General features: G+C 40.0%; 1 long non-coding RNA gene across 1 annotated transcript; it reads right to left on the reverse strand.

Annotated features, from left to right (window-relative positions):
- Positions 1-8,032: 8,032 nt before the first annotated feature.
- On the reverse strand, positions 8,033-46,827 carry LOC140209469 (uncharacterized). Its single transcript, XR_011888991.1, has 3 exons — positions 46,692-46,827; positions 40,949-41,013; positions 8,033-8,171 (listed from the first exon to the last, which is right to left on the reverse strand). It is a non-coding gene; the product is annotated as an uncharacterized lncRNA (long non-coding RNA).
- Between the last annotated feature and the right edge of the window lie 25,262 nt (positions 46,828-72,089).

Genomic DNA, 72,089 nt, shown 5'->3' on the forward strand with positions numbered 1-72,089 from the left:
ATTGATTATTTTTGTGCTTTCTTACATTTGTATCTGTAACATTATTAACCCTAAAAACACCTCCATACACACAGTATATTGTGCAAAGAATCCTAATTTCCATATGCATTCTCCTCAACTCTCAATGTTAGAAGATAAAGTAACCATTATCCCATCTTCTTTCAGTTGTTTTCCTATTGAAACGGAAATTCCATGATGTTGAGATACATAGGGTGCAGTGAGACAGATCATCAGTGATGCAATCTGGGGTCTCTGGGTGTTTTGGGTCTTTCAACCTTAGACACGCTTGCTCAGGTGCCCCCACCAGGGTTGAACAGGCCCTGGCTTGTGTCTCGGCAGCATTGATCCACGGGTCACACCTCATACCCTCCACCCTGTCCCTGGCACTACTCTACCAGCTCCTGGTATTTGGCTTTCATATACTAAAACACCTCTTTAATCTGGTCTTCCCAAGGAACTGTCAGTTCTACCATGATGACCTGCTTTGAGATTTCGAACAGAATGACCATGTCAGACCTCAGAGATGATAATGCAGTGAAGTCAGGGAACTTTAATAGCTTGGCAAGATTGACTTCCAGTTGCCAGTCAGACACCACGGTAAACAAGACTGCTGATGATCTGGGTTGAAGCTGTGGTTGGTCTCCAGCTTTGGCAAATGCTATCGGCTTCCTGGGATGGTGGAGCAGCCTACTGTTGTTAATGGCTAAGGAGATACTTTCTGCGTCTGCCTTCGGCACATGGTCACAGTGCCAGCGTAGCATCCTTCTGCTAAGTCCTTTGGACAGTTGTTGAGGATGTGTTCCAGAGTCCCTCTCAGTACGCATAAAGAATTGTTATCACTCTCTATCCCATTGCACCAACTTAGCTACCTTTTCTAATCTAATTCCAAAGCCACAGAATCCATCAGGAGCTTTCTTATCCCTATGTACACATATCAAGATTGTTCTGCTGTCTACAGTGTATCTGTGCTCCTCCCCCACCTTCTCAGTCTTGTCTAGGTGAATTATTTGCCACCTTCTGTGCAGGGTGTGGTTGGTTTTCTCTCCCTATCCATGCTTGCCAATACTTATTCAGCTGTGGCGATACTCAGCACTATCATCGGTGTGTTCTCATTGTGTCATGCTGTTGTCAATGTTATGCTGCTTATAACAGTTCCATCCGTGACTTCTAACAGAGTCAGATTACAGATGTTCCAGGCTGAAACTGGGCTTTATTTGACCTTGCTCTTGACACACAGTTTGGTGTCTGAAACACCTTTCATTGCTCCATACCAAGTTCAATCTCACAAGTTTTTATTCTCATTGCAAATTTACAGTATCTCAAGAAATACACTCGGACTTAACAATGAACAGCAAGAACTAATGGTTTATCAACAAAGACTTGAACGTCACCTGGGCTGAAACATTTCAGCTATGAGGAAATACTGAACAGATTGGGTTTGTTTTTCTTGGAGCAGAAAAAACTGAGGGGTGACTTGAATGAAGAATGCGGGTTTATAAGGGCCTGGATTGCATACAGAGTGAAACAAAAGGTCTCATGTTTAAGGTACAGGTTAGGAAAATTCAAGGAATTAACTTTTTCACCCAGAGATTGTTTGAAATTTGGAACATTCTGTCTGAGGAGGTAGTGGAATCAGGTACCTTTACAAAGTATTTATGAAGTATTTAAATCAACCGTTAAAATGTTAGGGCATACAAGGCTAAAAACTGAGTGGAGGAAAATGGGATCTGTATACATTGATAGAATACCCATTGGCTAGCATGGATAGTAGGCTGAGATTTTTTTGTCTGTTTTTTTTTCTGTTTTGTGCATTTCCATGACTTTCTGATGAAAAATTCAGACTGCATGCGAGAGGTATATTTGTGTTCCTGAGAAATACTGGGCAGAAATCTTGCATGACTTTCATCTAATCAAGGACTCTGTGCCTACATTTGGAAATATACTGGACTGTTGTCTTAATTTATGATACACAATTATACCAGGAATTAGGTAGCTAATAATCAGAATTGGTGTTAAATCTATTCAAAGTTATGGTTTTTCTGATCCCCCTGTGAGCCATGGGAACCAATCTGTCATCTGCTGATTTTTCTTTATGCAAGCTCCCAATTTTAGATCGTTGAGTACTTTCGATTTTTCTGGTATGTATTACCTAGGTTTATCAATGACATTTTGTATTAGATGTTAACATATCATTATTTTAAATCTAACTGCTTTAAGTCTTGTTGGTCTAAGAATTACCCAAGCACTTGAGGTGGAAGAATCTGCCTCACTCTTTCACTACTGCAAACAACTAAATCCACTTTATCTTATTGTCTCACCTCATGGATTTCCCATCCATATTAATATTGCAATGGGCAGTTACCTGCATAAGTAAGAGTACTGATTTTAGATTGACCTGCTTTTAATCATTTTTGAGTTTAAAATCAGCCATAAAACATACGAACAGAATTAAGCCATTCAGCCTTTCAATTCTGTTCTACCATTCCATCATGGTGGATTTATTATCCTTCTCAATGTACTGCCTTCTCTTTGTTATCTTTGATGTCCTTACAAATCAGGACACTATCAACCTCTGCTTTAAATATATCCATGACTTGTCTTCCACAGCCAAGTGTGGCAATGAATTCCACAGATTATCTGCCCTCTGGCTAAAGAAATTCTTCCTTATCTCTGCTCTAAAGGGATGCCCTGGTATTCTGAGGCTGTGTCCTATATAGTCCTGGACTCCCCCACTATAGGCAAAATCCTCTCTATGTCCACTATATCTAGGCCTTACAATATTCAGTGTAGTTCAATGAGATTCCACCCCCCCATTCTTATAAACTCAACTGAGTACATGCCCTGTGGCATCAAATGCTCCTCATATGTTACCATGTTCATACCTAGGGTCATTCTCATGAACATCCCCCAACATGCTAACCTTGGGGTGAATGAACTAGTGTAATTTTATGAATCATATGGCCATAGGCGGGTGTTAAGAAATAAATCCTTATTGGGGAAAATACATCAGGAATAAAGCATTGACCTCATTCCCACATCTAAATAACGTATCAATGAAGAATCTATTCAATTATTTGGTTTTATAAGAGACTTTAAAGAGCCCAATTGAGCGATACGAAAATGTCATGGGGGTATTCTTCAAGGTAATGCTTTAATAACGGGACAATTCATTCAGATGTCTGTGTGCACTTTGTGGCAAACTTTAGATAAACAAAACTTTCTGCAGTTAAAGTTCTGCAGTTAATGCTCCCTATTGTAGATACATTTATGTCCCGGTACTATTAATAATTGGAACACAAAAAGAGCTTGTATTACAAGCTGTCAAAATAGTTGTAATGGAATTGCTGACAGGCACATTTGGACTTAATTGTCTTATCTGTATAAAGTAAACTTTTCAAAGTGAGACTTTAAGAGTGGATTTGGTACTGTCACAAAGAAATAAATGGTTCTGTGAGGGCAGACGTGAATAGTGCAGTATTAATTCTTCAGTTCAACAAGAGATTGTGCTTTTCACCAGGGACACAGTCACACTAAAGGCAGCCTTATGTGCTGAGGTTAACATTTTTTTTGTTGGAGGATACTGTTTATTTGCTGTGATAAACTGTTATTAAATTGGATTTTGAAACTTAAGCTAGGTTGAAAAGAAAGTGGCTATATTTTCTAAAAATATATTGCTCTGTAAATGATACTTGCTGGAAGTAATTCCTTAAAACATATGGGTATTAATATCAGTATAGAGATGACACTGAACACAACAGATATATTTAAATTCATTTTTACAACTCATGACAGAATTGAACGAAAAGGAATTCTCTTCACACTTTAATTGTCCACTGGTATAGAAGAGACCCAAGTGTCCAATACCCCTTCACAATTTATATTTCTATCCCATAGCTCAGAGCAACTATGATTGAAACTGAACTTCTCTACATCTTCAGGGTATATCTGTGCAGCCACGGTTGTAGGTTGGAAAGATCTATATGTAAAATGATCTGAACTTTCTACTTTGTAAGTGAAATGTTTTTACTGATGCTTTGCGATATATGGCTCTCAATTAAAATGTTCCTTCAAAGCAAATAGTGATATTTTTACTGATGTTATTAAGTATTTATTGCTTCTCATTTGTGACATGTTAATATTATATACCACATCCAGAAATTATGTTGTGTAACAGCTGTTTTAAATGGTGAACTAGCAAAATTTGATTTTATGCAGATTGCACTGTTAATTATTTCTCGGTAAAAATCATGTTTGTTCCTGAATTAGATGAGGCACAATCTATATGTTAATGTCCCTAATCTTTAATCCCTAATCTTTTAATGGTGTCAGTATGCATTAAATGACATCACTTAGTTGCACATTGGGTATTTCTCTCTCATCTAACAAGGAGCACAAAGACCTGCTGCTTTAAGACTTCATGAATCCAGGCTGAATACTGATCTCTGCCTCTTTCTTTTTGGAGACACATTGTCCTACAGTATATAGCAAAGAGATGTTGACAGATTCACTGATCATTGAAAATTTGCCTTAGTGAGAAGATGGAAGCGTTATTGGGGTGGGCGGGTGAAAGAACTGATGCAAAAAAAAGGAAAATAAATGGGGGAATGGGACTGATGGGAATACCTTTAAAGTTTGTATAGATTTGATGGGCAGAATATTCTCATAGTGTGTTATGAGGGAAAATATGATTATGACTGATATAGCATAGTTTCAGTGGAGATAGTTCTTTTTCTCCCACTCTTTAAAGAGGCACTCTGCTGACATCGAGACACCTGATTAGGTGGCTTCAGAAATGATGGGTAGGCTGCTCAGACTTTCAAATAGAGAATGTGTGATTTCTAGCCACTAAGTCATCCAGTCTATTGATTGTCCAGTCATTCAAAGTAAAATCTATTATCAGGGTACATAAATATCACCACATACAACCCCAAGATTCTTTTTCCTACTGTCATACTCAGCAAATCTATAGAACAGTAACTGTAAACAGGAGCAACAAACAACAAACTGTGAAAATGCAAATATAAATAAATGGCAATAAATAATGAGAGCATGAAATAGCAAGGTAAATAGTCCTCAGTGGTTGTGAGAACTCCAGAAACAGAATGAGTGTAGTTATCCTCTTTTGTTCAAGGCCTGAATTTTGTGGGGTAGTAACTGTTCTTGAACCTGGTGGTGCAAGTCCTGATGCTCTTGTACCTTCTACCTGATGGCAGCAGTGAGAAAAGAGAATGGTTGGGTGATGAGGACTTATGATGATGTATACTGCTTTTCTATGGCAATGTTTCATGTAGATGTGCTCATGACAGCTGAATTCCATTACTGGATGTGTTGTTATAAACATGATTGGCCAGTCAGGTATGCTCAAGGATTGCAAAGCATCACTGGAGACTTTATTTCCAGTGGGGCTTTAAACATATTCTCTGATGAACAATGCATTTGTAGCTTTGGATTTTCCAAGGTTTTTTTTACTAAAGTGATGTGCAACATTGTGCAAGAATATCTTAAGACAGCTTATTCCTGGTCTGCTCTCTCCATGGAGGTCAAGGTCACAATGACTTTCAAGTTCATCTTCACAAGACTCTTCCAAGCAACTGAACTGGTTGTTTAGCATGACTTCCAGCTGCCACTTGCCACAGCATCAGTAAGGTCACCTGGGGAACATATCCATGTGAAACACTTTCATTGACCTTGATGTCAGCAAGGAGCAAGTGCCACTGTAGGGAGTGGGATGACAGCATTGCTGGCTTTTCATGAGTGCAAGCTAACACTGAATACACTCAGGTATCTATAGATTCCCTCTTCTAACCTTTTCTTGGGTAGCAATAGTAGCACAGCAGTTAGATTAATGCTACTACAGTGCCAGTGTCCTGGGTTCAATTCCACCACTATCTGTAAGGAGTTTTCACATTCACCTTGTGACCACGTGGTCTCCTCTGGGTGTGACAGTCTCCTGTCATATTCCAAAGATATAGGGGTTAGTAAGTTAATAAGTTAATTGGAAACATAGGTGTAAATGGGCAGACGTGCCTGTTACCATGCTGTATCGCTAAATAAATTATTAAATAAATAACTCATCCCTTTTCATCAACAGCAACATCTTTCATTCTTTCAATGTGGAGTCTGCCATAGGTCATCAGCAGAATTTCTAGAAAGCATATATATGGTTTGGTCCACATATATGCTTTATAGCATATATATGTTGGAACGTTCATGAGCGTCCACCACGAATGTTCCAACATTCAAATGTCCAGCGATACTAAAACCATTCACCTTTAACTCTTCAAATTGCAGAAACAAACCCCGTTTCAAGGCTTGACATCAACTCATTATTCTTTATTTTCTTTTTCAATCTTTTTATTAGTTTCATAATGATAAATATAACATAGTATTGATACAACGTTATTGGGATTGCATTGTTGTAATTAACATATTTTAAATATGAACCCAGTTAACACATGGGTATGAAACCTCCCAATCATACAGAATACAAATATAATATACAAAAAATATAACATGAAAAAGGAAAAAAATATATACCCCAAAAGAAAAACTAACCTAAACAATACTAAACAACTAAACTAAAGAAAGAAAAACATGGGCTGTTATGTAACATCAAAAAAAAGAACCATCAGTGTCGTCGACTCCGCTCCTCTCGACATATATTAAAAAGAAATAGAATAGGTTTGGAAAAGATCAAATTACATCATATGGAAGTGTTGAATAAATGGCCTACAAGTCTTTTCAAATTTAATAGCGGGATCATAAATAATGCTTCTAATTTTTTCTAAGTTTAAACACAACATAGTTTGAGAAAACCAATGAAATGTGGTGGGAGGATTAATCTTTTTCCAGTTCAGCAAAATGGATCTTCTAGCCATTAATGTAAGAGATGCAATCATCCAACAGGCTGAAGAGGTTAAATGACTTGGATCTATCATTGGTAACCCAAAAATTGTGGTAATAGGGTGAGATTGTAAATCAATATTCAGAACAATTGAAATAATATCAAAAATATTTTTCCAGTATTTTTCAAAAAAGGACATTTTTTTAAGATAATTTAGATATGTTTTGGTCATCAACTTATTATTCTAACCTTTATATAACTTGCTTAATCTGGTTGTCCCAGATAACCGACACCACCCTCACCTGTTTTTCATTACACCTGATGTGGGAGAACTTCTCCTACAATCTACCCTGAATTTGTCAACATGGCCTGGGTAGAGGAAGGATTTTTAAAGGTGTAATGAAGAGAACTCTCCCTAAAATATGTCCTCATTAGCTATCACTGATAGGTTAGAGGCTTCAGCAGAATGGAAAACCACCAATGATTTTAATAATTCAGTGACTTCGGAAGTACAGGGGTGTAGTTTGTAGAATTGCTGCCTCACCATTTCAGCAACCTGAACCTAAGTTCAATCCTGATCATCAGTGCTCTTTATGGAATCTGTAGTTTCTTCCTGGGTTTCCATCAGGTACTCTGCTTTCCTCTCATGTCCTGCTGGTCACTGATTAATGGGCATCTTAAATTGCTCCTAGTGTGTAGGTGAGCAGAAAGCATTGTTGGGAATGTGGGCAGTATAAAATAGGATTAAGTTAGGGAGTAATATAAACAGGGGCTTGAAGATTGGTGTGGACTTTTTGGACAAAAGGACTGTATGACTTCATCATTCCTATGACCTCAAAAAAACACTATTTTTGAAAAAAAAGGAAATAATTTGTTATCAAAAAGAAGTTTGTTGAAAGACATAAATATTTTAAAATTGAAAATAAAACAGAATAGTTTTATGGAAGTAACCTGCTTTCCACTTTGACACCTTAGTCTTTGTACTCCTATTGATCGCACAGCTATGGAATCCATGGAGGTCTGTGAGAACGGCTGAGAGGATCATAGGGATCTCCCTACCATCCATCGGGGACATTTATCAAGGGCGTTGCATACGCAAGCCCTTAGTATTATCAACGATCCCACCCATCCATCCAGCATCCTCTTTGACTTTCTACCATCAGGCAGGAGACTCCAATGCCTAAAGACAAGAACGGTCAGGATGGGAAAAGGGCTTCTTCCCTCAGGCCATGAGGTTTCTGAAATTAAACAAGAGAACATCGGCATATCCTGGAAATTCAAGCAACACACACAAAATGCCGGAGGAAGTCAGCAGGCCAGGCAGCATCTGTGGGGAAAAAACGTACAGTCAATGTTTCGGGCTGAGACACTCCATCAGGACTGAACTCCCTGCCGCATTGCAGTAGAAGTGTCACAAGGTAATTGGTACTGTATCTTACAATATTTAATTTATGCACTTTAATTTGTTTATCTGTATGTAATTCATCTGTAGGTTTAATTCTCACTTTCCTGAGTTAGTAAAGGGCTCAGCAGGCTAGGCAGCATCTATGGAAAAAAGTACAGTTGACGTCTTGGGCCGAGACCTTTCACGAAGACCAGTCTGATGAAGAATCTCAGCCCAAAACATTGACTGTTTACTCTTTTCCATAGATGCTGCCTGGCCTGCTGAGTTACACCAGCAGTTTGTGTGTGTTGCATGGATTTCTAGCATCTACAGATTTTCTCGTTTGTTGTGTGTGATATGTGTGTTTTGTGCACTACAACGCTGTACACTGTGGTCCAGAGAAACGCCTCGTTTGATGGTATACATGTATATAGTTAAATGACAATAAACTTGATTTGACTTGGACTCCTGCAACAGAACAAACTAATAGAATTGACCTTGCAAGCCTGCCCCTAAGTCCCAAGTTCCTTGTTTGGAATGTGTGCAAAGAAATTCAGGGAGCACTGCACTTTCAATGTTATCAATAATAGCCAGCAAAATCTGACTCCACTGGTTGGGTGAAAGACTGAAATATAAATAGCAAATGGTTGATATTTGATGATGAAAATTGTTAAACTGAAAAACAAATTTTTTTGAGACAACTAATAGATGTGAACGAAAGAACAACATTTCTAAATTAAAAACACGAGGAAAGGCATACCAAAATGATTTGCTTTCGAAGAGCAAATAAAGTGTAGTTAAAATAAATATGATCACGTCTCACCACGAACAATTGAAATGACAGGCTAGCAGATATTCTGATGAAATGGAAATACCTTCCTCACCTTCTCATTTTAGCCTGATGCCTGATAATAATCATAAATCTTAACAAAACCACAACTTAATCTTAAAAATTTGGGACCTCCTGTTCTATTTTTATTGGGAATTGCTGAGTTTCTTTTGACTTGAATGGGTTAAAGTGAGTCAATAAGTTCACAACAATAAACTTGATCCATGGATTGCCAGAGATCAAGGGTTATTAGTGATATGTGTTCTTGTCAGTTCCAACAGAGTTCCAGAGATACATGCCCACCATACAGTTCTCTCCTCAGATCAAGGAAATATAGGCTAGCTGCCTGTAAAGTGTTTTAGAGAATTGTCAAGGATACAAATTGTTATCAGGAGGGTGCCATGTTCAAACACCTAACACATCTTCCAGTGTGTTGCTATGACTGCTGTAGTTATCATAACTGAATGTTATTGGAAATTCCATCATGATATATCACTGCCTTGATGTTGAATTATTTCTGCTGCAAAGTAATGACTGTGCAGAGATGCTCGTGTCAATGAAGGATTTGATTGTTTTTGTTAAATCATTTCATGATATGTAAGGTATTTTATTCATTACGTGTTGATGTTTGCTATTCAAATACTGAAAAAAAAATGTAAGGTCAGGTGAAGAGCTATTTGTCAAGATATTGATTATCCTAACACTTTGAATATCCATCTAGCATAATGTGAATTCCCTGCTCAGTTAAAATGACCCTGTAGTCTATGCTTTAATGCATTTATGCAATGGTGTTATATATAAGAAAGGAAATCTGCTCTCTGTGATTTTGATTACTTATTGATTATTGTTAATCAGAAGATAAAGGAGGAGAAATTTGACTTTGGTTCCTTATGCTTAAAGCCTGTTGACTATCAGCTGTTAGTGCACTGCTCATGTTAGTCTACACTGAAGTCAGTTTAACTGACTGTGCAGATGTGAGTGTAATAACTAATCAATACTTAAGCACACATTTAGAGCTGGTGACCAAAGGCAAAATTCTCTGGCCTCAGTCACTGTGTAGATGATTGATTCTGCATTTGGGAGATCCTTGATTTTTTTTCAGATACAACTGGTGTTAATCTGGTAAGTCGATATCAAGTATACAGACCAAAATCATAGGATATAAGTGACACTGTTTACTAATCTCATGATAAAGCAGCCTCTTGAGTTTACAGTTGTAAAGTCAGTGGTCTAGAAGTTCACTCACAGACAGCGTGTTTTTTATGCACCATATGATAGGACTTATGTTGAAAATAGATTGCTAAATTTCATTGGAACTTCCCGGCATGCATGGAGTAACTCTGGATTGCATGCTTCCATGTGTGCAGTTTATCCACACCTCGCAGGCATGAGGTGGACAGCTGTGATATCAACCATCAGGTAAAGCAAGATAAGATGTGGATGTGTGATGAAGAAAGAGAGTGGACCAAACAGCAAAACAGAGAGAACTTGAAGCAAAGGAAAGCAAAGAATACTGGAATTACTCATTAAATTAGGCAGCACCTGTGGAGAGGGAAACAGTTAGCGTTTTGAATTGAATAAGTTCATTAACCAGCAATGTTAACTGTTTCTCTCTTCATAGTTCATAGCCTGACATAGGTGGAGTACTTCCACTGTTCTATGCTTTTTAAAAAAAAAGAGATTTCCCACATTTACAGTTTTTTTTCTTGTTTTCTTCTCTTTGGGTAAGGGAGGAAAGATGAACTGTCTTTGAAGAAAGATATGTCATTTTTTGGAGATTCTATTGCATTAACCTGTGGTAGATTCATCGCTCATGCAATGCTGGAATGGATTGTACACAACTTCACAAATTGTTGATTCCGGTATTTTTGGGAGGCTAGGGGATGGTGATGGAAGAATAGGGTGGATGATCAAATTCTGCATCCACTTCTTAGCAACTATAACATCCTTAGACTATAATTTCTTTCTTTCTCAACTTGTACTAGCATTCTTATGACTATTTTGTCATGTACATTATGTATAAATTATGTTGATTTAAGCTTATAATATTTTTTTTGTCTGTAATGTACTGTGTTACTGCTGAAAAAAAACTAACTTTCAAGGCATTTATACCCTGGGTATATATGTGCATGGCAACAAATTTAAATCTGACCTGCCAAAGAATTAGGAATCTAAATCCAATGTCAATCCTCCCTCTTCTTACATTAGCTCCTGTAGCCTATGACTGAAATGGAACAAAAGACCACTATATAGAGTGGACATGGAGAGGATGTTTCATATAGTGGGGGAGTCTAGGGCTTGAGGCACGTTCTCAGAATAGAAGGACGTCCCTTTAGAACGGCGATGTGGAGGAATTTCCTTAGATAGAAGGAGGTGAACATGTGGAATTCATTGCCACAGCCAGCTGCGGAAGCCAAGTCATAAGTATATTTAAAGCGGAGTTGATAGGTTCTTGATCAGGGGATCAAAGGTTATAGGGAGAAGTCAGAAGAATGATTTGAGAGGGATAATAAATCAGACATGATGAAATGGCAGAGCAGGCTCAATGGGCCAGATGACCAAATTCTGCTCCTAAGTCTTATGCTTTAGATATATAATGCTTTACTCATTTTTGTGTACATGGCAGTCAGTCCCCATTGGTGCAGGGTGAAATAGGCACAATGCCACTTTGGTCTATGTTTAAATTTCTTCCTCATCAGTCCGTCACTTGACCAGAAGTCACAAGTGCCGAGTTTCTTGTTCTAAAGCAACAACAATTTCTAATTCCTGATGAATGGTTGTAATGTACTGTGCTACTGCTGAAATGACCTGATAAAGGATCTCGGCCTGAAACGTTGACTGTTTTCTCTTTTCCATTAATGTTGTCTAGCCTGTTGAGTTTCTCCAGCATTTTGTGAGTGTGGCTTTAGATTTCCCTCATCTGCAAATTTTCTCATGTTAACAACTTCTACTCTGCTTCCAAAATCTGCTTCAGCAGACTACCATCAAATCTCATGACCAGAGTACAACTCTTAGCCATTACTGTTAGTACCTTTGATGCTCTTAACCAGGGATAAATAATCAGTTTCTATAAAATTTAAAGCATGCCTTTGGTTGCACTCAGAAATCCAACCATGAGTTGCTCCCAAAATTGCACCAATTTTCACAAATTCCTTTGCACAACAGTGAAGGTAACTCAACCAAGAACTAATATAATCCAAAATTGCCATCTGACTTTTTAAAATAAATGAGTTTAAAAGCAGAAGTTGAAAAATAAAATACAGTATTTATTACAAAATAATGTTATTTCCCTTTCTAAGGTAAATCTACAGCCATTAAATTTGATCTAATCGGTTCTCAGCATCACCCATTTCTCAGAGCTCAGACCCAGCATGTGTTTAGAATAACTATCATCTTAATTTCTTTCCTGTTCAATTCCAAATTGTGTGCAAGGATTGGTTTTCTTGTAATAATTTACTGTGGTTTTCATCTGTAATATCACTGAGTACATGAAGCAGTAAGTGATCTTTTAACACACGGGAGATGTTCCTGGCGTTTAGTGTATAACAATATCAAATGAGAAGCATGCCTTTCTATAAATCAGACAGCCATGTCATCATACAACTTGCCTCACTGCCAAAAGTGAAGGGCAAACTAGGCCAAGGCTAGGAAAGCAGATACTCAAAGTATTACAGTTAAATGTGGCAGATTGACCTTACTCTGATATGTTTGATTGTCTGATGCTATGGTCATGACTGACTCATTCCATATTTTATCTGCTAGAGAATATTCTGGCTTGTAGTCATTTACATGGTGCCCTGTGTGCAAAGTGCAATAGCCATCTTCAGCAGGTTTCCACATTAGCGTTCTATTAAATTTATCACCATATTAATGGACAGTCCCTGTCAACATCAACATTGCTTGTAATCCAATATTTTTCTGCCACTTGTTGGAATTTTATGTCAGCACAATGCTTGAAAACTGGAAACTGAAATAACCCCAATTTAGGACCATGGATGTCCTCAAAATAGGATCTTTGTTTCTTGTATTTGAGAACTGTTCATTACATAACTTCGCGAGGTCTACAAATCACATTTCTTTATCCCAAAGAAATGTAATATGTTTGATGCATAATTTGCCCTGTCTCTTGTGGTATATAATTCAATAAAGTGACCTGTATTAGCTTGGTCCCAGTTTTCAAAATCCTTGCCCTCACATAAAATGTTGTTTTCCCTTAATCTGCCTCCAAAGATGTGCAAGCTGACTCTGGTTTGAATACGTCAAATCAGGTGGCCTTTGCTCCTTTGACTCCATTCTCTTCTACCTCCCTTACTTTGAATCAGCTATCCCCGCCCCTAGCTTGTGACCTTTTCTGCAGGACGAAGGGCTTCCTCTCTCTGTAGTTAGATCCATATTCCCATCATCCTAAAGGCTGTCACTATGTTGTATAATGCAGAAGATCCGGTTTTCCATCAGTGTGAAATCTAATCCTATAATATCTAAGTTTCTATTAAAGCTTCAGTCTTAAACAGTAAATGTTCTTGCAATACCTCTTGTAGAAACAACAAGAAACACCGGTGTTCTACAGAAGTGGCAACATTAAAATACAGACAGTAAATTAGTTTCTCCATGTTTTGATGCTTCTGTTATCTAAGCAGAAGATCGAAGCAGAATGCATTGGTCTAAATTGAATCATTAAGAAACATAGCACTTGATTTATTTTGCTGATACTCCTTTGAGTTACACCATAGACATAGGAGCAGAATTAGGCCATTTAACCATTGAGTCTGCTCTGCCAATCCATCATTGCTGATTTATTATCCCTCTCAATCCCATTTTACTGCCTTCTCCATGTAACCTTTGAATCCCCATCTACCGGTAATCAAGGACAATCAACTTCTGCTTTACATATACCCAATGATTTTGCCTCCAGAGCCATCTTTGTCAATGAATTCCACAGATTCACCACTCTTTAGTTTATGAAATTCCTCCTTATCTCTATTCTAAAGGGGCGTTCATGTATTCTGAAGGTGTGCCTCTGGTCCTGGACTCTCTATAGCAAAATATCCTCTCTACATCCACTCTATATAAACCATTCATTATTCAATATTTTTCATTGAGATTTCCTCCTCATTCTTCTAATCTCCAGTCAGTACATGCCCAGAGCCATCAAGTGCTTCTCATATGTTAACCCTTTCATTCCCGGGATTATTCTCATGAACCTCCTCTGCACTGTCTCCAATGTCAGCATATCCTTTCTTAATTGCTCAAACTACTCAAGTGTGGTCTGACCAATGGCTTATAAAGCCTTAGTGTCCTTGGTTTTACATTCTTATCCTCTCAAAAGGAATGTTAACATTGCCTTTGCCTTCTTCCCACTATCTCAACCTGCAGGTTTGGGATCTTTAGGGAATCCTGCATGACGACTCCCAAGTCCATTTGCACCTCTGATTTGCTCACTATTTAGATTATGAGAACACTCAGTCCTCTTTTATTGTCATTTAGAAATGCATACATGCATTAAGAAATGATACAATGTTTCTCCGGAGTGTTATCACAGAAAACAGGACAAACCAAAGAATAACACTGACAGAACCGCATAATTATAACATATAGTTACAGCAGTGCAAAATAAAACCATAATTTGATGAAAATCAGATCATAGGCACAGTAAAAAAAAGTCTCAAAGTCCCGAGTCGATCGACTAATGAGTCCCCAGTAGCAGGCGACAAAAGGGAGAAAATCCCTGCCATCAACCTCCAGGCACCGTCAACTTGCTGATACCTTGGAAGCACCCGACCCACAGCAGACACTGAGTCCATCCGTCCGAAAACTCCGAGCTTCCGAGTAGCCTCTCCGATACAGCCTCCCGAGTGCCATCTTCAGCCGAACACCTTCGACCTCTCCCCAGCCGCTGAAACACGCAAAGCCGAGGATTTGGAGGCCTTCAGCTCCAGAGATTCCGGTTACCACACAGTAGCATCGGCAGCGAAGCGGGCATTTCAGAAATTTTCCAGATGTTCCTCCGTGCTCTCACATCTATCTCCATCAAATCAGAATTGTGCATGGTCCCCCACTTGACAGATAACAGATATCATTCACCGGTGGCCGCGCGCGCTGCCGTCGCGCTGCCATCTTCTCCCCCCTCCCAAAGTAATCTATACCTTTATTGCTTTGTCCAACCTGCATGACCATACACTTCCCTACATTGTAATCCAACTACCACTTTGTTGCCCGTTCTCCTAACCTATCTAAATCAGGGGTCCCAATCTGGGATCCACAGACCTCTTGTTTAATGGTACTGGTCTATAGCATAAAATAGGTTAGGAACCCCAGTTCTAAGCCCTTCTGTAGACTACCTACTTCCTCGACACTACCTGCATCTCCTTCTTTATTTGTACTATACACAAATGGCCACTTTGCAGCTTTGAGTCTTTTTTCTGTATTCCTGCTGCTTTTAACTTAGCAATACCTAGGAACATTAAAATATACTTTTCCTGTGTGCTTTTGTTACTATCACTGCACTTCATACATTGACGAGATTCTCAATAGGTACAAGTTAAATTTTAATGTAAGCATTTATTCCTTGTAAGACTTCTCAGACTATCCAAATTCTGCTCCTCTTGTGCTCTACCAGCACTTTGTTAATTTATTTTATTTGTATGGTTGCATTAGGAAATTCTGAGAATGCAGCAGAGCTCTTAAAAATTGTGGCACTTAAAGAGATTATGCCTGACAAGTTACAGGCATAAATAGTTATCTATTTATCTACATCAATCACTGACAATTAGAACATGCATTTGGCGACAATTTGTAACCTGTCATTTCACATATTATTTTTGCAATTATGCCAAGTAGAACGTCTCAGGAAATACAACTTTTAGGGTACTTACTGGCTTTTATAAAATTGTTTCATGTGAACCCACAAAAAATAACAAGGATTGCAAATACATTCATATGTTGAGTATAGAAAGATGAATGTATTTTGTATTCCTTTTCACAAGTATGCTTTCTTGAACATTAGAAGTGATTTGTTTGAAATTACTTTGCCCACAGTTCCATTAATATTACAATTTACCAGGTTGCTGGTATTAGTGGCTGAAAACTTACACCTTCAATGGGATTTTTCTTTCCCACATCTTAACAAGGATGGCAAATAATTGTTTTTAATAGGTTAACACCATACGGCCATGTGGAAGCAGATGAGGAATATTTGGTTCTGATACAGTATGTGCTTGCTGTTAATGCCACTGGTGGGAATTTTGAGTCTGTGCTGATGTGGGTGGACTGCTCTAAGTATCTGATGTGCTGGTTGGGATGGTGAAGAGTTTCTTCTAATTCATTTCCACCCCACCCTGTCACCCTATCAGAGATGTGACCTTTCTGAGTTATAGCCTGAATCACAACAGTTCCCACATAAGCCTTCACATCTTTGAATCTCTCAAGATGTATTTTCGCTCTGTAATACGTTATGTTGACAGAGACCAGAGGAACTTCGAAGCTTTCCAAATGTCAAGTCAGATTGACAGGGGATAATTTGAAAGAGCACTGCAGCACTTCAAAAGAAGAAAAGAGCTAATATTCAAAAGTTCTGATAAATTGCAATTGACTTTTAAAAAGATTGTAACAGTGCAGTTTTGTAAACACCATCAGTACTTTAAAAATGGGCACAAATATGTATTATAGAAAAAAGTTATTTTCTTAAAATTGAAGTTAGTCAAAAGACCACATTTAAAATTCTCATTTATCCTTTTGAAACATTCTTCATTTGTCTTGCTATCTCAGCAGTCAGACAACTAGCTAAAAGCTCTGCTGCTCTGATGATCTTATTCTCCTCACGAGCTCCATCATCAGTATTTTTATAGAATTCCTTCCCAAAACATTTTTCCTTCTCCTTCAGCACAATCCCTTTACAATCTACCCCAAGTGTTCGGTAACCTGTCTTTATATGGACAGAAGACAAATTCTGCCTGTAACGCTCCAGAGGTACCTCTTAGGATACAGAGACCGTATAAACAGGTTGCTATTAGTAACAAAAGCGCCATGAGAAATCAATGATGGAAGCAGGGAAAGTTGATTCACGGAACTACAAATGTAAATGAAGAACTAAAAGGAGGTGAAAAAAAGAAGAGATTAAATAGCTGAAGCACAATGATATATGTTCCAGTTCTGTGGCATTTTTTATTCCATTTGTTTGAATGGAAGGAAAGCTTGGCAAAATAATAATGGCTTGAAATCTTCCTTGCATAGGAGGAAGACTGACCAGAACATTGAATGGGGGAAATCTCAAGACCATCTTACAGCCCAAAGTTCTTTTCCATTTTATCATGTAGAATAAAAATACAGTTGGCTTTATTATTGACATGAAATCATCCCTTACAGATTGCATTCCTTCAACTGTCGGAGCTTGGACAGACAAAAATCAACCCTGTACATCTGGGGCACAATTGACATAGAACTTCATTTCTACTCAGAAGCAAAAAAACTGAGAAAGATGTAAATGGTCAATGTGAGAATGATGGTGTTAAATGCTGAACAGTAATCAATAAACAGCATCCTAACATAGGTATTTGTATTGTCCAGGTGATCCAAGGCCGCGTAAAGAGCCAACGAGATCGCATCCACCATAGACCTATTGCGGCGATAGGCAAATTGTAGTAGGGCCAGGTCCTCGCTGAGACAGGAGTTAATTCTAACCATAACCAACCTCTCAAAGCATTTCATCACCAGAGATGTGATTTAGAAATTCTCAATTTATGATGATCTGCAGCCTTTTAAAGATTGTTCACTCACGAGTTTTTGCAGCGTCCAAGTGAACAATATGCTATTTGCTTTAAGGTTCCATGTCTGAATGATCTACTTAAGTTGTAGTAGAGTAAAGGCAGATGAACTTACACCATGAGTGAAGTTGCTACGTCATGGCTTCAATAGCTTGGATTTGATCCCAATTTCCAGGGTGTGGATTTTCTCATGCAGCTCCAGAGTCCTCACATATCCAAAGACATGCAGGTTGATATGTTAATTGCCTTTAACATGTAGGTGAGAGATAGAATCAAGTGGTTTACTTCTTAAGGGAACAAAATGGGACATGTGTGAGCTTAGTGTGGTGCTTGACAGTAAGTACAGACTCATTGGGCTGAAGGGCCTGGTTTCATGCTGCCTAACTCTATGAATCCATGAATTCCTTGCTCAAGGAAGTCAACACACACACACACACACACACACACACACACACACACACACGTTATTTAAAACAAAACATTCCAGATTCTGTTTTATTCTCAGAATCAGGTTACATAATAAAACCAGATAATATTTCTTGACTGCTTTAAGTGACTTTCTATTTCCTACTCTCCCAGCAGTGGTATTCTATATTTCATAAATTGCCTAAAACAGAACAAAAGTTGACAGAAAAGGTGAATTTAAGCAAAGAAAAGGATCAGAACAGAAGGAATAGTGTTAGGGGTAAGGCCAAGAAAAAGTATTATTTATCAGGCAGATGTGTTTCATTGGTACTTGAATTAGATTTGCAGTAAGGAAAGAAACTGAGTTAACATTTTAAGAGTGATGTTAATTTCTAAGCAGCAATACTGATGGTGGGAGGGGAAGCAGAAATGCTTCTGGCTGATCTTACAACAAAGGCTACAATTCTCTGAAGTAAGGTGGTAGTTAACAAAATGGACACTTCCTGCACTCTAAGTCAGCGGTCACCAACCACCGGGCTGCAAAGCATGTGCTACCGGGCCTGAGGAAATGATATGAGTCAGCTGCACCTTTCCTCATTCCCTGTCACGCACTGTTGAACTTGATGATAGGGTTGCCAACTGTCCCGTATTAGCCTGGACATCCCGTATATTGGGCTAATTTGGGTTGTCCCATACGGGGCGCCCCTTGTCCCATATTTCCCCTGCTAAGGTAGAGCATTCCTATGAAATCTCTCGTGCCAAAATGGCGTAAAGCGCAGAAGCAATTATCATTAATTTACATGGGAAAAATTTTTGAGCGTTCCCAGACCCAAAAAATAACTTACCAAATCATTCCCAATAACACATAAAACCTAAAATAACACTAACATATAGTTACATAGCAGGAATGATATGATAAATACACAGCCTGTATAAAGTAGAAATAATGTATGCACAGTGTAGTCGGGAAGATTAAGTCAAAACCGATTTGTGGACAAAAATCGGCACGTACGCACATGCCCACGTCACATATGTGCACGTCACACATGCACACACAGGTGCCCGCGCAAGGCTTCATGGTCATGGTAGTCTTTCTGGGGTAAACACTGTCCTGTATTTGACTAACAACACACATCAAAGTTGCTGGTGAATGCAGCAGGCCAGGCAGCATCTCTAGGAAGAGGTACAGTCGACGTTTCAGGTCAAGACCCTTTGTCAGGACTAACTGAAGAAAGAGTTAGTAAGAGATTTAAAAGTGGGAGGGGGAGGGGGAGATCCAAAATGATAGGAGAAGACAGGAGGGGGAGGGATGGAGCCAAGAGCTGGACAGGTGATTGGCAAAAGGGATATGGGAGGATCACGGGACAGGAGGCCCAGGGAGAAAGAAAAGGGGGAGGGGGGAAGCCCAGAGGATGGGTAAGGGGTATAGTCAGAGGGACAAAGGGAGAAAAAGGGAGAGTGAGAGAAAGAATGTGCGTATAAAAATAAATAACAGATGGGGTAAGAGGGGGAGGTGGGGCATTAGCAGAAGTTAGAGAAGTCAATGTTTATGCCATCAGGTTGGAGGCTACCCAGACGGAATATAAGGTGTTGTTCCTCCAACCTGAGTGTGGCTTCATCTTTACAGTAGAGGAGGCCGTGGATAGACATGTCAGAATGGGAATGGGATGTGGAATTAAAATGTGTGGCCACTGAGAGATCCTGCTTTCTCTGGCGGACAGAGTGTAGGTGTTCAGCAAAATGATCTCCCAGTCTGCATCGGGTCTTGCCAATATATAGAAGGCCACATCGGGAGCACCGGACGCAGTATATCACCCCAGCCACATCGGGAGCACTTGTCGCAGTATAACCCCTCCCCCTTTTCCTTCTCCCTGGGCCTCCTGTCCCATGATCCTTTCATATTCCTTTTGCCACTCCGCCCCCCTTTTCCTTCTCCCTGGGCCTCCTGTCCCATGATCCTCTCATATCCCTTTTGCCATTCACCTGTCCAGCTCTTGGCTCCATCCCTCCCCCTCTTGTCTTCTCCTATCATTTTGGATCTCCCCCTCCCCCTCCCACTTTTAAATCTGTTACTAGCTCTTTCTTCAGTTAGTCTTGACGAAGGGTCTCAGCCTGAAACGTCAACTGTACCTCTTCCTAGAGATGCTGCCTGGTCTGCTGCGTTCACCAGCAACTTTGATGTGTGTTGCTTGAATTTCCAGCATCTGCAGAATTCCTTGTGTTCCCCTATTTGACTGCTACTTTTGTCCCTTATTTGGGAGTGAGAAAGTTGGCAACCCTAACTGTAAAAGACATGTTGAGGTGAGTTTAACCCTATTTGAACACCCCTACCCCCGGTCGGCTGGTCCGCAAGAATATTATCAGTATTAAACGGGTCCGCAGTGCAAAAAAGGTTGGGGACCCCTGCTTTAAGTATCAAAGAATTAACTTTACTGCCTTAAAACTTAAATGGAAAAAAATCTGTAATCATTTTTATACAATCCATATTTTCAATGGTGCATATCAGAACATTTTAGGCATTTTTATTCTTATCATTGAAGTGATGTACAGACCATGAAGGAAATCCCCAAGATTCAGGCAGTGTAGGGCAATAAACTTTTATTTTTATATGGTGCATCTTCCATAGTGCAGAAACACGAGCACTTTTTTTTCTCCAGGGTGGTTGACTGAAGCTTTGGTTTACAGCCATAGTAACTTAAACTTTCAACTTGCATGGCATTTATGCAGAGACACAGTCCTTACACAGCAATAAAAGGTGGCAAGGTGATAAATTACCACTCTTCGCTTACATTGATCACTTCATGTTCTCTGCACTTGATGTGACAATCGTACAGTTACTCAGAATAGACTTAATGGGACAGGAGCTGAATACCATCAGATTGAACTGCTTGGGATAATTAAAATGCACAGAGCTCAAAGGAAACAAAGAGGTGAGCGCTGTTACTTTGTGGACTAATTGCTCATCTGTCATCGAGCAGCAGTTACAAGACTTTCTTTCTCAAACTTCTTCCAAAGGAGAGCTGCCCTTCCCAGCAATAATGCATCAATTGTGTGAAGAGTCGCAATTAAATTGACCCTAAGTATTAGTTGGAATATACGGCCCAGATGATACACATGGACAATAATTACTTCTGCCACATAGAATAATGCTGCTTTACAGTACAATGGGGAAAGAGAGTCACCTGCACTGGTGCCTACACTTGGCAATGTTTCCTCTAAAGAAACAGCATTTCTTTTTGTTACCATAAGTGGATAGCTTGGGGATTGAGAACGGAAAAATCACAATGCTGCTACCAGGACAGGCTTTGAAATTCTTGCTATTGATTTAAAATGAGTTTAATTTGTTCTGTCATTTCTGGAGAGCCCAACATAAAGGAACTGTTCTAGAGGAGCATTTATATTATATATACTATTTGTGTCTGTGTGCTGGAAGAAATACCCCCAACTCATCTGTGAGTTGAGGGAGTTAGATATGGCCCTTGTGGCTAAAGGGATCAGGGGGTATGGAGGGAAGGCTGGTACAGGGTTCTGAGTTGGATGATCAGCCATGATCATACTGAATGGCGGTGCAGGTTCGAAGGGTTGAATGGCCTACTCCTGCACCTATTTTCTATGTTTCTATGTTTCTATACTGCTATTGTGCAATCTTCTGCTATTCTGCCACATGCAGAAGTTGCAAGAGCTTGTGGAGGTTTCAAGATACAGCCTCACTGACTCCGTCAGCTCCAGCTGCAGATAATTTTTCCAGATTGTTGCTTCAGCGTTCACTTGGGAGTGTCAGGGATTAGTAGCCAGGTGGTGTTCAGAAGCTCTATGGACCCACAGATCAGCAGACTGCAGCAACTAGAATTCCACCTGAGTGCTTCAGGCTCTTGATAACTATCCGGGAAAATGCTGAAAACCAGAAAGCTCTGATGCTGATTACACTTTCAAAAGCGCAGATCTACTGTAGTCAACATTCAAATTAAAGCAAGGTGAGACCTCACTGTAGCCCCCAAGAATAGCTGCTTTGGGCTGAATGCGGCTTTTAAGCTCGGCTATGCTCATGTGATCTGCCGTTCCTACCTCGGTAGACAAAGTGCTAGACCTTCTTAATGAGCTTAAGGGAGTCTGAGTGCAGACCTGCCTGCAGTCACTTCCACTGGTGCATATAAAATTCACTTGAGAATTTGATGCCTCAATTCTGGCTTACCTTGGAGATCAGTCATTGCCAGGATACATGTCTGTAGTAATTACAATGTTATCAGGGATGTCTGTGACTCCAATGAAAAACCGAAAGATAACCCAAACAGTAGTCCAACAAATAGTGAGCATTGACCATGATGAAGGATAAGCACTTGCCCAAAGCAGTTTCTAGATAGTAGCTTCCTTATTCCAAGCACCACTTTTTTTCCTAAACAATGTTGAAATAACTGTTGAGCCAACTTCTTCTCTAAACTCCTAATTTATTTTTCTGCAAAATCTAATTCAAGTGCCAATGAAACACAACTGCCTGATGAATTATGCTTTTTCTCATCTCTGGCCTCTAATACCAATCCCTCTGTTGCAATATTTTGGGTTTAAATTCACTTTTTTCAATATTTCTTCCGTTTGAGACAATCTATGAAATATAAAATATTACTGCTAGGAGATGTGGTGAGAGGACAGAAATAATGAGGAAATCCTGAAAGCAGTCATGTGATTCTTTTCTCAGAATACCTTTTAAGATAGAAAGAGAAGGGTCGGGCATTCAGGGAAGAATTTTCAAGATTGCAAGGAGACATTTGTCCAGCCAATGAAGGCTGAGTGGAAGGATGTGTGTTGTGATAGAATACTGTCAGAAGTTCAAAGGCTACAGCAATTTGTATTCACATTGCGGTGAGGCAATGATAGAAAAATCTGGGCATGAACAAAAGCTTGGTTAAGTTTACAGATTTTCATTTGTGTTTTAAAGTAGAGGTGGTAGACAGGATGGGCAGGATGGAGTCAGATCTGTGGAAGAACACCAGAGTGACTGGAAACAATCAAAATGTTCACGTCCCCTAGAATTACTATGATTAGTACAATTGTTCATAATAGTTTTTGATAAACATATGAATACTAGTTTTTGCATTTCACTGGTATTTAAGTTAATCTTACACTCAAAGAGTTCTTTGTACATTGTGTTTTATAGGATTGCATTTATATCTATGGTGTTTTGGTTGTTTTTTTATTGTGTTCTTTAATGTATTTTAATGCTGCACCTGCTCTGGAGTAACAATCATTTTGATCTCCTCCATGCTCCTGTACTGAAGAATGACAATCAACCATCTTGAATTATGAATCTTGAGCTGCTTAAACCTGTATGGATATTCAAACAGATTGAGGCATCAACTGCAATATACAAAATATCAGGAAACCTATTGAACATAATTTTATTCAATGATTACTTTAATGGGATGCAAACTGCATACAGGATGAAAATATCAAAAAAAGAGCAAAACATCTCAGAAGAAGAATAATGTGTCTTGAGTAAATGTTTTTGTCAAGGTTCATGCTTAGGAGGGTCTGCAACTCAAATTTCTTCATGTTCTTTCTGTGTTTTTTCAATTAAACCACCTTTTGCTCTTTTGGATTTCAGTTTGTTGACCCAGAATGGAGAATGTTTGTAGCCATCAACACTCAATATTTTGGAAATTACTTCCATGTCCAATATGGAAGCAAGAGAAAACAATATACAAACTCAAACCAAATGGTTCAAATGATAAAATTTAATATCAGACAATGTATACAATATACAACCTCAAATTCTTACTCTTCACAGAGACATCCACAGAACAAGAAACCCCAAAGAATGAATGATAGTAACATTAGAACATCAAAGCTATTCCTCTCTTAAATGTTAGTTTTTTACCCAGGTATGCATTCTTCCAAAGTACTAAACAATGGTATTTCTATTGTTATTACATCTGAGACCATGGGGGATATACTGTATGGTAGAATTACATTAGGGGTCTCAATCAGTAATGGAGGAGCAGTTTGTTGGAGTCAGAATCAGATTCAGAATTAAATTTATTATCACTGACACAGATTATATGAAATCTGTTGTTTTGCAGCAACAGTACAAAATACAAAATCATTGTAAATTACAGAATTAAATGTGTAGTGCAAAAGATACAGACTATTGAGCAACACACACAAAATGCTGGAGGAACTCAGCAGGCCAGGCAGCATCTATGAAAGAAAGTACAGTCAATGTTTTGAACCAAGACCCTTTGGCAGGACTGGAGAACTCTTTTTCTTTGATGCTGGGAAGGATTAGGCTCATGGTGGGCATGATGGTCCACGACCCTCTTCAGCCTCTTGCATTGCTGTGCATTAGAGCCTTGCTGCCAGGTTATGATGCAACCAGTCAGAATGCTCTCCACGGTAAATCAATAGAAATGTATAAGAGTGTTTGGTGACATACAAAATTTCCTCATGCTCCTAATGAAATATAGCTGCCGGTGTGCCTTCTTCATGATTGCATCACAGCTGGTTTGGTAACACTTGTGCTGTAGCACCAAACATCATGCATGTAAATGGGAAGTAAACTTTGGAGTTTAAAGTTTCTGCATATCAGGTTATGTGCTTATAAGTAGTTAATAGTTAAAGAAAGTAGACCACAACTCATGTTTCCTCATATCCAATGTGCATCACCCAATATATATATATATATATATATGAAAGGGTAGACATTTAATGGAAAATGGAACTTGCAGAATTTTCATAGAATGGAGCAAGAAGCCATGCACAAGATAACATGGTTGAGGAAACTGCTGGAATGGACCAAGGCAATCCTAGTGTATGATAATCATTTTCAAAACCAATAGGAAAAATAATAAAGATCACTCTAAAATTAATTTCTAAATAGCAGTTTTTTCAAATTGGATTTGAATCTAATTCAGTTTTATTTTCTGCAACAGTTCTTTGTGACCCAGAATTTCAGACCAAATTGCATGAAAGCAATGTCTTAAGATGTAAAATCTCAAGATTTTCCTAAGAGATCAGCAGAGACCAAAAATAGGTCTCGGTGATTAGCAGTTGAAGATATTATCTTCTTATAAGGACATATTTAAAAATCTATTTGCCATTCTACATTCAGCAAGAGCATCTGGACTTTTCTGAATAAGAATAGATAGGTTTTTCAATTAGATGTTCTATTTTATAATTTTGCTAATCATCAAGTCATATCTCTTTTTTAAACAGATCTCATTCAGGAAACAAAGTGCTAGCAAAAGTATCTAGATAGATAGTATGTAGAAAAGTAAATGGAAGTAAGGTAGTCTTACTATACAGTATCTCATTTGGTGAAATCACAGCTGAAAATGTGCAGATGACATTGATCTACTTAAGGGAGGATTCAAGATTGTGCTTTGGAAGCAATGAAAAAAGGAACCACTAGATTTATTTTTAGAATGGGGGAACAAGGGGGAAATGTGAATATATCTGGCCTATACTTACCGGCCAAAAACAAAACCTGCAGATGCTGGAGATCTGGAATAAAACCGAAAATACTGGAAATATTCAGGAAGTCAGGCTATATCTGTCTAAAGAGGACTAAACATTGTTTCAGATGTTCACGAGCTACAACAAAGACAAAATTCATTCCATTTATGGAAAAAATAGCTTTAATTTGACAAATGTCATTCACAGATGTCAGATGTCAGATGTGTCTTAAGTACTTCTGTTCATGTTTCTTTTGTTTTTATGTTCCCCCAATCTTGCCAGAAGAGCAAAGGTGATGGGAATGCCACACTAAAAATACTTTATTTAAATAATAAATTCTGTGTGAGGTTTTGGTTGAAATCATTGGATTTTTGACTGGAAGCACTTTGGGACATCCTGAAGTCACAAAAGGACAAAACATAAAGTATGTGGTCCAAACGTTTAGCCAAGATAGATAGAAGTATAGTTAGACACCATTTCAACACTTCAAAAGGATGACTGACATTTGCAACTTACTTCCTCCTTGGAATTTAATATTGACAATTTCTTGTTAACTAAATAAATTAGATTAGAAGTTGAAAAGGCAGGCTTATAGAGTTAGGCCAAAAACACTGTTGGGACAAACTAGGTGAATAAATCAACCTCCACCTGCTCCATTGTTCCTATCTATTATACGAGACAGTAACTGAATGCGAGCCTTTCTTACTCTCAGATGGTGTGAAGTACATTGGTTTGTACATGATATCTATTAAGGATCAATAATAAAATATATTTGATTACTATCTGTGAATAACATTCTTCAATTTGAAGCTATCTTTCCCATAAGTGGAATGAAATTTGTCTTTGTTGAGTCACATCTAATTTCATCCATAATAACATCTATTAATACGATGCCTTTAACAACAAAGCTGTTCGAATCCAATTCACTGGAATGTTATCAAATAAGGGATAATCAGCAATAATGGCATTGTCACAACTTGAAATGGTCTACAGAATCTTCAAAGATTCTAGGTCATCCAAAATAAAAGAGCTTTCTATTAGATGGGCAGCTACACTTATCATGCAGCTAATTGTCATTCATAGCAGCAGGCGTCTCACCTCTGCCTTCACTTTCTTTCAGATAGGCCGGTCTTTGTGAGCAGTGTCATGATGGGCAAACTTTTCCAACCTTCTTTTCATACTTTATGTAGCTGCAAAACTGTGTTCAGTGCACTGGGTAGCTACTTTATTTGCCCACAGAAATATTCCTTCAAGTGAGAGTTATTTCCCTTCACTTAACCTGTTCCTTCTTGGACCACCTCACCCTTCATCTCTGGCAGAAATTCAAAATTGGCTGAGATGTTATTGACATTCTTCAAAAGGCAACCTTAAATTAATGGCTCAAATCAATTACTTACTTACATCCTTTTCAATTTCACCCCTGCACAATTGTTCGGTCCTACCAGTGAGACAACTCCTCACATCTATCTATAAATGCACATGGGTACTGGGATTTGTCCATATATTCACATGACATTAAACTAACCCTGAAAAACTATGTTATTCAGAAACTATCATTCAAACCTTAACCATTCCCACCCAAATTTAACTATTTGGGCAAACGTAAATCCTGGAAACCCTAACAGTAGAAGCAACCTAGATACATGTCTAATTTCCCTTAAATAGCTAAGCTTGGATTTCCTGCATGTAATCATGAAAGTACCAGATTTTGTTAAATGTGTGGAGGAACTGTTTTTCATTTAGCTTTTGAAAAAGCCATATGTCTAAATGTGCTGGTAGTGTGACCTGAAGACTGTTCCCTGATAATATCAGAATTTTGTAGGTTGAAGAGCACTCAAGATTGACATGACATCATCTTTTGAAGACATCTGAGAAAACAATGTTGAGATAGGCAGTGGCTGATCTATCATGGTCTAATAGCAAATGCTCAACTGTCCAGTAATTAATGTTTTGCAGTTAATAAAGAGACTAGCAGCATCATAGCCATTCCTGAATTTATGAAGAAAAGGTTACCTTCCTGGGAAATTTTCCAATAAGCAAAGTTCTCTTAATCAGAAGAACTGGGTAGTGTATTCCTATGTGTAGAGAGTTGTACTATTTATTATAGCAAAACATAGATGAATAAATTAAAGGTCCAAATGTCAGTGGTAAAAACAAGAATGTATATTAACTATTTGAAAATCAAGAAATACCTCTTAGACTGCTTACTTGAGTCTAAACCTGGTATAAAAATGGCTAAATACACTCGGTGGCTCCTTGATTTGGTACACCTGTACACCTGTACACCTGCTCATTAGTGCACATATCACATTGGCCAATCATGTGGCAGCAATTCAATGCATATAAGCATGCTCACATAGTCAAGAAGTTCTGCTGTTTTTCAGACCAAACATCAGAATGGGGAAGAAATACGATCTAAGTGACTTTGACCGTGGAATGATTGTTGGTGCAAGGCAGAGTGGTTTGAATATATTGGAAACTGCTGCTCTCCTGGGACTTTCATAAACAATAGTTTCTAGCATTTACAGAGAATGTTGTGAAAAACAATAAAAAAAAATCTAGAGAGCAGCAGTTCTGTGGACAAAAATTCCTTGTTAATAAGAGCGGTCAGAGAAGAATGGAGGACTGTTTCAAGCTGACAGGAAGGTGACAGTAACTTTCTGTACCTAATAAAGGGGCTACTGAGTGTATAATGGTCCTATCTGTTGCATTGAAGAACCTTCCTGCTGACGTATTTATTTGGGACTATCTGTTCTGAGCAAGGTTCCAGAAGAGTTGAATTGGATTTCATTAAGCATATCATAGGTTTCTAATTCTTATATCTCCAGTCTAAGTGAGCACTGCCTTGTAGTGGGTACTTTTATTTCTAAAATTCCTGCTGAGCGAGGTCACAAGGGTACATTGAAAATTAAAAAGCAGCACCAACGCAGTCCACTGAGCTTATAATAGAGGTTCATTGCTAGGGTAACGGGAACCAACCCTCTATATTTCACCTGACCCATGCTATGCATGATAAAACAGCAACTGATCCTGTTTAACTTATTCCCATTCACCAGCAATCCGAATGAGGCGATAAAGTGCAAACATTTGGAAGACCAGAGATGTAATAAATGAGAATATTTAAGAGGGAGAAAGTTTGAAATGTATAAAATATAGTAACATTATTTAAAGAAGTATGATTAAGAGAAATGAAAAGAACAAATATTCTCAAGCAGATAGATAAAAAGCAAATCTTTCCTTGGAGATTGTGTGCTGTTAATCCATCAAAACCAATGGGGATTGAAGAGTAGGATGGATTCTGAGTTTAATTTAAATGGAAAAATGTCCTTTTGCCATGTTTCAAACAAATACATTTAGTTAAGTCTTGTTGATTGATCTCCAGAGGGTCAGAGATATAAATTTAGTTTTTATCTCCTGTTAGGTTCTATCTAAGAGCAAGAATAGAAGTTGAATTTAATGGAAGTTTGTTGGGACCTTGACATCCTTCCACCTCTCAGGTGAGATGTTGAAATCAAAAATCTTTCCGCTCATACAGTGAAAAGTAACATAACAAATGGTGTTATTTGAAAAAGAGTAGGATGCTTTCTTGATGTCAATTGTTATTTGTGAGAGTTTACAGTGCATAAATTCCCAGCTGCACTTTCATCCTAAATTAAACTTCAAAGGCAATTTATTTGTTGTGTTGTGTCAGCATCGGCTTGGCTGTAACACTCTAATCTCTGAGTCATAAAGGTTGCTAATTCAAGTCCCATTGAAGCAAACTGAGCACATAATTATAAATGACAAAAGTCTTGATGAGGAGAAGTACTTATATGCAGTTTTGATCTGGCGAGAAGACTGCAACTAGCGGGACACTGTCTACGCCACCCCAAGCTACCTGCCAGCCTAGTCATCATATGGGAGCCCAAGCATGGGAGGATGAACCCTGGGCACCCTCCCAAGACTATGGTCAACATGCTCCTAGAAGACAGCGGCGCGGCTAATGTAGATGAACTGAACACATTGATGAGGGAGAGGGAGAAGTGGAGAGTCCGTCATCATGTCCGACGCCGGCCCCCTAGGCCTGAGTCGACGTAGTAGTAGTTTGATCTGAGAGCTACCTAAAAAATAGTAGTGAACACAGATGCAAAAATGATGTTCAGAAATTAAATGCTAAAGGGGTTAAAGTTAGGCACTTCCTGGTGGTCAAACATTTCAATTTCGATTTCCATTCTCTTTCCAACATGTTGGTCAATGGCCTCCCCTTGTGCCAAGATGAGGCTACCCTCAGGGTGGAGGAGCAACATCTTATATTCTACCTTGGTAGCATCCAACCTGATGGCATGAATTTTGATTTTTTTTCCCCTTCCAGAGATAAAAATTCACTCTCTGTCCCCTCTTCTTCTTTTCCCCACTTTGGCCTTTTACCTCTTTTCACCTGCCTATAACTTCCCCCGAATTCCCTCTTTCTTCTCTTTCTCCTACAGTCCATTCTTCTTCTCCAGTCCTTTACCTTTACCTTTCCTACCCACTTGGCTTCACCTATCACCTTTTAGTCCATCCCCCCACACCCCTGCCACATTTTTATTCTGACATCTTTCCCCTTCCATTTCAGTCCTTAAGAAGGGTCTCAGCCTGAAACATCAATTGTTTATTCATTTTCATACATACTGCCTGACCTGCTGAGTTCCTCCAGCATTTGTGTGTGTTGTTAAAGTTGTATAGGTCACCAGTACCAGAAGGCTTGCTCCCAAAGGAGTTAAACAAAGTGGCTATGGAGGCAGTAGATACAATGGGTGAAAATTTGAAAAACTCACTTAATTCAAGGAAGATTGGAAAACTGCCTATCTGTTTTCAGCACAGATCAGTTAGGCTCAGGAGCCTATTTCTATGCTGTATTAATCTCTGAGTTTGTCTTTTCAAAAAGGCAGGAAAACAGAAGGTTAGGAATTATAGACCAGATAGTTTAACATACATTGTTACCAAGATATTAGAATAAATAACCAGAGGAACAAACAATCACATAGGAATGTTGCATATAACCAAACCTAGTATACATAGGTTTATGAAATCTGAATCATGTATTACAAATGTGCTTAAACTTTTCAAGGATGTAACAGGGAGAGCTGATAGAGAGGAACAGGTAGATATAATGCATTTAGATTTCCAAAAGACGTTTTACAAGGTGCGAACCAAGAAGCTGGTGAATAAATTAAGATGTCAAAGTATTGGAAGAAGCACAAATTGAAATCTGGCAGTCACATTAAAACTGAAAGTTTGGCATAATTTGTTCCTTTTCAGACTACAGACTACCCCTGTGATCAATTCTTGGCCCTCAGTTTTTTTTATCATTTACTTTAATGACCTGGAGGAGGGATCAAGTTTGCCAATAACACAAAAAGAGATAGAAGAACATATTGTAATGAGGACATAATGCTTCTGCAACAGGCTATAAATATATTGAATGATTGGGTGAAAACCTAGCAATGGAGCTTAATAAGGACAAGTGTAAGGTCATACACTTCAGTAAGAAGAATCAAAAGGCTGTTTATGATCTAAATACAGTAGGACCACAAGTGAATGAAGTTCAGAGGGTTTTGATGTCCCAGTTCATAAGATGTTAGTGGACAGGTCCAATAAGTAGTTTGTAGATTTTTATTGTGAAGAGGGTTGAAGTTCAAGAATAAAGAGTTTTTGTTACAATTGCTCAGCATGAAGGTGAGATCACACCTGGAATTCAGGTTTCCCCCGTCATCCGAAGGTAGAGCGTTCCTATGAAATGTCGTAAAGCGAAGAAGCAATTACCATTTATTTATATGGGAAAATTTTGTGAGCGTTCGCAGACCCAAAAATAACCTACCAAATCATGCCAAATAACACATAAAACCTAAAATAACAGTAACACATAGTAAAAGCAGGAATGATATGATAAATACACAGCCTATAGAAAGTAGAAATACTTTTCCACAATCATTACTGAACTGTTCTCTGTAGCGAAAATCTCACGCAAGCGCTGTTGGCAAAAACACGGCGCAAGCGCTCTCCAGTAACCTTTAAGCTATGAAGCTGCCAAATCATACCAAATAACACGTAAAAATACACAGCCAATATAAAGTAGAAATAATGTATGTACAGTGTAGTATCACTTACCAGCTACTTGGGAAGACAGCACCCAGCACACTGATAGTGGTGTGTTAGACTGAGTCGTCGCAGGTTGGGATGGTGCAGTGACCCCTACACTCCGGGCCGCTGACCGATACATTGCCGTGAAGCATGCAGGAATGCAGCGGGAGCCAGGAGGCATCCAGCACATCTTTAAGGAAAAAGCCGAAATAAACATGCTAATTAATTAGGTGCTGCCCGGCATGTAATTGTCAGCCCAGATCAGTGCCGATTGCCGATTGCATCACCTTTGATCTGGGCCAACATTTACGTGTGGGGCCGCACCTAATTAATTAGCATGTTTATTTTGGCTTTTTTCATAAAGATGTGCTGTGTGCCTCCCGGCTACTGCTATATTTTCCGCGAATTGGTATCTGTCCATGGCCTAGGGGTTGGGGTGGTGGGACACGGGGGTGTCATCTCATCGTCATCTGTTTCCATTAGAGCAGGCAGCTCATCTTCTCCTATGACTGCCCGCCCTGATGTCGAAAGTCGAGGTTCGTCGTCTGCTGTGGCTGATGTAGAAGGCTTGCTTGACTGCTGAGTCTCGCGCATTTTTCTATCATACAGTTCTTTGTAAGGCCTCAAACCATCTTGCAAATATCCCTTAAACCTACGTACCCTTTCAAGATTAAAGTCGTACTTTATCATTGCAGCGAAAATCTCACGTAGTTGCTTCACTTTCGCTACTGCATTCGTTTTCGATTGTTATCCTTTCCTCTTCCAATTGCATCAGCTCTTTGTCTATCAGTTCTTGGTCATGGGATGCCAAAACCTCTTCAACATCATCTTCGTCAGCTTCCACAAGCCAAACTCACTTTGTCCTTACTTCGTTCACCACGATCGAAACGTTTAATTATGTCTAGTTTTACGCTAAGTGTAACACCCTTACGAGCTCTTTTAGGCTTTTCCAATACCTCAGAACTCATCTTGCAAACAGCTGCTCAGAGGCACGTGCTTAAGCAATGCCGTTCTTAATCTGGGGGAGAGCGGCTGCTTGGGGCGCGCACTGCCTTTTATCGCGCACTGATTTTTTTTGCACGCTGATTTTTTTTCATAACAGTGAAAACACCTTCTGTTAGTGAAAACAGGGAACTAATGTAGGTCTTTCGTAACAGTAAGGTTTCGTAAAGCGAACGTTCGAAAAGCAGGGGACACCTGTATTCTGGAACAGTTTTGATCCTCTTATCTTGCAATGGATATAACAGTATTGGGGGCAGTTTAAAGAAGATTTGCCGGCCTAATTTTGGCAATTGAGGATTGTCCAAGCAAGAGAAATAGAACAATTTCAGCATGTATTCCTTGAAATTTAGAAGTATTTAGACATAGAAGGAACCAAAGTGGATCAACTGAATACTTGTTGAGACGTTTTCACTGGTGGAAGAATCACATTCAAGGGAATATAACTAGAAAAGAAGGGGCTATTATTTAAAACTAGGAATAGAAATTTATTCTCTCTGAGGATAGTGAGCCTCTGGAATACTCTGACGATGAATCTGGTGGAGCCAGATGATTAGATATAGTTTAGATGGAAATAGATAAATATTTCTATCTATAATGATTGAGGAAATGAGGTTTATGTGGAACTGGCTCAGAAAGGGATTTAAAGCCAGCATAGATCAGTCATGATCAGGACAGACTTGAAAGGGCTCATGAGAGGGCTTCTATTTCCTTATGTGTATCTATGTTTCTGTGTATATACATATATATATATATAGAAAAGACAGAAATTTACAGAGTAAGGGATAGAGACCCAAGAGAATTGACTAATTAGATAGCTATTCCATAGATCGAGCACATACATAATAGACCAAATGGTCATCTAATGTATTGTACAAATCTTGGATACTTCAGTGCAACATTAAGAAAATTCAATATTGTTTGAAATACTAACTTCAAGGTGAGATGTTAAACCAAATATGTTGTCTCAAGTAGATATAAATGTGAAGGATATTCACTTTCCAGGGCCCGAGAGGTTATTGCCAACATTAGCTTTCTAGAACAGTGACATGACCTTTCCAAAAGGTTGGAGTTGTTTCTGAAGAAGTTAAACTCTAACTAATATTCCTTGTTCAGCTTCTTAGGTAGACAAGTAAACAATAAGGTCTTGTAGACCCATACTTCACCAAAATAAGACAATGGGATTATGTAAATTGGCCTGCATCAAACCAAACAACAATGGCCCAGATATTCACTAACCTAATCTATAAAGTTCATACAACCTGATCTGCATCTGCCAGTAAGATGAGTGGAAGACATCATTCATATCACCACCTGGCAACTGTAAATATTTGATCATGCCTTTCGGACTTCCCAACAATCCAACCATTTACAAACCTTCATCAATGAGATCCTCCAAGATGTGCTATACAAGTATGTGTATGGGGACCTTGATGACATCCTCATCTTTTTCAAGAGTCCCCAAAACCACATTTGTCATGTCCGTTCAGTCCCTCAGTGTCTCCTCAAAAACCAGCTGCACTGCAAATTAGAAAAATGCCAGTTCGACACCCTAGTGATTTCCTTCCTGGGTTACATCCTTTTACCCCAAGGCATAACCCTGGACCCAGAGGAAAGAGTTGTTGTTGAATGCACACAACCACATTCCCTCAATCAGCCACAGCACTGGGCATCTCAAACTTCTACTACCATTTCATCAGCAACTACAGCCAAATTGCCACTCCCCTCACCTCCCTCACCAAATTGCCCATCTCACAGATAACCTAGTCTACTGATGCGCACCATACCTTTGAGTAGCTCAAGAGATGCTACGTCACTGCTACCATTCTTGACTATTCGAAGTCTTCCAGACCTTTTGTGGTAGAGGTGGACAAATCTGACATGAGTGCTGGGGCCATCCTCTCCCAGTGAAGACTAGCAGGGAAGACATGTCCTTGTGCTTTCTTCTCATGCAGGTTAAATTCTACATGGTACAGTTATGGAGTAGGAGACTGGGAGCTATTCGCCATTACGTGGACCTTGGAAGAAAGGAGACATTGGATAATGGGAAACACTGAGCCCTTCCTGATCTGGACTGACTACTAGAACCTCATACCCACAACAGACACCCCCGTATTCAACTCCTTCAGCTTCACCATCTTCCACTGACCTTGCTCCAAGAACACCAAGGCGTATGATAGTTCGACCTAGATGAGACAGAGACCTACTCTCAGCCCATCATTCCATCCTCACAGATCCACGCCCCGATCATCTGAGATCTTGAGAACTAGATCCGCCAGGTCCTACTGCACAAGCTTGCTCCGGCCAACACAACTGACAACTGCACATGCGTACTAGCGGCCATGCACTCTAAGACACTCCAGAGAACCCAGTCCCATCCCTCTCCAACCATCCAGGCGCACGATGGACTCTGGATTTCCTGCGGTGCCAGTTCTGGTGGCCCACCATGATCACAGATAAATGTGAGTTCGTCACTGCCTGCCCTCAATGCGCCCATTCCAATACCTCCAAACAGTGGCTCTGGGCTCATGCAGCCCCTACCAGTCCATCGGTGTTCATGGTCCCACATCACCATGGATTTCATCGCAGGTTTGCCACCTTCTGATAGGGCCATGGTGATCATGACAGTGGTGGATGGATTCTTCAAGGTGGCCCTCCCTAAACTTCAGTCAGCTAATGAGACAGTGGAACTAGCTCCCTAACCTGTAGTTCATCGCCATGGTTTCCCTTAGGGCGTTATGTCGAACCGAGACCCATAATTCAGCTCCCACTTCTGGCGAACCTTCTGCTCCCTCCTCCGCACCTCAATGTGTTTGTCCTCTGGCTATCACCTGCAAGCTAACGGTCAATCAGCAAGTGGAGAAATTTCTGCAATGTTTCGCCACCTCTCACCCTTCTACGTGGAAGAGGTATTTGTTCTAGACTAAGGTGACACATAATCTATACATCTGGGAGGTGCAGTTTCTGGTTGATTTGGAAGGATATAGCCCAGATGAAAGTTCTCGGGTGCCACCAAGTTTCACTTTCGATCCATTTTCATTGAGGAATTATACCGGGCCCATCCAAATCATACTGGGCCATTAGCTGCCAGCTGCAGAAGGGGGGGTGGGGGGCTCCTGTCAGGCCTGCACAGATGGGTACCTCCCAGTCTCCACCCAGCTAACAGGAGTCATCTGCCACTTGTTTCTAACTCACCAACTGCAGCCAACTTAAACCCAGCTGCAATCCACAACCCTTGCTCACTAATCAAACTAGCCAGTTGCTCCTAGCTTTCAGCTGCCTTCTTGCCTTGTTGTGTTAAGCATCTTTTCTCTCTGGTTTTGTGGCCTCTCTTGTTTTGTTATCTTGAAGTTTATTGTTAAAACATAACTTACTGCTGAACTGTCTCCTCTGCTCTGCTTTTCGGTCGTGTCTCTACTTTCCCTGACAAAACATGTGTCATTAAAAATAAAATAAACTGTACTTAAACAACTTTGTTAGCTGGAAGTATCTCTTTGGCAAGACCTTACCAGAGAGACTAGACAGGGAAGTAAGTTATTTTTGAAGAGCAGGTTGAAATAGTATAACCTCCCTATGGTAATAATGCAATTGGTACCTGTTGAGTATTTAATATTTCAATAATATTTAAGTAATATTGTAAATATATTGTTTTATTAAACATTCTTTGTTTATATAATTCATTGGTTATATGTATGAAGTATGTGAATGGCATACGTCATCATGCCACTGCATCATATGTGACTTGTTACTTGTGAAATATGGCTAGGTTTTAATCTAGAAGAGTTCAAGGAGGTTCAGGAAAGTTGCTAATGTTCAGCTTTTGTGAGTATTAAGAACCAGAATATACTCTGCATGCATTAAAGTTATTGCATGAACTTAAAGTGGGAGGCAAAAAGCTTCTTGTAAAAGTAGACATAAATACTAAAGCCTATATGGATGAATGGAAGGCCAAAAAAAGTGTCATTAGAGATATGAAAATAGAGGATTTGTCATAGTCATAGTCATAGTCATACTTTATTGATCCCGGGGGAAATTGGCTTTCATTACAGTTGCACCATAAATAATAAATAGTAATAAAACCATAAATAGTTAAATAGTAATATGTAAATTATGCCAGGAAATAAGTCCAGGACCAGCCTATTGGCTCAGGGTCTCTGACCCTCCAAGGGAGGAGTTGTAAAGTTTGATGGCCACAGGAAGGAATGACTTCCTATGACGTTCTGTGTTGCATCTCGGTGGAATGAGTCTCTGGCTGAATACACTCCTATGCCCAGCCAGTACATTATGTAGTGGATGGGAGACATTGTCCAAGATGGCATGCAACTTGGACAGCATCCTCTTTTCAGACACCACCGTGAGAGAGTCCAGTTCCATCCCCACAACATCACTGGCCTTACGAATGAGTTTGTTGATTCTGTTGGTGTCTGCTACCCTCAGCCTGCTGCCCCAGCACACAACAGCAAACGTGATAGCACTGTCCACCACACACTCATAGAACATGCTCAGCATCGTCCGGCAGATGTTAAAGGACCTCAGTCTCCTCAGGAAATAGAGATGGCTCTGACCCTTCTTGAAGACAGCCTCAGTGTTCTTTGACCAGTCCAATTTATTGTCAATTCATATCCCCAGGTATTTGTAACCCTCCACCATGTCCACACTGACCCCTTGGATGGAAACAGGGGTCACCGGAACCTTAGCTCTTCTCAGGTCTACCACCAGCTTCTTAGTCTTTTTCACATTAAGCTGCAAATAATTCTGCTCACACCATGTGACAAAGTTTCCTACCGTAGCTCTGTACTCAGCTTCATCTCCCTTGCTGATGCATCCAACTATGGCAGAGTCATCAGAAAACTTCTGAAGATGACAGGACTCTGTGCAGTAGTTGAAGTCCGAGGTGTAAATTGTGAAGAGAAAGGGAGACAAGACAGTCCCCTGTGGAGCCCCAGTGCTGCTGATCACTCTGTCGGACACACAGTGTTGTCAGATGATGTGGGTGAAGAAACCAAGAAAAGAGATCAGATCGTAAAGGAAGTAATAGAAGGATCAATAACAGAATACTCCAGTGAAGTAAATGCACCTTCCCAAGATCAAGATGCACATCCCAGAAAGAAGAAAAGGAAATGAAAGCACAGCAAATCATAAACAGAGAAATTTTGCACATGCTGGAAATCCAAGGCGACACACACAATGTGCTGGAGGATCTGAGCAGGTCAGGCTGCATCTACGGAACTGCATAAACAATCACTGTTTCAGGCTGAGACTCTTCTTCAGGACTGGAAAGGAAGGGGGAAGGCAGCAGGATAAAAAGGTGGGCGGAGGGGAAAGAGCATAGCTAAAAGGACATGGGTGAAGCCAGGAGTGTAGGAAAGGTAAAGGGTTCAAGAGGAAGAATTTGATAGGACAGGAGAGTGAACCATAGGAGAAACGGAAGGAGCGGGGGACCCAGGGAAAGGTGATAGACAGTTGAGAAGAGTTAAGACAAAAAGAAAGAGGAGGGTGTCATAAATGCTATTGAAATGGAAGAGGAGAAACAAGATGTAATTAGCAAATTCAGAGATATTCAAGAAATTAGAAGAAAATGGAAAGTGATAGAAAGAAAGAGTTGAACAGAAGAAAAGAGGTAGAGAGGGAGAATGAGATAGAAAGAGAAAGGTATGAAAGAGAGAAGGAATGTGAAAAAAGAGTAGGAACAAGACCATGAGTGGGTTTGGGACTGTGAGCAAAACTGTGATAGGTGACATGAGAGAACCAAGGATAAGGAAAGGGGGGATCACTGAAATCCCTCAGCAAGGGATTGAGAGCAGGATAAAGAGAAAGAGGGTGGGATCAGGAAAGAAGCAAGGACTGAAGTAGTTCCAGGTAGAAAAGCAGAGAAAAGGCAAAGAAAGGTGTCCAGAGCTTACAGAACCACTTCCTGCTGTCTCAGAGTCAACTCGTACAACCACCACAGAGGAGGCGCCAGAACATGACAATGTTTTCACAGCCACAAACCTCACTTCCTAAGAAGAGTGACTTCCCTTGTCAAGATAGACATTATCCCTCAAGAGTAAGAAATCCTCCACAGTGATTAAATATTTGAACGGGACAATTTAAAATTTACTATGCTGTGGATGTCTATATAGTAGTTATATTATATAGCATACTGTGGATATAGTTGAGATACTTTCTATATTGAGTTTGAATTTATAGTTAAGAAGAGAGGAGTGTTGTGTATATGATATTTCAGTAATAATGTCATATGCCATCATATAAAACAATTCCCTTATCACCTGATGGAAAAACAATGATTTCTTCCAGTGTCATTGCCAATTTATAATATTAAAATAACCATTCTCCATAGGTTGACATTGTGTTACCTTGTTGCTTTTGGAACTTTGCAGTAAAGTGACAAGGCGTACAGTTCAGAAAAAGCAAGTGATCAACACTAACCTGCCTATCTAATCTGGATCATATTTGGTCATTATACTCACCAACCTTTACTGTTCATGTATCTGTACAATTACCTTTTTAAGTTGTATCTGCCTTAACTATATCCCATGGTAGCGCCACGTAAAATAGTTTCCCTTTAGGTTCTTATTAAATTCTTCCTCTCTCAAACCTATGCCATCTTCAGCTTGATTCCCCATCCCTGGGAAAAAGACTGACTGCATTCACTTTGTATGTACCAGTACATTAACTTTTTGTAGCAATTACAGCATACCAACAGGAACTACCAATAAGTTAAGTATAACTGTTTTTATATAAAACTTTATATTTTTATATGAAACTTTATATAAACATATACACAAACACATGTGTACACAAACATGGGTGTACCCATGTCCTTTGTTTGCTGACTGATTACTAATGTCAAGGGGCATTGTGCCCTGCTGATCTCCTAATGCACAAGTCTCTGGTTACTACATTTCAACAACAATTCACTACTTTGCTGATCTTTGGAAAGCTGAACCACACTGTATCCAATTTCTCATCCAGGCAGTGTACAATGTGCTTCCAAGCACATCAAACCTGCATACATGGGGCAAGGCAGAGTCATCTGCGTGCCCACTGTGCTCCAAGTGAGGAACCCTAGAGCACATCCTCAGCGGCTGTGCAAGGGCACTTGGTGAGGAATGGTACCCATGGAGTCATGATCAGGTCCTGAAGACCAACGCTGAAGCCATCAGCGCAGGAACTGAGTGGGCAAAGCAGTCCTGACCCTCCAAGCAGACCATTGCCTTTGTCAGAGCTGGGGAGCAGCCAATACCTGCCAAAAGAACATCTGCAGGCAGTCTGACCTCTGCAAGGGACTGGCAGCTGTTGGTGGACCTCGACGGGCAGCTGAAATTCCCCAACCATATCACAGCCACCACCCTGCCACCAGACATTGTCATTGTGTCTGAGTCTACTAAGCAAGTGGTGCTGCTGGAGCTGACAGTCCCATGGGAAGATCACTTGGAAGAGGCCTTTGAAAGGAAGTTCTCCAAGTATGCAGGACTAGTCAGCAACTGTTAGCAGGCCGGATGGAGAGTGAGGTGTCTCCCAGTGGAAGTTGGTTATAGGGGATTAACAGCCCGTTCCTTAGCTAGAGTCTTCAGCAATTTGTGCATCGAGTGAGAGAGGAAGAGGAGAGCCATTCACAGTACCACCGATGCGGCAGAGAGGGCCTCAAGATGGCTGTGGCTCAAAAGAGGGGAGCCATGGAGTCATAAGTAGCTAGCCATCTGGACACAAGCTGGGCACAAAATAATCTACAGATGCTGGGGTCAAATCAACACTCACAAACACGCTGGAGGAACTCAGCAGGTCGGGCAGCATCCGTGGAAAAGATCGGTCGACGTTTCAGGCCGGATCTTTTCCACGGATGCTGCCCGACCTGCTGAGTTCCTCCAGCATGTGTGTGAGTGGACACAAGCTGGGGTGTGATCAGCCCCGGCTAGGTTACCTGGAGGAGGGTGTATGATGTTGAAAGACCCAAAACGCCCAATGATTCCAGGAACATCACTGAGGATGTGTCCAGAGGCATCAGTAGATGTATGTACACAGCATCTTGCAATCTTGAAGTATTACACATGAAAGTATTTTGGAAATATAATTGACCTGAAGCTTTGGTCAGGAATTGAGCTGAGGACTGGTTGCACACCCAAGAATACCACTGGCTAGCTGCCCTGCGCTCATCACTGTGTTGGAAAATTGCTCACCTGTATACATTGTGGAATGATATCAGATGTGATGCACGTGTATATCTGTTCCATTCCTGGACCTCCTGTTGATTTCAAAGGTTTTCATAACAACCTGAGTCAAAGTTTGTGTTACACCTCACAATTTTACAATTTGCTTTAGAAAAGCCATAGTTAACACGACTAATGTAGCTCAATTCATTTAAATAAATTTTGCTGATTTTACTGAAGGCAAGTGATTTGTTTCTTCATTTTACTTTACTTAATATGAATGCTTTATTTATTTTATATGAAGCAATTCTAATTTAAAAAAATGTTGCCTTTGTTGTATTTCCATAATTTATTTGGTTTTGCTTTATTTTGGGAGGGGTTATTCTAAAATAATTGGTCACTTAGTGTGTTTATGAAACACTTGGTTAAATATAGTGATCATTTTTGGTACGCCTGTACTGCTGCTTTGTAATTAGCTAATCTTGATGGCAGGAACTCAGTGCATAAAAGCATGCAGGCATGGTCAAGAGGCTCAATTGTTGTCCATACCAAATGTCAGAATGGGGAAGAAATTTGGTCTAAGTGACTTTGACTGTGAGATCATTGTTTGTGCCAGATGGGTGGCTTGAGTATTAGTAGAAACTACTGATCTCCTGGGATTTTTTACCCACAACAGTCTCTAGAGTTTATAGAGAGTGGTAAGAACAACAAGCCAAAAAAAAAATCCAGTGAGTAGCAGATCTGTGGGCACATGTTAACGAGAGAGGTCAGAAGAGAATACTAGACTGGTTGAAGCTGACAAGGTGGTGACAGTAAATCAAATAACCATACATTACAACAATAGTATGCAGAAGAAAGCACAACATTTGAACCTTAAAGTGGATGAGCCACAGCATAGAAGTCCACAACATATGGGAGGGAGGGGGAGGGAACGTCGACTCAGACCATGAGAGGCCTGCGTTGGGCATTTTCATGCCTTACGAGGCGCAGATTGGAAGTCTGTGTGGGGCGCCACTCCTCGCACAGACTAGAGCAATGCGTGATTAAGTGCCTTGCGCAAGGACACAAACACGCTGCCACAGCTGAGGCTCGAATTAGCGACCTTGAGATAACTAGATGAACACCTTAACCATTTGGCCACGTGCCCAACACATATGGGAGGTACCTAATAAAGTGGCCACCGAGTGTAAATACAAGACCTTTATTTATGGTGCTTCGGACTTCCCGTGCTCTGCCTGATATTCAGTATTTTTTTGCTGTCACCCTGACTTTTGGTTGCTTCACTTTGAACATCTTGAAAGGACAGTGGACTAAAATAATCGGAAAATCCCATGCATGGATAAATGGAATAATTCCCACCTGCTGAGTGACCAACCCTCATGTTAATGCAGGCCTTAGTGAACCAACACAGCCTCACTGGGTTTGTGTTGCTTAACATTCCAAACAAACGTCAGACTCATAAAAATTAGCATGCAATTTTAATGTCCTTTTGGAATATTAAAAGGGGCATCAGTCCCACAAGTGAGAACGGAGAATATTACCAGCAGAAATGGTGCTCTTAGCATCTTTCTCCCTTGCAGCTGAGCCTATTTGCACATGATTAATAAAGAAAGTGCGCCAATGAGGTCTTTGCAAAGGCCCTTAATCACATTTTACCACACTGCCGCTTGTGTTAATAAAAGGAGAAAAAGGGTCAATTATAATGTAAGGATAGGACTGGATCTGAATGCTTGAAATGTGTATTGAAAAATACAATTAAAGCATATTGAATATCTTTTCTGATTATAATCTGAAGGATGGTGATCAGATTTTGTCAAATATTAATTATTCAATCAACTAACATAATTTAAAGCAAAGTCATATTATTGTGTACCTTTAAGATTATCTTTTATAAACAATATCCTCGGGGTAAAAGTCCTTACTGCTGTGTTTCTGGTGATTACTATAAAATCTATAGTTGCCTAAACAGATACAATTTCTTATCCAGCTAACTTTAAAGACTCTGATTTGATTTAAACTGTTTAAACTGCCATGAAGGCTAATTAGTAGATGTTTTAATCAAACCATGCAACTTTATGTATCAGTTATTAAGTCTTTTGAAAGATTGCATGATGCATTAACAATTAATTTTTGAAGCTGGCTTCAGAAAAAAATGAAGTACTCTCAGGTACCTAACAAGTTGGCCATTGAGCGTATATTTAAGTCCAGAACCAGAGGCCACAGTTTAAGAATAAGGGGTAGACAATTTAGAACGGAGTTGAGGAAAAACTTTTTCACAGAGGGTTGTGGTTCTGTGGAATGTTCTGCCTCAGAAGGCAGTGGAGGCCAATTCTCTGGATTCTGTCAAAAAAGGGTTAGATAGAGCTCTTAAAGATAGCGGAGTGAAGGGATACGGGGAGAAGGCTGGAAAAGGGTACTGATTGTGGATGATCAGCCATGATCACAGTGAATGGTGGTGCTGGCTCGAAGGGCTGAATGGCCTACTCCTGCACCTATTGTCTATTATCTATTGTCTAAATCCCATGAGATCAGCAGTATCTGAGATACTCAAACCACCCCATCTGCAGCACAGTCATTACACAGTCAAAATCAGTGAGATCATATTTCTTCCACCCTCCATGCGGAAGCTTGATCTAAACAAAAACTCCCTCTACTATTGATGCTGTCCTCATCCATTTCCTGTACATCTGTGCTCTCCCCATCTTCTGCCACCATAATAGTGACAGAGACCCTCTTGCCCTTACCTACCACCCCATCAGCCTCCGCATCCAGCACAATATCCTCCACAACGTCTGCCATCTCCAAAGTGACCCTACCACTAAACAGATCTTGACCTTCACCCTCTCCACATTCCGCAGGGATCGCTCACTCTGTGATTCCTTTCTCCGTTCATCTCTCCCCACTAATCTCCCTCCAGGCACTTATTCCTGGAATGAACTCTAAGTGCTATATCTGTTCATGCACCTGCTCCCTCACCCCCATTCAGGGGCCTTAACAGTCCTTCTGGGTGCCGCAACACTTCACCTGAAAATTTGCTGGGGTCATATTGTGGCCAGTGCAGGCAGTGCAGCCTTCTCTACATTGGAGAGACGCAAGGATCTCTGCACCATCCGCCACAGGGGAGATTTCCCAGTGGCCAAACGTTTTAATTCCAATTCCCATTCCAGTTTTGACATGTCAATCCATGGCCTCCTCTTGTGCCAAAATGAGGCCACCCTCAAGGTGGAGGAGCAACACGTTATATTCCGTTCCAGTGCCTTCCAACCTGATGGTATGAACATTGATTTCTCCTTCTGGTGAACAAAATTTACACCACTCCTCTTCCTCTACTCCCCACTCAGATCTTTGACTTCTTCTCACCTGCCTATTCCTTCCCCTCGGGTCCCCTCCTCCTCTTTCTCCTATTGTCCACTCTCCTCTCCAATCAGATGCTTCCTTCGCCAGCCCTTGACCTTTCCCAGCCACTTGGCCTCACCTATCTCATTCCAGCAAGCCTCTTTCCCCTTTCCCAACCATTTAATTCAGGCATCTCCCCACTTCCCTCTCAGTGCCTTGGCCAAAGTAGTTGACTGATTACTCTTTCCTATAGATGCTGCCCGACTTGCTGAGTTCCTCCAGCATTTTATGTGTGTTGCTTTGGAGTTCCACAATCTGCAGATTTTCTCATGTTTGTGATTTACGGTACTTCTTGGCCATGTCAGCATGGTTTTCTGCATTGAGACACTGTCACATGATTGGCTGATTAGATATTTGCATTAACAAACAAGGGTACAGGTGTGCCGAATCAAGTACCACTGTGTATACATGTGTTCAAAAATATGTATCTAGAAGAAATGGGGATGGTTTTGACAAGATTTATATTTGACATTAGATTGCAAAAAAATTGGGTCTAAAATTCCAATGAAAGAAAATCTATATTTTGTTTCTTAAATCTATAATGATTTCAGGCGTGGGACAAGTAGGAAAATAAAAAGTAATTTGTTTGTTATTAATGTAGGTTTAATTTAATTATTGGTGATCTGCTTAATATTAGACAATAATAAAAATACAATCTCATAATCAGTCTATTCATTTAACCTGAACTATAATATACCCATGGTCTAGGTGTTACCATATAGTGCAGACCCATCTGTGTTACTCAAGAACTTATTTCTTAAAATTCATTAAGATTCAGAAGTCAGTTATAATTTAATAATTCTCTAAATTACACTGCATCTTATTATTAGTTGTATTTAACCATGAGGAATTATGAAATAAACCTAGCAAACTAATCATAACAGGGGCAAGTAGTAATCAAATACTGGTTGTTCCTTGTGGAAAATGTGTTGCTCCTCTTTGGCATTCATTTGACAATTTCTTTGGCCTTGTAATCCGAACAAATCCTGCTCAAATGTTTCCTTTGCTATGGCTTCCAATAAACAGGTTCACAGAAAATAAAATGCGTATCGCTTACTCTTTTTGTTTTGTTAGAGATGGCTCCTGTTACAAAATATGTCCTATTAAAAACCTTTTCCCTCAGAGTAGTTTACAAAATGGAATAGTATTTGCAAGTTATGTTAAGCCTGTATGCATCTACTGGTGTCAAGCAAGACAGGATATGTCAAGAGCAGTGGATTTTCTTTTATAAATTGTTGGGTAGAATTAACAGCTACGCCACCTGAAGGATCAATGTCACGGTGTTTGATTACCTGTTAATGAATGCTTATGAAGGTCTTTTCCACAGTTGAAATACCAAAAAACAAACAACCTTAAAAAGTATTTTCGAGAAACAATTAAAACTGAATTATAATCATTAAATGAAAGCCAACTAGGATTTAAAGCTGCTTTACAGCGGGAGTCTGGATGTTAAAGTCACATCTCATCAATGTCAATAGCTATCGGCATGCCAAGATTTACCTTTCACGGGATAGATTGGTGAGACAGTGTAAAAAGAATTCTGAAGCAACACTGTGTGCTGGCACAACCCACAAAGTGATAAATTGCTCTGACAATCCTGTTAACTGGTCGCTCTGCTTCAGTTCAGATATACCAATTTTGGTTCTTCAAAAGCCTTGTTAATATGCTGCAAAAGAGCCAGGACAATTGTTCAGTGGGCAAAGGTCAAGGGTCTTTAATTCAAAGTGGGGACTTCTATGAAGCAATGGGTTATTAAGTCATGTGGTGTCAGCACTAAGCTGTCCTTTAGGAGATTATGTGAAGTTGAAACTTCTGAAAATTGTTGTGTTTTATTCTGTTCTCACTTTGTCAACCAACGTGTGTTTTTTTTAATAAAGTACTTCTTCCTTTTTTTTCTCTCCGAACGCCCACACACTGCTTGTTGCTGCAGCTGATATGCAGGATGTCATAACAATGAAGCTGGAATCAGGCAGAGCTCTCAGCTTGTACCATTCACCCCTGGAGCTTGTCTGGCAGGTTCTGGCTTCTTTTTTTCTCAGTTGTCGGGGAGGGGGGTGGTAGTGAAAGAAAGAAAGAAAAAAGGACAAAGACCAAACAAAGGCAAAAAAAATCGAGAATGGAAAACAGACGAAATTACAGCAGCATTTGATAATTGCATGGTTTTATTTGCAGAAGACACATGGGTGTTTTATTTCATCTAGTTAGTTAGCAAGCATGTATACTGAGAGCAGCAACAAGCATCTGTACTCAAATCTAACTTTTAAGAAAAGGTTTTGAACTATTATATACTATCCCCTTCCTATAATGACCAGTACAGCTCAATCATACAATTTTTTGAGAATTAAGGAACAAACTTTTAAAAATGTACTGTACGTACCCTATTGTTGGTCGAATAACAATTCCCACATAGTTAAGAGCAGCTTGCATCTTTTAATCCATTAAGCTGATCATTGGATATTCGATTGATTATGGTTGCACATTCCAGTGGATGTAGTAATTGAATCTCACATGTATGACCTGCGTTACGTCCAGGGCTGCTTTAATTGACCAGGTGGGGGAGATGCTCCCCTTTAGTCGGGTGAAACCGATCTGCTCAGCTGAAAGTATTCGACTTCCTTCGGGTCCCTCGAGCATGTTTGCCAACAAACACATGAAAAAAATGCAGTGTTTCTACTGCGTCCTAAGTTATCAGAATCCACAGCTGTTTCAGTCAAAGACCTCGCTGAGCAGCTAATCTTATCTCCAACGCCGTACTACATACCTGCACATTACTGGGAGCCACCGTGTGTCGAGTTCATAATAATGCCAAGGCTATGTGGCAGATAATGTACACCCAGTACAAATAGAAACATGTTTCTGAAAGTAGACACTGGCAGTTATATGTTTAACTCCTGGTACACAGAGGGAGACAAGCCACTAAGCAATTCCAGAGATATCATTCAGATCTCATATCTTGCTTCAAGGCAAAAGAAATATTAGATTATCCAGCTTTTCTGTGGCTCTTTATGAATTTGCCTGTGTGTCAGTACAAAAAGGCTTTGACAATAAATTTCACCAACTTGACAAGGCTTGTTAAAAGCCATAGTATCGGCTTTCCAGCAGACAAGCTGTCAATTTTTGGTTAATTGCATCAACCAAGAAACTGGTGACGTAAGGACTTTGGATCTGGTCACTGATTTACTTGTACACAATTGGCAAGTAATCCTTGCCTCATATAGCAACGTGCATTAATTGTCTTCAAAAAAGAGAACTTAATTAACATCCTTGTGATATTCAATAGCATTGTCCATCTGAAAATTCCCTACCATTAACTTCAATGGGAACTAACATTAACCAAAGAGTCTATTGCACTATCTACAGTATATGGACTGAATCAAGCATTGGTTATCTAAAAGTGAGAAGTGATTTCCAAACTCCCCGAACCTTTCCACCATCTGCAAGTCATGCCAGGAATAAGTCAGAAGATACCATTTTCATGACATCAGGAGCTGAATACCATCCATGATGAAGCAGAGAATTTAATTGGTGCTCAGTCCATTTTCTAAGCATTCATTCCTCCCATTGATGGCACCTGCTGGATGCTAGACAAATACTCTAGCAGCTCCCCAGTATTCTTACTTCAGCACTTCCCAAATCCATAAATTCTTCCACCCAGAATGATAAAATTAGTTGCCATATGGTAACACCTCTATCATTGGTCCTCCGGAAATCATTTTAATTTGGAAATACACTCAGTAGCCACTTTATTAGGCATACCTGTACGCCGACATGTTAATATATGTATCTAATCAGCCAATCATATCACAGCAACTCAATGCATGGAAGCATGCATACACGGTCAAGAGCTTCAGTGTTGTTCAGACCAAACATCAGAATGGAGAAAAAATGTGATCTAGGTGACTTTGACCATGGATTGATTGCTGGTGCCAGACAGGGTGGTATGAGTATCTCAGAAACTGTTATCACCTGGGGATTTTGCACACAACAGTCTCTAGATTTTACAGAGAATGGCGCAAAGAACAAAAATAAAACACATCCAGTGAGCAGCAGTTCTGAGGGCAAAAGCACCTTGTTAATGAGAGCAGTCAGAGGAGCAATGCAAACTGGTTCAAGCTGACAGGAAAGCAATAGTAACCCAAATAACCACACATTACAACAGTGGTGTGCAAAAAAGTATCTCTGAATGCACAACATGTCAAACCTTGAAGTGGATGGTCTACATCAGCAGAAGACCACAAATGTGCACTCTGTAACCATTTTATTCAATGCAGGAGGTACCTAATAAAGTGGCCACTCAGTGTATATTGATGTAGCTCAGTTAAAACTCAAAACTTTATACCAAACAACTCTGAAGTGTTGTCACTATACATATTAATGCAGTGTTAGAACATGGCTTATCTCAAAATTATTCTTATGTTGAGCAAGAAATGAATTGCCAGAATAGAATTTGGTTCACAGATTGCCTGCCTGCTCTAAGTTCAAGTTGTGGTTAAAGAAATGGCCATGTTCTGTGAATGTAAGACAACAAAAGTGACAATTTGACAGTGTGACTGCTTAATGTGTTAACCATCTCAAAACCTTCCTCTTTCATCAGTGTTTTCATACTAATGTGCTACTAACACAGTAAGTATCCATGCTCTTAGGTCATCATCTTTTAAGTTGTGCTGTGTGTCTCTGGAGAACAGAGAATAGTCTTGCTGATCTCACTGGATACCTTTCTTTACTACTAATTTCTGGTTCTATGACAAGCTACTGCTTAACTCCCAATATTTTTACTTTTGTAGGCAACTTCTTTAATGACTGTATTAGTTTAAAATGTCCCCATTAACTTTCAAAGTCCACAGTTCAAAGTTCAAAGTAAATGTTATTATCAAAGTACATATATATCACCATATACAACCCTGAGATTTATTTTCTTGTGGGCACACTCAGCAAATCTATAGAGTAGTAACTATAAGAGAATCAATGAAAGATCAACCAGAGTGCAAAAAGCAGCAAACTGTACAAATGTAAATAAATAACAAATAATGAGAACATGAGATCATAAGATAAAGAGTCCTTGAAAGTGGGATCATTGGTTGTGGGAACGTTTCAATAATGAGGCAAGTGAAGATGAGTGCAGTTAACCCTATTTATTCAAGAGCCTGATGGTTGAGGGGTAGTAACTGTTCTTGAACCTGGTGGTGTGCGTCCTGAGGCTCTTGTACCTTCAACCGGATGACAGCAACAAGAAGTGAGCATGACATGGGTAGACAAATTGAAGTGATCCAAATCACCTCTCAGGCAGGAGCTGATATGCTTCATCACCAACCTCTTGAAATGCTTTATCACTGTGGATGTAAGTGCAATTGGGCAATAGTCATTGAGGCAGGTCACCACGCTCTTCTTGGCACTGGTATAGTTTCATAGTTTACAAGAAATTCATAAAATAAGACAGGAGGCTATTTGTCTTGTGTCTAACCACAGAGAGAAAGAGAGATCCAGTTTGTCTCACTAATTTTTACTTTCGCTAATTGTTTACAAAATGTTTATCTGCAATTATTAGTTCAATTCCCAATTGTAAACCATTAATACTTTTCCTTCTAGTGCCTTTTCAACAGTGAATTACAGCTCCATACCTTCTCACTGTTTAGAATAAGCCTCCTCCTTTCAACTTTGCTTCTCTCATCAACATTCTGAAATCTCTTTCACTTAGTTACTTAGGCAAAGGCAGTTTGCTTCTCTAATCACATTACTTAGGACTCTAACACTATTCCAGTAAATATCATTTTTTTGGTCCCTATGGTTTTGAAGTTTTCTGAAGTTTTCCAGCCGGTCATCTGTGGAGGTTTTGCTTAAACTTGGCTAATGTTACAGCAACAAAGCTGCAGAATCTCTTTCAATGGTGTGCTATAGAGAAACAATCAAAGTATACACAACCTTTCATTAAATAAGTTGCAATTGTGGTGTACTTCACATCCAATACAGTTCAATGGACCTAAGAAAGCATATGATGAAACTCGAAACAAAAGCTGATCTGTTATGGAACATCTAAAAGATAAAGCTTTTGAAAAAGGAAGAGAATTGAAAGCTAAAATAACCAACAACTTGGGTTGATGTGACAGAGAGACAGTGTGTATTTCTATAATGAGCTGAATGGTCCACTTCATGCTATGGCCGTTTTATGTTTTTATGAACACTATAGGCCAAGGTTTCTGCTGGCAAGGCCAGAATTGACCTCCCTCTAAATTACTGTGATGAGCTGCCTTCTTGTACCATTGAATTCCTTGTGGTGAAGTTAGCCCATAGAGCTGAATTCAGAATGGTACTCTTCTTGATGATACTTGTTTCCTCCTTCTACTCTGTAGATTATTAGCATTGTCCTACGTTCTCTTACCTCCAGAGTCTGACAAGTCATTCAAAGCAGCATTCAGCCTGGAATTAACCAACATATGGATGAAAGAAAAATGGAGGGCTATGTAGGAGAGAAGGGTTAGATTGATCTTGGAGTAGGTTAAAAGGTGGGCCATTGTGGTCTGAAGGGCCTGTACTGTGCTGGAATGTTTGTTCTATACGTTATGTCCTATGTTTAAGAGCATGATGGCATTCAGTGGCTTATCTGCAAGTGGATCTGCAGTTGAGAATCATCTTTAAAGATGTTTATAACTGAAAGCGTTCACTCCTCCATTATCCCTTCCTTATCACATCCTACAAATATCTGTGTTAGAATGCTTCATTATTTATGATGTTCATAATATCCACAGGTATATTTAATGACCTGTTTCAGATTTTAAATTTTTAGTGTTTTAAGTTAAGAATTTAGAAACAGTTTTAAAAACAAATCATTAGCCTCCTGGAACATTACTCCATTTCTCAGTGGTATGTTCCGAAGGTCAAGTTCTCCTGGGTGATGATAGCAAAGAATTAAACCACTGCAATAAATCATGACCTCCATAGTTAACTAGTCCTTTAAGTATTCATTACTGCCATTAATGCTCTGTACAACAATCGCCAGCTAAAAGTAAAATCAAAACAAGTTTTTGCTTTCTCTGCTAATTAGACTCTCACTTCTGTTATTTTCTCACTTTCTTTGGAAACCAGGAGAGACAAAATCTCTCTTGGTTTCTGGTTTCAGAGAAAGATAATTTATCTGTCATGTTTAAGGTTCTCTCAATTCTGACATGACCCAAGTGTCCTGCAGCATGGTGATATCATCAGGCTGGACTTTAAGCAATATGTGGGACCTGAAAGTATGAATTTTGAATCACGCTTGGTTCAGTGATTTATTTAGAAATATTATGGGCTAGAATTTCCTTCATTCTCACAGCTGCAAACCTATGCTGAAATTTATGTTGATGTTCTTGAACAAGCAATAAATTTACATTTAAGATATGAAGTATAATTTGACCCAAAGTTATAGTCTGAGGTTTTCAACCATTTTCTTTATGTCTCTGAGACCTGAGACATATTTTCACTGTCTTTGAATGCATCTTTACAGTGTCAGAATGAGTTACATTAATATTTGAGAAGTCTCTACCATTACATTTGATTAAACATGTGCCTATCTTCCTAAACTGAGAGATTTATGGCTTGAAACTTGTATGAGGAGTGGATATTACACATGATCATCACTTTCCTTGAAAGTGCCAATCTCCAGAGCTGTCTATCCACTGATAAGATCCTCTCACCCACTGATTACTTGTTCTGAACCCACAACTCACCTATTACCCGAAATCGCCCAACTATCAATTTCACTACAGATCCTCTCTCTAACTGACAATCAAAGGCTCCCAAATCATCTTCACTATCAAAGTGACAATCAGAAGTTATTCCTTGCTGTGAACTACCTTCCAGTTCAGTCCATGATCCCTGTTAATGTTTGTATATATATGTACGTATGCGTGTGTGTATATATATTCACTACTTTTTTAATTTAGAGATAAAGCACAGCAACAGGTCTTTTCAGCCCAATGAGCCTGCATCACCCAATTATACCCATGTGACCAATGAACCTACTTACCGTATATCCTTGGAATGTGGGAGGAAACCGAAGCACCTTGAGGAAACCTACACAGTCACGGGAAGAACGTACAGAATCCTTGCAGACAGTAGCAGAACTGAACCTGGCTCACTGACCTGTAATAGCATCATGCTAACTACTACGCCACTCTGCTGTCCATAATCTGTCATAAGGGTCTTCATTAAAATGTGTAGCATATAAATTTTGATGGAGCTCATAACAGTGATATGAGGAGAGATAACAAAAGCCTTGGCGAAATGGACTGGTGTTAAAGATCATCCTAATGAAGGAGGAAAGCAATGAGTTGGGTGAGAGCATGGAAAGCCAGATTTGTATAGGGATGCACAGGTGTCCTGAAGTGGAGATTCGCAGCGACCCTGGTAGGCTGTAGAGCGGAAGAAGTTTACAAAAATGCAGTCTCACCTAAACACCTATTGAAGTACACAAATATCTTTTCTGATATTTTCCATACAAGCTATTACTTTGATATATATAACCAAATCTAGTGCTTTAAAAAAACGACATTTTGCAAAATATTTCTGGCAATGTTTTTTTTAAGTAGTGATAAATCCAAATGAGTTAATATTGAAAATCAAAAAGATACTTTGAGTTATGGATTCAGTTGAACCATTATCAATGTTATGATACACTTGAAATAAAACAATAGATTTAAAATACGAATGGAACTTTAGGAAAAGGAATGTCACTTTATGTATGAGAACATGGATTTTGAACTGGCATGAAACAGCTTTATTACAAGCTATACATGGAAGGCAGAAACATTGCTATTCTTTTCAGGTTATTAATACCTGAGGAAAATTTCAAGGATATAACTGATAAGGCCGCAGAAGTATTTTACTGAGCTGCTGCTGCCAATGCTATCTCACAGAATGCCCACTGTACTTATTCTGCCTGAATATATATTCATGAACAAATAGAGCCATAGCTAGAGTTATACAATAGAAAATCCTGCAGAGAAAGAAACAAAGCAAAGCACATAAAATGCTGGAGGAACTCAGTAGGTCAGGCAGCGTCAATGGAAATGCGTAAACAGTCGATGTTTTGGGCTGAGACCCTTCATCAGGACTTGATGCTGTCTGACCTACTGAATGTTTCCTGCATTTTTTTAGACATACTATAATGGATGTGAAACTGTACCAATATGATTGAGGCACATTGTGATTGAGGTTTTCTGTTTATTTACATAAGATGACAATAGAGGCTTGCATACTGAAAATCTTCTGTTTCTATCTATCTGCTTGTACCAACTTCACTTTTAGGAATTTTTAATCAATTTTCAGTATCATTGACAAAGGCTAAGCTGTTTTATTCTTCAGAACAATTGAAGAATCCACTCTCATATTCATATTTCCTTTCAAGGTGGCCATTCTGCCCATCTAGTCTATAGCAATCCCACGCAAGGCAAAATAAATCCAATGCAAAATTCATAAACTAGTACAGGAATAACACCTGTAAGATTAGCTACTTTCTCCCATGGGTTGACAATGGCATTAAATTACCTGAAAAAGACAGTAAACTAAGAGAAAGTGCTAAATCCCATTTAATGTGGAAATAAGATGTACAGATGTAAGTGCTTAACACCAGACTACATCAGTTGCTGTGTCTACACAGTCCAGAGTGCATAATATCACCAAATGTACTTCAGTAATGAAGCACAATTACTTCAGTAATACTGTACTCCCCCTACACTTGACCTCTGAGGACTGAAAAATGCAAGGTATTTTGTGCAATCAACAGAACCTTACACCTTGAAGAATCCTACAATTTAACCTAAGCTCTGTTTCTCTTTTTGTGGATATCTCTGTTGAGGATGGGATGGAATTATTTTCTCTGTTAACTCACCTGAGTGCTTTATATTAATGTGCATTGTACATTCACCTGCCTTGCTAGAATGAACCACAGAGCAAAATATTTCATACCTTTATTTTCTTTTTTACGGCAAGTTCTGATGTTAGATGGACATCCTCTGCAGCCATAAGTCAAAAATAGGCCTGTCTGATTGGTGAGGAGAGGGATATTGATAGGACCAGATCTTCAAAGACTTACTTCAGAATGGCAATACTTTACAGCTTTCCTCCTTCTTCATCTGAAGAAGCTACATGTAAGTAGAGTAAGTTAGTGTACAAAGCATTAGATAGATGACCAAGCCTGGATTACCAAAATCTCTCTCAATAAACAGAAAATAACAGCATCAGAAAAATGTCCCCAAAATTTAAAGTATCTGTTAATAACTGCTTGCCATTTAAATTTAGCATTTTTGTGAATCCACTTATTTATACATGATGGGGAGGGAACAAAGTTGTTTATGCTATAAAATAGTTCATATGAAACCAGACTGACTTTTTTTGTGCTCTTTCTGACCTTTATCTACACAGTTTTCATCTTTCAGAGTGATCTTTAAGAAGGCTTGAGAAAAAGTTTCAAACCACATCCATCAGCTAAAGATTCATAAACATGCCAGTTTGCAGTCTCTGGGAATTCCTCCATTTGGAAAGCTGGCTCACTGCTGTTGAATCCATGGAAGAACACAAAGTCACAAAGCAGGCAGTTTTTTTTTAGCCTTCCTCTTTAGTTTGAAGATAACTTGAAGCGGACAAAAGCAGTGCAGGCATTGTGCATATTAGAGAGTATTCTAGAATTATGTGAATATAGCAAATAGTAATTCAAAGAAGAACAAAACTTCAGTTTTTATTGTAAATATCAATAAGGTTAGGAAGCCTGCAATTAGCTTTGAGTTCCTTTTGTAAATTAAAAGGCATCCGTTAGTCTTGCGAGACCATGGATCTGCGCCTGGAAAGTCTTCACTCTCCAGGGCGCAGGCCTGGGCAAGGTTGTATGAAAGACCAGCAGTTGCCCATGCTGCAAGTCTCCCCCCTCCATGACACCGATGTTGTCCAAGGGAAGGGCATTAGGACCCATACAGCTTGGCACCAGTGTCGTCGCAGAGCAATGTGTGATTAAGTGCCTTGTTCAACGACACAGCACGCTGCCTCGGCTGGGGCTCGAACTCACAACCTTCAGATCGCTAGTCGAATGCCTAACCACTTGGCCACGTGTCCACGCCTTTTGTAAGTAGCAAGTGATAAATTGAAGTTAAAAGCACAGGCTTCTTAACAGACCTAGGAGATTGCATATGCAAGAGCCAAACCTTAAAATAATGGGGTTGCGTTAATTGGCTTGCGTCAAACCAGGCAATGTGGCTAAATTATTTGCATCATTGTGAAGTGAGTGCAAGCTGGCAGACCAGATGGATGTTGCCACTTATCATATCAAACATAGTCACAGGTATAGGCAATCAATAGTTTTTGTATATTTACCATATTTGTTTACTCAGTGACTAGGGTTGCCAACTGTCCTGTATTAGCCGGGACATCCCGTATATTGGGCTAAATTGGTTTGTCCCATACGGGACCGCTCTTGTCCCGTATTTCCCCCACTAAGGTAGAGCATTCCTATGAAACCGTTCGTAAGCTGAAATGGCGTAAAGCGAAGAAGCAAATACTAGTAATTTATATGGGAAAAATTTTTGCGCATTCTCAGACCCAAAAAATAATCTACCAAAATAACACCTAAAATAACACTAACATATAGTAAAAACAGAATCGAGAAGGTTAAGCCAAAAACCGATTTGTAGAAAAAAATCGGCATGTACACGTGTGCACACACAGGTGCTCGCACAAGGCTTCATGGTCATTGTAATCTTTCTTGGGGTCAGCGCAAGTGTCCCGTATTTAACTGCTACTTTTGTCCCTTATTTGGGAGTGAGAAAGTTGGCAACCCTATCAGTGACAGCCTTGACAACATTAATTTTTATGTGTCCGGCTCTCTGAGTCAAAAGTTTTCAAAGTTTTAAAGTGCATTTATTGTCAAAGAACGTATAAATTATACAACCTTGAGATTTGTTCGCTTACAAGCAGCCACAAAGCAAGAAACCCCCCAAAAAAAAAATAAAATAAAGACTAACAATCGATGTGCAAAGAAAGGGGGAAAAAACACAAATCATGCCAACAGTAGAAGCGAGCAACAGTATTCCAAGCCAAAATGAGTCCTTCAATCTGCACCCTGGAGCAGCCTGGAGTAGGCCTAAAGCCTCAGTATTAGTCCATCATGTTAGTGGGCACAGAGCACAGCAGCTGGGCTGTCTTCATTGCCTCAGCACCATGGAGAGAAGTGAACATTGAGGGAAAGCGAGCAAAATTCGCTCTCACCTCCAACCCCAGCATCCTGTTTTCCAGTATATCTGGGCCATTGTTTAAATTATCTAAACAGCACTTCGTATCTCATACTAGGACCTGGGCACTGCTGCAGTGAAGGGCTCCAGGCCTGGAACACACTGCTCAGCGACTTGTTCCAGGCCCAGATTTCACCATACAGCCTGAAGCCACTCTCGGTTTCTCCAAATCTGCTCGGTGCCCAGAGCAATGCAACCTCGCACCCTGGCCAGTTGTATGGTCATCAGAACTCCTCTGCCTCAACTTCTCCTCTCCTAATGGCTCACTCCATCTGTATCTATTCTGCAAAGTACCAGCATGGTTCATCCCTCAAATTAGCTTCTCCTAAAGGTATTTGGACCTTAAAGCCTGATTTATACCTCTGTGTCAACACGACCCCGTAAGTATTGCGTCGCCGCAAACCCTACGCAAAGCCGACGCGGATCCCTACACCAGAGCCTGACGCGTGCCTCTCCTAAAATGTAACTCCGCGTCGCGGCAATGCAGAATGCAACAGCTATGATTGGTCCGCTTGGTAGCATCGCATTTCATCCTAGGCTGCAATACCTTCCCATTGGGCAACTGAAGAGCAGGGAAGGAACTCTGGCTGCAATGCTTTCCATTAGCTTTACAGATCTCCGAAATTATGGAGGACATATTTCGCTTTTACAAAAAAACACGCTCGCTTCTTGTTTACCCCGAGAAAGACTACAATGCCATGAAGCCTTGCATGGGCAGGTGTGTGCGCATGCATGATGTGCGCGAATTGCAGAGTGACGCAGACACACTAACGCACAAGTATAAATGCTCACAACATGCCTAAGTCACTTGCATAGGTTACCATGTTGAGTTAACGCAGAAGTATAAATCAGGCTTAAGAAATATCTTATCAATTATAATATGCTTTCACTATGTATCTCAAGTGAACCACTTGTCAACCCCCAAAGTATTGAAGTAAACAATGTCATTGCAACTGTTGAAATTGTATTGAATCACCTACTATTACCTTTGATCTGAAGGATATAAAAATGTGATGCACTTTTTGGTTTCTGAGCCTCTACTGAGAGTGTCTCCAGAAAGATGCCTTCTTGTTGTATTGAATAAAAGGCTCCTATATCACCAGTTCCAGGGTCATTTTGGTGATTTTGATCATAGCCACAACAGCAGACATCAGTACTTCTTCCAATTTTCTCCAGCTAGGAGCTGACCAAAATAGTGGAATAACCAAAGTAATAATGGTGTGCCGACAACAACCTAACCCTTAACACCCAGAAGACCAAGGAGATCATTGTGGACTTCAGGCATGCTAGGAGCCACACTCACATCCCCATCTACATTAACAGAGCTGTAGTGGGGCATGTATCAAGCTTCAAATTCCTTGGTGTCCACATTTCCGAGGATCTCACCTGGTCCCTGAACTTCTCCATCCTGATCAAAAAGGTGCAATAGCAATTTTATTTCCCACAGAGCATCAAGAAAGCTCACCTTTGTCCCAGGATACTTATGGACTTTTACCGCTGTACCATTGAGAGCATACTCACCAACTGCATCTCAGTGTGGTATGGCCATTGTCCCATATCAGACCGCAAAGCACTCCAGCATGTGGTGAAAACAGGCCAGCAGATTATTGGCACCCAATTACCCACAATTGAGAACATCTACCATAAACATTGCCTGGGCAGGGTGAAAAGCATTATCAAGGATGCATCTCGCACTAACCATGGAATTTTACTCTCCTCCTATCCGGTGGGCACTACAGGAGCCTCCGCTCCCACACCAGCAGGCACAGGAAGAGCTCCTTCACTGAGGCTGTGACCCTGCTGAACCTCACATCACAACGCTAAGCAGTATTGCACCCATATTGTACTGTCTCAGTACTTTTATATTTATGTGCTGTAGCACTTATACTTTTTATTCGCAGTTATTTTGTAAATAACACAATTCTTTGCATTTCTGGTCAGATGCTAACTGCATTTCATTGGCTTTGTATCTGTACATGGCACAATGACAATAAAGTTGAATCCAATCTAATCTAACAATCAGATCTAATATTCTCCCTATAATTATGAAGAATAAGAACACCTTGAGCATAGTCTAAATGAGATCCAATACAAATTCATCCTTAGCGTCTGCATTTCAATTTTATTATTCATGAACTAAGTATTTTGTTGTTGTTTTGATCTGCAGTGGGTACTGCTGATGTTCAAAGAGTCCCTGTGTACTTGTACACATAACACAATGAAGATCAGCATTTCAGACGCAGCAGACAGATAGGAGGACTATTCATTGTTATGGGAGGGTTTCATTACAAGTTTAAGTAAATTAATGAAATCATATTGTAGTTGGTCAGGGTCCTGTTGAGACAACCCTGGGTATTATATGCAATTTTCTCTCCTTATCAAGAAAGGACAGAGATTACTAGATCAGTTCCAGACTGGGATTGTATCCTTTAGAATTGACAGAACTTCTCTTCGGCATCTACAAAATATTTAGAATTGTTGTTTCTGACTAAATATATCCATTGACCGAGGGATTTAGGACTGGGGGCAAAGTCTGAGAACAAAGGATAGGCCATTTTAGGCCGAAGAGGTGAAATTTCTTCATCCAGGGGCATTCTTTAATCCTGGATAGCTTTAAGGTGCAGAGATCACTGGATTTCAGAGTAATATGGAATCTCAGAATATTTCTGGGAAAAATAGTGCTGAAGTGCCATTTATGGCTGATGGTCACCAGATCCCACTAACACTGCCTTGTTTGTGACTTCCAGAGCTAGGTATGTTAAAACATTTGAAGCACTCTGGCTGGAGACTAGAGTTGGTAAGTAAAGTAGGGATAGCTCTGGAAAAGTGGTGCTAAAATAGAAGATCAGATATGATCTTGATGAATGGTGGAGCAGACTCAAAGGACTGGATGGTTGATTTCTTATCTTTACATTTTTTTTGTGATTTATACTCTCATGTCCTTCTGATTCTCTACCTTACTTCGATTTTTTTTTCAAGTGGCATGTAACTTTTTAATATTTCTAATCAAGGCATAATACCTGAATTGTACCTATTGTGAAATTTTTCTTCAGGCTGACATAAATGCTTAACACATCTTTGCTTTTCCAGTGGAATATCAAACTGAGCTGAATGTGGCTGTTGGTCACCAGATGCCATTAACATTGTCTCAATTGTGGCTTCCAGAGCTGATTTTGTTAAAACATTTCACTAAGATGCCAACATTTGAAACACTCTAGCTGGGGATTAGAGCTGGCAAGTAATTTGATTGAAGAGGTATGATAAAGAATGGGTCAATTTTGCAAATGTTCTCTATTTGAATATCAATGACAGCTAGAAGGCAAACAAAAACCTGAAATAGATACAGTATAATAAAATGTAAAATGCGCACTAGGATTGTGTACAGTAATGTTTTAACCAAAGTTGAACATAGATTTAGCACTACTTATTTGCATTTCTTTTCTGTTGTTTTAGATTTAAGCCATTGTGCTGAAATTGTCATTATACCATTACACTCTTTTCAGTCTTAATTCCATAATTATTGCCCACAACCACTCAACATCATGGCATAAAATAGGCAAAACATACTCCTATATTGGTACTGAAGGAAATTCTGATCTTAAAAAACTTATAAATTCAATTCAGGATAAGGAGGTAGGAGCAAATATTTGGATCTTGGGAGTATTTGCCTGGAAATTAGATTGTGTATCACCCATGGTCTTTATGTTTTTGAGGATTGTGTGGTTAAGTTCCAATGAAAATCAGAAGTTAGGGAAAATTGGGAAATTGCTGTGTACTGCATGACACCTGTGACTTGCCTTCCAGGTTCTTTTTGCACATAATTCAGTAAGGCAGAGAGGACCATGGAAATGAGCAGTGCCCGCCAGTAGCAGGGAAAGTAAACCCAGAGGCACTTCTGGGACTTATAAAAGTGCGTACACAGCCTAGAGTACTATGAGCCATTTTTACAAAGGTAGGCCTTATTAATACTTCTGATGCTTGCTGCATATCATTTAAAAAGGATCTGCACAACATGTGGTGATCCACTTCGTCCTGGTCCATTTTTAGTGATGTCTGTGCCCAGTGCTTTCTCAGTTACCATCATCCGTTCCACAGTTGCATTCCACAATCTTTCCAGCTCGCAGCCCTTGATCAACTATCACCATGTCTGAACTGACTCCGACAGCCTACATCTCACTCCCACCCAGTGGTATTCCTTCTCATCAGAGTTCCTGCCCTTCTCTTCTCTTCATCTTGCCCTGCCCATATCCCTTACTTTAATCCTTGCCCACACATGTGAGTGTCCCTCCCCTTCTCATCACCACCCTTATCTGACCCCTCCCCTCCTTACCAGCAATCTCCAAATCTAAAGATAATGATTAGCTTCATTTGTTACATATACATTGAAACATCGAAGCATAGTGTAATGTGTTATTTGCCATCACAATCAACACAGTCCGAGGATGTGCTGGGGACAGCACACAAGTATCACCATGCTTTCAGCACCAAAAGAGCATGCCCAGAATTTAATAACCCGTACATCTTTGGAATGTGAGAGTAAGAGTTCGGCATGGACTAGAAGGGCCGAGATGGCCTGTTTCTGTGCTGTAATTGTTATATGGTTATAAATGGGAGCACCTGGCAGAAACTGATGAAAACATGGCGAGAACATACAGGTCCTTACCAACATTGGCACTGTAAAGTGTTACGCTGGCTACTATGCTACACAGCTGCCTGTTTTATCTGATTTGCCTGATTTTCTTTATTTTCTTAGCAAATTAACCTTTAGAGGTAGTGTTCAGCTGAACTATACCAGTTGGACCGTACAAAAAGCTTTTTACCAGGGTACTTGTTGGCAGGCTAACTTGCTTAAACGCATGAAAATGTCCTCTATCTGCAAGAATACAGCAGCCATTTCTTCATTAAAATACATAAATTGTACTTTTTTTTCCTCCAGTAAAGGGTAAATTGATGCAGACATCAATCTTGCAATCTGTTTCCAATTCTGTTGGTGTTAAGATAGCCACTGAGTGAGGGATTGAGACTTATTCAGTGGAATTGGGGTCAAATTAGCCTACAGATCCTGAGCAAACATTTGACTCCTGTTCCTCAATGGATGACTTTCATGCCCTTTTGATTTGGGTTCTTGGAAATGGGAGCTCATGTCGCCTCCTAAAATATAATACAGAGAATAAAGATACTTAGTTTCCTATGATATCCTTGAAGTTTCAATTCCATTTTAGGACTCAGCTGAGCAGATTTATGACGTCTTGGCATTCTGCCCTGTATCAGTTGTTGTCCCAGTGGAAGAGATGCAGGCATAACAGATTTAAGTCCATTAAAAATATGATAGCTTTGATTACAGAATGAAAAATACAACGTATAGCTTGCATGACTGTGAACTCTGTTATTAATAATAAAAAATTTCATGGGTATAATTGACAAGTATCTGTATCACAGTTCTTAGTAGCAGAGACATGCACTCATGATTGTAAAGGAATTTTTTTGAAGTTAACAGTTGCTGAAAGTACTGCACAATGTTAGCTTCCTAATTGCTTTGTATCATTGCTTGATTGAGAATACACTGCATTTTCTTACGACTTAACTAATCGTTTAATCTTGACTTATTAACTGAATTTAAAAAAAGTTTTTCTTTTCAAACAATACATAAAATGATTACAAATTATGAAAAGAGAAATGAAAGAGTGTGTGCAATGTAATATATACATGGGTGCACTTCCGTCTTAACAGACTTACTGAACTTAAGCACTAATGTCAAATGGGTTTATTGAAGTCACAATATGCATTAAGGATATATTGTGATGTACTGGAAGTTCAGCTTTATTTTCTCAGCAATGTTCCAATATTAACATACAATAGCTTATGATTAAAATAGCTAATTTAATTTAAATATATTATGGCTGTTATTTTATTTGTTAAACATTTTTAGATTTAATTGTTGGAATACATATAACCTCATTGCCTTCTTCCAGTTGAAATTATGCCACCTGCCATTTTGTTTGCTATTCTAATCTCATTTCCTCTGGTGTCATTTTTTAAAATCACTGCTAGTGAATGAGGCATGAAATCCATGACCACAAGACCCTGACCAATACTATGATTTGTGTGCCTGGACGGTGCAAGTAATCTAAAAAATTTTCAGAATTAGAGGAGCGGAGAGCAGATTTTGTGTATGTGAAAGAGACACCCAGATGCTATGTTGCATCCCAGGTGTCAGGGTCGGAGATGACTCGGACTGTGACATTTTAAATCGGGAGGATGATCAACTGGGAATTGTGGTGCATAATGGTACCAATGACACAGACAAAAAAGGGAAGAGAGAATATAGGGAGTTAGGTAGAAAACTGAAGTGCATCACTCACAACATGCTGGAGGAACTCAGCAGGTCGGGCAGCATCGGTGGAAACGATCGGTCGACGTTTCAGGCCAGAACCCTTCATCACGACTGAAGAGGGAAGGGGCAGAGGCCACATAAAGAAGGTGGGGGGAGGGTGGGAAGGAGAAGGCTGGTAGGTTCCAGGTGAAAAACCGGTAAGGCGAAAGATAAAGGGGTGGGGGAGGGGCAGCAGGGAGGTGATAGGCAGGAAAGGTGAAGAAAGAATAGGGGAAACACAATGGGTAGTAGAAGGAGGCGGAACCAAGAGGGAGGGGGCAGAGTGACATAGGGATAGGGGAAGGGAATTACTGGAAGTTGGAGAATTCTATGTTCATACCAAGGGACTGGAGACTACCTAGATGGTGTATGAGGTGTTGCTCCTCCAACCTGAGTTTAGCCTCATCATGGCAGTGGAGGAGGCCATGTATGGACATATCCGAATAGGAATGGGAAGCAGAGTTGAAGTGGGATGCATGGTCTCTGGGGTAGTAATCTCTGGATTGTTGCCTGTGGTATGCACCAGTGAGGTTAAAAATAGGATAATTTTCCAGATGAATGCATACCTGAGGAATTGGTGCAGTGGACAAGGTGTCAGATTTCTGGATCACTGGGATCTCTTCTGGGGAATGTACGAGTTGTACAAAAAGGATGGGTTACACCTGAATCTGAGTGCAACCAATATCCTTGCAGGCAGGTTTTCTAGAGTTGTTGGGGAAGGTTTAATTTAGTTTGGCTGGGGAATTGGTACCAGAGATATAGGGCTGAAGATGGGACAGTTGGTATACAAGTACACGCAATATGTAATGAGACAGTGTGGAAGGATAGGCAAATGTTAGGATAAAATTGCAGTCATTGGAAGGAGGTAAAGTGCAATGGGGGGCAAACTCAGAAAGGGTGATGAATACAGGACTGAAGGTGTTATATTTGACTGCACACAGTATATGGAATATGGTAGATGATCTTGAAATGCAGTTAGAGATTGACAGGTATGACTTTGTGGGTGTCACCAAGTCACGGCTGAAAGAAGATTATAGTTGGGAATTTAACATCCAAGGATACACGTTGTATCAAAAGAACAGGCAGGTAGGCAGAGGGAGAGGGGTGACTCTGTTGCTAAAAATGAAATCAAATGCTTAGAAAGAGGCGATATAGAATCAGAGGATGTGGAATTCTTATGGGTAGAGTTTAGAAATTGCAAGGGTAAAATGGCCCAGTTGGGAGTTGCATACAGGTCGCTGAACAGTAGCCAGGCTGTGAGCTACAATTACAATGGGAGGTAGAAAAGGCATGTAAAAAGGGCAATGTTGCTATAATCATGAGGAATTGCAAAATGCAGGTAGATTGGGAAAATCTGGTTGGTTCTGGATCCCAAGAGAGGAAATTTGTACAATGCCTATGCAATGGCTTTTTTGAACAGTTTGTAGTTGAGCCCACTATGGGAATGACAATTCTGGAATGGGTGTATGTAATTTTTTTGATTTGGGAGCTTAGGGTAAAGGAACCCCAAGGAGCCAGTGATCATAATATGATAGAATTCACCATACAGTTTGAGAAGGATAAGCTAAAACTATATGTATCAGTATTAAAGTGGAGTAAAGAGAATTACAGGGGCATGAGAGAGTTGCTGGCCAAAGTTGTTTGGAAGGGGACACTGGAAGGAATAATGGCAGAACTGCAGAAGCTGGTGTTTCTGGGGTAAATTTGGAAAACTTGCAGGAAAGATATCTCCCAAAGATAAAGAAGTATTCCAAAGGGAGGATAATGCAGCCAATGATGATAAGGGAAGTCAAAAACAGCATAAAGCAAATGAGAGGGCATATGATACCACAAAAAATAGTGGAAAGGTAGAGGATTGGGAAGCTTTTAAAAACTAACAGAAGAATAGAGAACAATAAAAAAAGCCATAAAGAGAGAAAAGATGAAATATGAAGGAAAGCTAGCTATTAATGTAAAAGAGGATACAAAAAGTTTTTGCAGATATATAATGAGTAAAAGGGAGACAAGAGTGTATATCAGACCACTGGAAAATGACACTGGAGAGGTAATAATGGGGGACAAAGAAATGGGAGATGAATTTAATAAGTATTTTGCATTAATTAGTGTGGAAAACACTAGCAGTATGCCAGAAATGCGAGAGTGTCAGGTGGCAGAAGTGAGTGTCATTGCTATGACTAGGGAGATGGTGCTTTGGAAGCTGAAAAGTCTGAAGGTGGATAAGTCAACTGGACCAGATGGACTACCCCCCCCCCCCCCCCCCCGGGATTCTGAAAGAAGTAGCTGAAGAGGTTGTGGAGGTATTATTAATGATCCTTAAACAATCACTAGAGTGGTTCCTGAGTACTAGAAAATTGCATATCACTCCACTCTTTAAGAAGGGAGGGAGACAAGAGAAAGGAAACTATAAGCCAGTTAGTCTGACTTCACAGGTTGGAAAGATGGTGGAGTCAATTATTAGGGATGAGATTTTGGGATTATTGCAGTCACATAATAAAATGGGTCAACGTCTGCATGGTTTTCTAAAGGGGAACTATTGCCTGATAAATCTATTGGAATTCTTTGTAGAAATAACAAGCAAGATAGACACAGAAGAGTCAGTGAATGTTGTTAATTTGTATTTTCAGAAGGCCTGTGACAAGATGCCACACATGAGGTTGCTTAACAAAATAAGAGCCCATGGTATTACAGAAAAGTTACTAGCAGGGATAAAAGATTGACTGACTGGCAGGAGGCAAAGAATGGGAGTTAAAGGGGCCTTTCCTGTTTGCTTGCAGTGACTAGAAGTGTGCTGCAGGGGTTGATGTTGAGACGGCTTCTTTTCACATCTTATGTCAAGGATTTGGATGAAGGAATTGAGATCTTTGTGACCCAGTTTGTGGAAGGTTATGAAGATAGGTGGAAGGGCAGGCAGTGTTGAGGAAGCAGGACTGCAGAAGGACTTAGACAGACTGGGTGAGCAGGCAAAGAAGTAGCAGATGGAATATAATGTAGAGAAGTGCATGGTCATGCACTTCGGCACAAGGGAATATTTAATGTAGAGTGTGTAGAAGAAAATATGAAAATAAATAAAGGCAACTTAAAGTCACTGTGAAATATAATTGGCAAAGAAGATTAATGAATCCCAAAACATTCAGTAAGTACTTCAGAAACTAAAATTAAATATTATATATTATCATATGCAAGTATACTGGTTACACCACTGCCGTAGGCCAAATCAAAGGTGGAGATGAATCAGCATATCAGAGGGAGATTGAAATTCTGGCTGAGTGGTGCCACAACAAGAATCTCTAACTCAATGTCAGCAAGATCAAGGATCTGATTATAGTCTTCAGGAGGAGGAAACCTGAGCCAGTCTTCATAAGAGGATCAGAGGTGGAGACAGTCAGCAACTTGAAATTCCTCAATGATATTATTTCAGAGGACCCGTCCTGGGCCCAGCACGAAAGTGCAATTACAAAGAATGCACATCTGCACCTCTACTTCCTCAGGAGTTTGCAAAGATTCAGCATAACTTCTGACAGATGTCTGTTGATGTGCACTGGAGAGTAAATGGACTGGCTGAACCACAGCTTTGCATGGAAGCACCAATGCCCTTGAATAGAAAAAGTAGTGGATGCTTCCCAGTCCATCACAGGTAAAGGCTTTGTCACCACTGAGCATACCTACGCGAAGCGTTATCACAACAAAGCAGCATTCATTATCGGGGACCCTCACCACAAATACATGCTCTCTTCTCACTGCGGGCATCAGGAAGAAGGTACAGGAGTCTCAGGACTCACACACCAGGTTCAAGAACAGTTATCACCCTTCAACCATCAAGCTCTTGAACCGAAGGTATTAACTTTACTCAATTTCATTTGCCCCAACATTAAAGTGTTCCCACAACCTATAAACTCACTTTCAAGGATTCTTCATCTCATGTTCTCAATGTTTATTATTTATTTATTTGTTATTATTTCTTTCTTTTTGTGTTTGTGTAGTTTGTTATCTTCTGCACTCTGGTTGAATGCACAAGTTAGTGTGGTCGTTATTCTATTACGGATTTATTGAGTATGCCTGCAAGAGAATGAGTTTCAGGTTGGTACAGTGAGACATATATATACTTTGATATTAAATTTACTTTGAATTTTGGAATAAAAGCTGGACTATTTGCTAAATGTGGAAATATTCACAAATCAGTGGTACAGAGGGACTTGGGAGTCCTTGTTCCCTCAATGTTAACTTGCAAGTTGATTTGGCTCTAAGGAAGGCAAATGCAATGTTAGTATTCATTTGAGAGGACTAGAATACAAAAGTATAAGAAAATAAATGCTTGCATTGGAGAGGGTCCAGAGGAGATTCACAAGAATAATATTAGAAACAGAATGGTTAACATATGAGGAGCATTTGATGACTCTGGGGTTGTCCCTGCTGGAGCTTCGAAGAATGACGGAGGATCTCATTGAAACCTGTTGAATATTGAAAGGTCTGAATAGAGTGGATGTAGAGAGGATGCTTCTTGTATTGGAGGAGTTTAGGACCAGAGGGCACAGCCTCAGAATAGAAGGGCATCCATTTAGAACATAGATTAGGAAAAGATTCTTAGACCAAATGGTGGTGGATCTGTGGAATTCATCGCACAGACCAAGTCGATGGGTATATTTAAGGCGGAGGTTGATAGGTCCTTGATTAATAAGGACGTCAAAGGTGTGGATTGAAGGCAGAAGAATGGGGTTTAGGGGGATGATGGAGTGGTGTGCAGACTTGATGGACTGAATGGCTTAATTCTGCTCCTATGTCTTAGGGTCTTATAATAAAAACAAAAATTGCTGCAAACCTCAGCCAGTCAGGCAGCATCTGTCAAAAGGTAACCAATGCTGCAGGTGGAAGAATATTTTTCAGAACCATCGAACCAGGAATAAAGGTACCACAACTCTACTTGGTAGTCCCCCATATTGTCGCATTTACAAACGTTTCAAGTCACCATGTGCACATCCCCTGGCTTCACAAACCTTTTGCCTTTAGTCCCTAATTTGACTCACTTTTTCCTGGCTACCCTTTTCTTTCCAAAGTACTTACAGGATGTTTTTGGATCCTCCTTAATGTTTTTTTTTTGCCAAGGGTATCTCACAGTGTGTTTTAGTTGTCTTTATTTCTTTTCAAATTCCCTCCCACACACCCTATATTCCTTAAGGGATCCCCTTGATCCCAGTAGTATCTGCCATACTACTTTTTATTTCCAAATTCAGCTTTCAATACCCTTTGTTGTCCATTGTTCCTCTCTCCTTTTCAAATTTGCTCGTTACCCTTCTAAGAACATGCTGGCCATGACATTTTACTAACTCTCCTTTGAAAGACACCCACTTATCTGTTACTGAACATTGCTCAAATACTATCTGAATATTAACCCAGTTTGAATATCCTGGTCCTGCACAGCCCTCTTCAATTCTTGACTAGAGGACAGATCCTAAAGCAGAGCTTCATCTGATGAATCAGACACAGAAAGAAAAATCACTGACTTAGAAGAGCATAATGTTTTTTCTTTTGCCATTGATCCCAATATTAAATTAGAACAGATTGCATATAAAAAGGTAGTAGTCGTAGTAGTGCGATCACTCAAGTCCAGTATAATGTTCTCCTAAGGAGTTGTCTAATGGTGGGTCATCAGGTGGTTGTAGAGGCTTGTACGCAATCCTCATATATGCAAAGTTAGGGTAGATTTTCTTAATGGAGAATGCCTGTGCATGACATTGTTTAATGTGGGGAGGCTAATTCATGGTCAGCCACCGCATGGTCCCTGACATATCTGCATCAGGGTCCAGTGCCAAGGAATGCAAAACAGCCGGAGTCTCTTCACTTCTTCACTGCAGCAGCCTTCCTCTGCCTTCACTGCCGTTGTGATGCAACAGGCTTCTACCAGTTCCATTGTTGAGATCTTAGTTGGATCGCTCTGTGCCTGGAACCTCCTCCTTAACTTTGAAATCACGGATGACACTACCAGACGAAAAGTGCCAGATGGCTAAACTCCAGACGGTATCGCTCTTGATCCCAGGAATGCACAAGCCTCTATGGCAAGACAAGATAATGATCCTCAGAGAAGACCTGAAAAGGTACTAAGGATCCAGTCTAAAGATGTAAGAAAATGCTGTGCATAGTTCCAACTCTTCTGCCATTATCTTTCTCCATTGTCCGAACACGCCACTGAGTATGTACTTCTATAAAATAGCTTTGTCGTGTAGTTTGTTTACTGAATATTTACATTCTGTTTTCTGTATTTCACCATATATTCTAAAATAATATGTGTCTGTTTTATATTTTGTTGCCTGCTGTAGAATGTTATCACTGGAAAAGATGTATGCATATTTACGCAAACAGCACAGGTGTGATGGGCACTGATCATGAATTTTCCCCTTGGGCTAACACATGGCACTTCCTTCTGAACAGAAGGACAGGAAGCAGAGCTCAGTAAATATGTTTTACATTTTTGATAGTTATGTAGAAGAAAATCATCCTGACATTATGTTGTAGGGTGACAAATGATAATGCATTTGTCTGAAATTCCCCTCTCTCCTGTTTCAGCAGCAGCCTTGGTCCAGAAAATAAATAGGTTATCTCCACAAATGAAGTAGTGTAAAGTCAGATGGGAAAGTAGTTTTTCAGTGTAATTCACCGTAAGTGTTCTTACATTAAGTCCCAGCACCTGCTAACTTTATTGTGATCAACAATCACCAGTGCTAAGTCCTTTCAGTCCTTCCTCAGATACATCGGTACTCAAGTTAGTCTAAAATGTTTGTGGATTTTACCCATTTTATCATGGTTAAAATGGGTAAACTCTGCATCTTCAGTTTTCTCATGGCTTGGCTATTCCCTGTTTCCAAACCAGTCTCAAAGCCACCCTTTTGATTTTCCTTTTCCTTTGCCTTCCTCCTAAGGGGTTGTCCAGGAAAAGTAAAATCAAAACCCTGTACATCATCCATCAATATTGGCACAATCTTAAAACACGACATTACCCTCAGGAGTTACGTCACAGGGCATGGAACCTTTATGGGAAATTAGTCAAGGGAAATGCTATGGATGTTGGAAGACTAAATAAAATGCCGGAAAAGTTAATTTTCTGAAACTGTTGAATGGTGTTGAGTCAACAGTTTTTTTTTGTTTAATTGGATCTACTGTTCATCTTTGTTAGGTTGGGCAAATTTTTCTTTGATTGTTTGCCACAAGTGTTAATCAGAGTGTGCCTCTCCAACTGGCTCACATGAAGCTAACCTGGCTATATATGGGAAAAGGAATCTCCTCTGCAGTTTTTTTTTGTGTGTGTGAGAAACACCCGCCTTTCATTTAAATATGAGAACACTTTTGTGAAACAAGTTTGCAAGCAATTCTGTATCAGCCCTTCAGTTTGCAGATGATGTCAGTGTCTTTAATATATGATTGTCAGGGATGAGAGACTGAAATAGGGAAAAGATCAGGATGTGGATGAGGAAGAGGCATATGTCTGAGTGTGTCTGTGTTAGGTTTGCACTGTGTGCTGTTACGTGACTGCTTCAAGGGTTCACACTTGATCCTGAGCTCGGATGATCTCTGTGTGGTATTTACAAGTTCTCCTTGTGACTATGTAGGTCTCCTGGAACAAGTTGTTGGGCTAGTGGGGAAATGAAGAGGGAGGAACAAGGTTGAAGGGATTGTTTTTTCACAGTGTGGTTTAGATCCAATGGGCTAAATAGCTTCCTTATGACTATATAAGTAAGCTTGGTTTCCAACCATCTTGGACTTCCTAATAACTAAACAAAGACTTGGGTATGCAGACACGAGGAAATCTGCAGATGCTGAAAATTCAAGCAACACACAAAAAAATGCTGGTGGAACGCAGCAGGCCAGGCAGCATCTATAGGAAGAGGTACAGTCGACGTTTTGGGCCGGGATCCTTTGTCAGGACGAACTGAAAGAAGAGATAGTAAGAGATTTGAAAGTAGGAGGGGGAGGGGAGATCCGAAATGATAGGAGAAGACAGGAGGGGAGGGGTGGATCTAAGAGCTGGAAAGTAGATTGGCAAAAGGGATACCAGACTGGAGAAGGGAGAGGATCATGGGACGGGAAGCCTGGGGAGAGAGAGAAGTGGGGAGGGGAGCCCAGAGGGTGGAGAGCAGGCAAGGAGTTATAGTGAGAGGGACAGGGGGAAAAAAATTTTAAAAAAATATTAAATAAATAAGGGATGAGGTGTGAATGGGAGGAGGGGCATTAATGGAAGTTAGAGAAGTCAATATTCATGCCATCAGGTTGGAGGCTACCCGGACGGAATATAGGATGTTGTTTCTCCAACCTAAGTGTGGCTTCATCTTGACAGTACAGGAGGCCGTGGATAGACATATCAGAATGGGAATGGGACGTGAAATTAAAATGTGTGGCCACTGGGAGATCCTGCTTTCTCTGGCAGACAGAGCGTAGGTGTTCAGCGAAACGATCTCCTAGTCTGCGTCAGGTCTCGCCAATATATAGAAGGCCGCACCGGGAGCACCGACGCAGTACGTCACCCCAGCCGACTCACAGGTGAAGTGTCGCCTCACCTGGAAGGACTATCTGGGGCCCTGAATGGTGGTGAGGGAGGAAGTGTAAGGGCATGTGTAGCACTTATTCTGCTTACAAGGATAAGTGCCGGGAGGGAGATCAGTGGGGAGGGATGGTGGGGACGAATGGACAAGGGAGTCATATAGGGAGCAATCCCTGCAGAAAGCAGAAAGATGGGGGGAGGGAAAGATGTGCTTGGTGGTGGGATCCCGTTGGAGGTGGCAGAAGTTACGGAGAATTATATGTTGGACCCGAAGACTGGTGGGATGGTAGGTAAGGACAAGGGGAACCCTATTACTAGTGGAGTGGCAGGACGATGGGGTGAGAGCAGATGTGCGTGAAATGGGAGAGATGCGTTTGAGAGCAGAGTTGATGGTGGAGGAAGGAAAGCCTCTTTCTTTAAAAAAGGAGGACATCTCCCTCGTCCTGGAATGAAAAGCCTCATCCTGAGAGCAGATGCGGTGGAGACAGAGGAATTGTGAGAGGGGGATGGTATTTTTGCAAGAGACAGGGTAGGAAGAGGAATAGTCCAGGTAGTTGTGAGAGTCTGTAGGCTTATAGTAGACATCAGTAGATAAGCTGTCTCCAGAGCTAGAGACAGAAAGAC

This window comes from Mobula birostris, chromosome 14 (genome assembly GCF_030028105.1).
Source record: "Mobula birostris isolate sMobBir1 chromosome 14, sMobBir1.hap1, whole genome shotgun sequence".
NCBI lineage: Eukaryota > Metazoa > Chordata > Chondrichthyes > Myliobatiformes > Myliobatidae > Mobula > Mobula birostris.